The sequence below is a fragment of the Parasteatoda tepidariorum genome, chromosome 2, assembly GCF_982258835.1.
Source record: "Parasteatoda tepidariorum strain Cologne lab strain chromosome 2, Ptep-v5.0, whole genome shotgun sequence".
NCBI lineage: Eukaryota > Metazoa > Arthropoda > Arachnida > Araneae > Theridiidae > Parasteatoda > Parasteatoda tepidariorum.
The window spans coordinates 122748783-122820871 of record NC_141756.1 but is presented as its reverse complement, the minus strand read 5'-3'; the positions used below and the strand labels follow the sequence as shown (position 1 = coordinate 122820871).

The following is a 72089-nucleotide window of genomic DNA, read 5'->3' as shown; positions in this document are numbered from 1 at the left end:
AAAATTATTTTTCTTCGGGAAAGAGAGAATAATATCTGAAAAACGAATAAATTTCGACTCTGGGGCTACGCACAGGACTCAATCTGTAACTCCTTTTAATATTGACTTATAATTTTCAAACTCTGCCAGAAATTAGAGTTTTGTATACCAAACAATCGTACCAAAGGGAATATTTATACACTAATTAGGTGGCACATAAAGAGCCAAAATAGATTTTGTTAATTAACCAGAAGGAAGCTCTTTTAGCTATATATTCGTGGAAGCAACGTGCGAGTCGTGGTGTGGATGTTAACGCTGAGAGTAAAGAAGTTTGTAGACTGGGTGGTCAGGGGTTCGGTCCTGGTCATGGAGAATTTTTTAAATTTTTTTTCTATTTACTTCGTTTTATTTTTAAAAATTTATTTTTCGATATTTCAACGTGATTAAACTGTTATATATTTCAGAAAAATTATTTTTCTTCGGGAAAGAGAGAATAATATCTGAAAAACGAATAAATTTCGACTCTGGAGCTACGCACAGGACTCAATCTGTAACTCCTTTTAATATTGACTTATAATTTTCAAACTCTGCCAGAAATTAGAGTTTTGTATACCAAACAATCGTACCAAAGGGAATATTTATACACTAATTAGGTGGCACATAAAGAGCCAAAATAGATTTTGTTAATTAACCAGAAGGAAGCTCTTTTAGCTATATATTCGTGGAAGCAACGTGCGAGTCGTGGTGTGGTTGTTCACGCTAAGAGTAAAGAAGTTTGTAGACTGGGTTGTCGGGGGTTCGGTCCTGGTCACGGAGTATTTTTTAAATTTTTTTTCTATTTACTTCGTTTTATTTTTTAAAATTTATTTTTCGATATTTCAACGTGATTAAAGCGTTATATATATCAGAAAAATTATTTTTCTTCGGGAAAGAGGGAATAATAGCTGAAAAACGGATAAATTTCGACTCTGGAGCTACGCACACGACTCACTCCGTAACTCCCTTTAATATTAACTTATAATTTTCAAACTCTGCCAGAAATTAGAGTTTTGTATACCAAACAATCGTACCAAAGGGAATATTTATACACTAATTAGGTGGCACATAAAGAGCCAAAATAGATTTTGTTAATTAACCGGAAGGAAGCTCTTTTAGCTATATATTCGTGGAAGCAACGTGCGAGTCGTGGTGTGGTTGTTAACGCTAAGAGTAAAGAAGTTTGTAGACTGGGTGGTCAGGGGTTCGGTCCTGTTCACGGAGTATTTTTTAAATTTTTTTTCTATTTACTTCGTTTTATTTTTTAAAATTTATTTTTCGATATTTCAACGTGATTAAAGCGTTATATACATCAGAAAAATTATTTTTCTTCGGGAAAGAGGGAATAATAGATGAAAAACGGATAAATTTCGACTCTGGAGCTACGCACACGACTCTCTCCGTAACTCCCTTTAATATTAACTTATAATTTTCAAACTCTGCCTGAAATTAGAGTTTTGTATACCAAACAATCGTACCAAATGGAAAATTTATACACTAATTAAGTGGCACATAAAGAGCCAAAATAGATTTTGTTAATTAACCGGGAGGAAGCTCTTTTAGCTATATATTCGTGGAAGCAACGTGCGAGTCGTGGTGTGGATGTTAACGCTGAGAGTAAAGAAGTTTGTAGACTGGGTGGTCAGGGGTTCGGTCCTGGTCATGGAGAATTTTTTAAATTTTTTTTCTATTTACTTCGTTTTATTTTTAAAAATTTATTTTTCGATATTTCAACGTGATTAAACTGTTATATATTTCAGAAAAATTATTTTTCTTCGGGAAAGAGAGAATAATATCTGAAAAACGAATAAATTTCGACTCTGGAGCTACGCACAGGACTCAATCTGTAACTCCTTTTAATATTGACTTATAATTTTCAAACTCTGCCAGAAATTAGAGTTTTGTATACCAAACAATCGTACCAAAGGGAATATTTATACACTAATTAGGTGGCACATAAAGAGCCAAAATAGATTTTGTTAATTAACCAGAAGGAAGCTCTTTTAGCTATATATTCGTGGAAGCAACGTGCGAGTCGTGGTGTGGTTGTTAACGCTAAGAGTAAAGAAGTTTGTAGACTGGGTGGTCAGGGGTTCGGTCCTGGTCACGGAGTATTTTTTAAATTTTTTTTCTATTTACTTCGTTTTATTTTTTAAAATTTATTTTTCGATATTTCAACGTGATTAAAGCGTTATATATATCAGAAAAATTATTTTTCTTCGGGAAAGAGAGAATAATATCTGAAAAACGAATAAATTTCGACTCTGGAGCTACGCACAGGACTCAATCTGTAACTCCTTTTAATATTGACTTATAATTTTCAAACTCTGCCAGAAATTAGAGTTTTGTATACCAAACAATCGTACCAAAGGGAATATTTATACACTAATTAGGTGGCACATAAAGAGCCAAAATAGATTTTGTTAATTAACCAGAAGGAAGCTCTTTTAGCTATATATTCGTGGAAGCAACGTGCGAGTCGTGGTGTGGTTGTTCACGCTAAGAGTAAAGAAGTTTGTAGACTGGGTGGTCGGGGGTTCGGTCCTGGTCACGGAGTATTTTTTAAATTTTTTTTCTATTTACTTCGTTTTATTTTTTAAAATTTATTTTTCGATATTTCAACGTGATTAAAGCGTTATATACATCAGAAAAATTATTTTTCTTCTGGAAAGAGGGAATAATAGATGAAAAACGGATAAATTTCGACTCTGGAGCTACGCACACGACTCACTCCGTAACTCCTTTTAATATTAACTTATAATTTTCAAACTCTGCCTGAAATTAGAGTTTTGTATACCAAACAATCGTACCAAATGGAAAATTTATACACTAATTAAGTGGCACATAAAGAGCCAAAATAGATTTTGTTAATTAACCGGAAGGAAGCTCTTTTAGCTATATATTCGTGGAAGCAACGTGCGAGTCGTGGTGTGGATGTTAACGCTGAGAGTAAAGAAGTTTGTAGACTGGGTGGTCAGGGGTTCGGTCCTGGTCATGGAGAATTTTTTAAATTTTTTTTCTATTTACTTCGTTTTATTTTTAAAAATTTATTTTTCGATATTTCAACGTGATTAAACTGTTATATATTTCAGAAAAATTATTTTTCTTCGGGAAAGAGAGAATAATATCTGAAAAACGAATAAATTTCGACTCTGGAGCTACTCACAGGACTCAATCTGTAACTCCTTTTAATATTGACTTATAATTTTCAAACTCTGCCAGAAATTAGAGTTTTGTATACCAAACAATCGTACCAAAGGGAATATTTATACACTAATTAGGTGGCACATAAAGAGCCAAAATAGATTTTGTTAATTAACCAGAAGGAAGCTCTTTTAGCTATATATTCGTGGAAGCAACGTGCGAGTCGTGGTGTGGTTGTTCACGCTAAGAGTAAAGAAGTTTGTAGACTGGGTTGTCGGGGGTTCGGTCCTGGTCACGGAGTATTTTTTAAATTTTTTTTCTATTTACTTCGTTTTATTTTTTAAAATTTATTTTTCGATATTTCAACGTGATTAAAGCGTTATATATATCAGAAAAATTATTTTTCTTCGGGAAAGAGGGAATAATAGCTGAAAAACGGATAAATTTCGACTCTGGAGCTACGCACACGACTCACTCCGTAACTCCCTTTAATATTAACTTATAATTTTCAAACTCTGCCAGAAATTAGAGTTTTGTATACCAAACAATCGTACCAAAGGGAATATTTATACACTAATTAGGTGGCACATAAAGAGCCAAAATAGATTTTGTTAATTAACCGGAAGGAAGCTCTTTTAGCTATATATTCGTGGAAGCAACGTGCGAGTCGTGGTGTGGTTGTTAACGCTAAGAGTAAAGAAGTTTGTAGACTGGGTGGTCAGGGGTTCGGGCCTGTTCACGGAGTATTTTTTAAATTTTTTTTCTATTTACTTCGTTTTATTTTTTAAAATTTATTTTTCGATATTTCAACGTGAGTAAAGCGTTATATACATCAGAAAAATTATTTTTCTTCGGGAAAGAGGGAATAATAGATGAAAAACGGATAAATTTCGACTCTGGAGCTACGCACACGACTCTCTCCGTAACTCCCTTTAATATTAACTTATAATTTTCAAACTCTGCCTGAAATTAGAGTTTTGTATACCAAACAATCGTACCAAATGGAAAATTTATACACTAATTAAGTGGCACATAAAGAGCCAAAATAGATTTTGTTAATTAACCGGGAGGAAGCTCTTTTAGCTATATATTCGTGGAAGCAACGTGCGAGTCGTGGTGTGGATGTTAACGCTGAGAGTAAAGAAGTTTGTAGACTGGGTGGTCAGGGGTTCGGTCCTGGTCATGGAGAATTTTTTAAATTTTTTTTCTATTTACTTCGTTTTATTTTTAAAAATTTATTTTTCGATATTTCAACGTGATTAAACTGTTATATATTTCAGAAAAATTATTTTTCTTCGGGAAAGAGAGAATAATATCTGAAAAACGAATAAATTTCGACTCTGGAGATACGCACACGACTCACTCCGTAACTCCCTTTAATATTAACTTATAATTTTCAAACTCTGCCTGAAATTAGAGTTTTGTATACCAAACAATCGTACCAAAGGGAAAATTTATACACTAATTAGGTGGCACATAAAGAGCCAAAATAGATTTTGTTAATTAACCGGAAGGAAGCTCTTTTAGCTATATATTCGTGGATGCAACGTGCGAGTCGTGGTGAGGATGTTAACGCTAAGAGTAAAGAAGTTTGTAGACTGGGTGGTCAGGGGTTCGGTCCTGGTCACGGAGTATTTTTTAAATTTTTTTTCTATTTACTTCGTTTTATTTTTAAAAATTTATTTTTCGATATTTCAACGTGATTAAACTGTTATATATTTCAGAAAAAATATTTTTCTTCGGGAAAGAGAGAATAATATCTGAAAAACGAATAAATTTCGACTCTGGAGCTACGCACAGGACTCAATCTGTAACTCCCTTTAATATTTACTTATAATTTTCAAACTCTGCCAGAAATTAGAGTTTTGTATACCAAACAATCGTACCAAAGGGAATATTTATACACTAATTAGGTGGCACATAAAGAGCCAAAATAGATTTTGTTAATTAACCAGAAGGAAGCTCTTTTAGCTATATATTCGTGGAAGCAACGTGCGAGTCGTGGTGCGGTTGTTAACGCTAAGAGTAAAGCAGTTTGTAGACAGGGTGGTCGGGGGTTCGGTCCTGGTCACGGAGTATTTTTTAAATTTTTTTTTCTATTTACTTCGTTTTATTTTTTAAAATTTATTTTTCGATATTTCAACGTGATTAAAGCGTTATATATATCAGAAAAATTATTTTTCTTCGGGAAAGAGGGAATAATAGCTGAAAAACGGATAAATTTCTACTCTGGAGCTACGCACACGACTCACTTCGTAACTCCCTTTAATATTAACTTATAATTTTCAAACTCTGCCAGAAATTAGAGTTTTGTATACCAAACAATCGTACCAAAGGGAATATTTATACACTAATTAGGTGGCACATAAAGAGCCAAAATAGATTTTGTTAATTAACCGGAAGGAAGCTCTTTTAGCTATATATTCGTGGAAGCAACGTGCGAGTCGTGGTGTGGTTGTTAACGCTAAGAGTAAAGAAGTTTGTAGACTGGGTGGTCAGGGGTTCGGTCCTGGTCGCGGAGTATTTTTTAAATTTTTTTTCTATTTACTTCGTTTTATTTTTTAAAATTTATTTTTCGATATTTCAACGTGATTAAAGCGTTATATATAACAGAAAAATTATTTTTCTTCGGGAAAGAGGGAATAATAGCTGAAAAACGGATAAATTTCGACTCTTGAGCTATGCACACGACTTACTCCGTTACACCCTTTAATATTAACTTATAATTTTCAAACTCTGCCAGAAATTAGAGTTTTGTATACCAAACAATCGTACCAAAGGGAATATTTATACACTAATTAGGAGGCACATAAAGAGCCAAAATAGATTTTGTTAATTAACCGGAAGGAAGCTCTTTTAGCTATATATTCGTGGAAGCAACGTGCGAGTCGTGGTGTGGGTGTTAACGCTAAGAGTAAAGAAGTTTGTAGACTGGGTGGTCAGGGGTTCGGTCCTGGTCATGGAGAATTTTTTAAATTTTTTTTCTATTTACTTCGTTTTATTTTTAAAAATTTATTTTTCGATATTTCAACGTGATTAAACTGTTATATATTTCAGAAATATTATTTTTCTTCGGGAAAGAGAGAATAATATCTGAAAAACGAATAAATTTCGACTCTGGAGCTACGCACAGGACTCAATCTGTAACTCCTTTTAATATTGACTTATAATTTTCAAACTCTGCCAGAAATTAGAGTTTTGTATACCAAACAATCGTACCAAAGGGAATATTTATACACTAATTAGGTGGCACATAAAGAGCCAAAATAGATTTTGTTAATTAACCAGAAGGAAGCTCTTTTAGCTATATATTCGTGGAAGCAACGTGCGAGTCGTGGTGTGGTTGTTAACGCTAAGAGTAAAGAAGTTTGTAGACTGGGTGGTCAGGGGTTCGGTCCTGGTCACGGAGTATTTTTTAAATTTTTTTTCTATTTACTTCGTTTTATTTTTTAAAATTTATTTTTCGATATTTCAACGTGATTAAAGCGTTATATATATCAGAAAAATTATTTTTCTTCGGGAAAGAGGGAATAATAGATGAAAAACGGATAAATTTCGACTCTGGAGCTACGCACACGACTCACTCCGTAACTCCCTTTAATATTAACTTATAATTTTCAAACTCTGCCTGAAATTAGAGTTTTGTATACCAAACAATCGTACCAAAGGGAAAATTTATACACTAATTAGGTGGCACATAAAGAGCCAAAATAGATTTTGTTAATTAACCGGAAGGAAGCTCTTTTAGCTATATATTCGTGGATGCAACGTGCGAGTCGTGGTGAGGATGTTAACGCTAAGAGTAAAGAAGTTTGTAGACTGGGTGGTCAGGGGTTCGGTCCTGGTCACGGAGTATTTTTTAAATTTTTTTTCTATTTACTTCGTTTTATTTTTAAAAATTTATTTTTCGATATTTCAACGTGATTAAACTGTTATATATTTCAGAAAAATTATTTTTCTTCGGGAAAGAGAGAATAATATCTGAAAAACGAATAAATTTCGACTCTGGAGCTACGCACAGGACTCAATCTGTAACTCTCTTTAATATTTACTTATAATTTTCAAACTCTGCCAGAAATTAGAGTTTTGTATACCAAACAATCGTACCAAAGGGAATATTTATACACTAATTAGGTGGCACATAAAGAGCCAAAATAGATTTTGTTAATTAACCAGAAGGAAGCTCTTTTAGCTATATATTCGTGGAAGCAACGTGCGAGTCGTGGTGCGGTTGTTAACGCTAAGAGTAAAGCAGTTTGTAGACAGGGTGGTCGGGGGTTCGGTCCTGGTCACGGAGTATTTTTTAAATTTTTTTTCTATTTACTTCGTTTTATTTTTTAAAATTTATTTTTCGATATTTCAACGTGATTAAAGCGTTATATATATCAGAAAAATTATTTTTCTTCGGGAAAGAGGTAATAATAGCTGAAAAACGGATAAATTTCAACTCTGGAGCTACGCACACGACTCACTTCGTAACTCCCTTTAATATTAACTTATAATTTTCAAACTCTGCCAGAAATTAGAGTTTTGTATACCAAACAATCGTACCAAAGGGAATATTTATATACTAATTAGGTGGCACATAAAGAGCCAAAATAGATTTTGTTAATTAACCGGAAGGAAGCTCTTTTAGCTATATATTCGTGGAAGCAACGTGCGAGTCGTGGTGTGGTTGTTAACGCTAAGAGTAAAGAAGTTTGTAGACTGGGTGGTCAGGGGTTCGGTCCTGGTCGCGGAGTATTTTTTAAATTTTTTTTCTATTTACTTCGTTTTATTTTTTAAAATTTATTTTTCGATATTTCAACGTGATTAAAGCGTTATATATAACAGAAAAATTATTTTTCTTCGGGAAAGAGGGAATAATAGCTGAAAAACGGATAAATTTCGACTCTGGAGCTACGCACACGACTCACTCCGTAACTCCCTTTAATATTAACTTATAATTTTCAAACTCTGCCAGAATTTAGCGTTTTGTATACCAAACAATCGTACCAAAGGGAATATTTATACATTAATTAGGAGGCACATAAAGAGCCAAAATAGATTTTGTTAATTATCCGGAAGGAAGCTCTTTTAGCTATATATTCGAGGAAGCAACGTGCGAGTCTTGGTGTGGTTGTTAACGCTAAGAGTAAAGAAGTTTACAGACTGGGTGGTCAGGGGTTCGGTCCTGGTCACGGAGTAGTTTTTAAATTTTTTTTCTATTTACTTCGTTTTATTTTTTAAAATTTATTTTTCGATATTTCAACGTGATTAAAGCGTTATATATATCAGAAAAATTATTTTTCTTCGGGAAAGAGGGAATAATAGCTGAAAAATGGATAAATTTCGACTCTGGAGCTACGCACACGACTCACTCCGTAACTCCCTTTAATATTAACTTATAATTTTCAAACTCTGCCAGAAATTAGAGTTTTGTATACCAAACAATCGTACCAAAGGGAATATTTATACACTAATTAGGTGGCACATAAAGAGCCAAAATAGATTTTATTAATTAACCGGAAGGAAGCTCTTTTAGCTATATATTCGTGGAAGCAACGTGCGAGTCGTGGTGTTGTTGTTAACGCTAAGAGTAAAGAAGTTTGTAGACTGGGTGGACAGGGGTTCGGTCCTGGTCACGGAGTATTTTTAAAATTTTTTTTCTATTTACTTCGTTTTATTTTTTAAAATTTATTTTTCGATATTTCAACGTGATTAAAGCGTTATATATATCAGAAAAATTATTTTTCTTCGGGAAAGAGAGAATAATATCTGAAAAACGAATAAATTTCGACTCTGGAGCTACGCACAGGACTCAATCCGTAACTCCCTTTAATATTAACTTATAATTTTCAAACTCTGCCAGAAATTAGAGTTTTGTATACCAAACAATCGTACCAAAGGGAATATTTATACATTAATTAGGAGGCACATAAAAAGCCAAAATAGATTTTGTTAATTAACCGGAAGGAAGCTCTTTTAGCTATATATTCGTGGAAGCAACGTGCGAGTCGTGGTGTGGCTGTTAACGCTAAGAGTAAAGAAGTTTGTAGACTGGGTGGTCAGGGGTTCGGTCCTGGTCACGGAGTATTTTTTAAATTTTTTTTCTATTTACTTCGTTTTATTTTTAAAAATTTATTTTTCGATATTTCAACGTGATTAAAGCGTTATATATATCAGAAAAATTATTTTTCTTCGGGAAAGAGGGAATAATAGCTGAAAAACGGATAAATTTCGACTCTGGAGCTACGCACACGACTCACTCCGTAACTCCCTTTAATATTAACTTATAATTTTCAAACTCTGCCAGAAATTAGAGTTTTGTATACCAAACAATCGTACCAAAGGGAATATTTATACATTAATTAGGAGGCACATAAAGAGCCAAAATAGATTTTGTTAATTAACCGGAAGGAAGCTCTTTTAGCTATATATTCGTGGAAGCAACGTGCGAGTCGTGGTGTGGCTGTTAACGCTAAGAGTAAAGAAGTTTGTAGACTGGGTGGTCAGGGGTTCGGTCCTGGTCACGGAGTATTTTTTAAATTTTTTTTCTATTTACTTCGTTTTATTTTTAAAAATTTATTTTTCGATATTTCAACGTGATTAAAGCGTTATATATATCAGAAAAATTATTTTTCTTCGGGAAAGAGGGAATAATAGCTGAAAAACGGATAAATTTCGACTCTGGAGCTACGCACACGACTCACTCCGTAACTCCCTTTAATATTAACTTATAATTTTCAAACTCTGCCAGAAATTAGAATTTTGTATACCAAACAATCGTACCAAAGGGAATATTTATACATTAATTAGGAGGCACATAAAGAGCCAAAATAGATTTTGTTAATTAACCGGAAGGAAGCTCTTTTAGCTATATATTCGTGGAAGCAACGTGCGAGTCGTGGTGTGGTTGTTAACGCTAAGAGTAAAGAAGTTTGCAGACTGGGTGGTCAGGGGTTCGGTCCTGGTCACGGAGTATTTTTTAAATTTTTTTTCTATTTACTTCGTTTTATTTTTTTAAATTTATTTTTCGATATTTCAACGTGATTAAAGCGTTATATATATCAGAAAAATAATTTTTCTTCGGGAAAGAGGGAATAATAGCTGAAAAACGGATAAATTTCGCCTCTGGAGCTACGCACACGACTCACTCCGTAACTCCCTTTAATATTAACGTATAATTTTCAAACTCTGCCAGAAATTAGAGTTTTGTATACCAAACAATCGTACCAAAGGGAATATTTATACATTAATTAGGAGGCACATAAAGAGCCAAAATAGATTTTGTTAATTAACCGAAAGGAAGCTCTTTTAGCTATATATTCGTGGAAGCAACGTGCGAGTCGTGGTGTGGCTGTTAACGCTAAGAGTAAAGAAGTTTGTAGAGTGGGTGGTCAGGGGTTCGGTCCTGGTCATGGAGTATTTTTTAAATTTTTTTTCTATTTACTTCGTTTTATTTTTAAAAATTTATTTTTCGATATTTCAACGTGATTAAAGCGTTATATATATCAGAAAAATTATTTTTCTTCGGGAAAGAGGGAATAATAGCTGAAAAACTGATAAATTTCGACTCTGGAGCTACGCACACGACTCACTCCGTAACTCCCTTTAATATTAACTTATAATTTTCAAACTCTGCCAGAAATTAGAGTTTTGTATACCAAACAATCGTACCAAAGGGAATATTTATACATTAATTAGGAGGCACATAAAGAGCCAAAATAGATTTTGTTAATTAACCGGAAATGAAGCTCTTTTAGCTATATATTCGTGGAAGCAACGTGCGAGTCGTGGTGTGGCTGTTAACGCTAAGAGTAAAGAAGTTTGTAGACTGGGTGGTCAGGGGTTCGGTCCTGGTCACGGAGTATTTTTTAAATTTTTTTTCTATTTACTTCGTTTTATTTTTAAAAATTTATTTTTCGATATTTCAACGTGATTAAAGCGTTATATATATCAGAAAAATTATTTTTCTTCGGGAAAGAGGGAATAATAGCTGAAAAACGGATAAATTTCGACTCTGGAGCTACGCACACGACTCACTCCGTAACTCCCTTTAATATTAACTTATAATTTTCAAACTCTGCCAGAAATTAGAATTTTGTATACCAAACAATCGTACCAAAGGGAATATTTATACATTAATTAGGAGGCACATAAAGAGCCAAAATAGATTTTGTTAATTTACCGGAAGGAAGCTCTTTTAGCTATATATTCGTGGAAGCAACGTGCGAGTCGTGGTGTGGTTGTTAACGCTAAGAGTAAAGAAGTTTGCAGACTGGGTGGTCAGGGGTTCGGTCCTGGTCACGGAGTATTTTTTAAATTTTTTTTCTATTTACTTCGTTTTATTTTTTTAAATTTATTTTTCGATATTTCAACGTGATTAAAGCGTTATATATATCAGAAAAATAATTTTTCTTCGGGAAAGAGGGAATAATAGCTGAAAAACGGATAAATTTCGCCTCTGGAGCTACGCACACGACTCACTCCGTAACTCCCTTTAATATTAACGTATAATTTTCAAACTCTGCCAGAAATTAGAGTTTTGTATACCAAACAATCGTACCAAAGGGAATATTTATACAATAATTAGGTGGCACATAAAGAGCCAAAATAGATTTTGTTAATTAACCGGAAGGAAGCTCTTTTAGCTATATATTCGTGGAAGCAACGTGCGAGTCGTGGTGTGGTTGTTAACGCTAAGAGTAAAGAAGTTTGTAGACTGGGTGGTCAGGGGTTCGGTCCTGGTCACGGAGTATTTTTTAAAATTTTTTTCTATTTTCTTCGTTTTATTTTTTAAAATTTATTTTTCGATATTTCAACGTGATTAAAGCGTTATATATATCAGAAAAATTATTTTTCTTCGGGAAAGAGAGAATAATATCTGAAAAACGAATAAATTTCGACTCTGGAGCTACGCACAGGACTCAATCCGTAACTCCCTTTAATATTAACTTATAATTTTCAAACTCTGCCAGAAATTAGAGTTTTGTATACCAAACAATCGTACCAAAGGGAATATTTATACACTAATTAGGTGGCACATAAAGAGCCAAAATAGATTTTGTTAATTAACCGGTAGGAAGCTCTTTTAGCTATATATTCGTGGAAGCAACGTGCGAGTCGTGGTGTGGTTGTTAACGCTAAGAGTGAAGAAGTTTGTAGACTGGGTGGTCAGGGGTTCGGTCCTGGTCACGGAGTATTTTTTAAATTTTTTTTCTATTTACTTCGTTTTATTTTTTAAAATTTATTTTTCGATATTTCAACGTGATTAAAGCGTTATATATATCAGAAAAATTATTTTTCTTCGGGAAAGAGGGAATAATAGCTGAAAAACGGAAAAGTTTCGACTCTGGAGCTACGCACACGACTCACTCCGTAACTCCCTTTAATATTAACTTATAATTTTCAAACTCTGCCAGAAATTAGAGTTTTATATACCAAACAATCGTACCAAAGGGAATATTTATACACTAATTAGGGGGCACATGAAGAGCCAAAATAGATTTTGTTAATTAACAGGAAGCAAGCTGTTTTAGCTATATATTCGTGGAAGCAACGTGCGAGTCGTGGTGTGGTTGTTAACGCTAAGGGTAAGGAAGTTTGTAGACTGGGAAGTCAGGGGTTCGGTCCTGGTCACGGAGTATTTTTAAATTTTTTTTTCTATTTACTTCGTTTTATTTTTTAAAATTTATTTTTCTATATTTCAACGAGATTAAAGTGTTATATATATCAGAAAAATTATTTTTCTTCGGGAAAGAGGGAATAATAGCTGAAAAACGGATAAGTTTCGACTCCGGAGCTACGCACACGACTCACTCCGTAACTCCCTTTAATATTAACTTATAATTTTCAAACTCTGCCAGAAATTAGAGTTTTGTATACCAAACAATCGTACCAAAGAGAATATTTATACATTAATTAGGAGGCACATAAAGAGCCAAAATAGATTTTGTTAATTAACCGGTAGGAAGCTCTTTTAGCTATATATTCGTGGAAGCAACGTGCGAGTCGTGGTGTGGTTGTTAACGCTAAGAGTAAAGAAGTTTGCAGACTGGGTGGTCAGGGGTTCGGTCCTGGTCACGGAGTATTTTTTAAATTTTTTTTCTATTTACTTCGTTTTATTTTTTAAAATTTATTTTTCGATATTTCAACGTGATTAAACTGTTATATATTTCAGAAAAATTATTTTTCTTCGGGAAAGAGAGAATAATATCTGAAAAACGAATAAATTTCGACTCTGGAGCTACGCACAGGTCTCAATCCGTAACTCCCTTTAATATTGACTTATAATTTTCAAACTCTGCCAGAAATTAGAGTTTTGTATACCAAACAATCGTACCAAAGGGAATATTTATACACTATTTAGGTGGCACATAAAGAGCCAAAATAGATTTTGTTAATTAACCAGAAGGAAGCTCTTTTAGCTATATATTCGTGGAAGCAACGTGCGAGTCGTGGTGTGGTTGTTAACGCTAAGAGTAAAGAAGTTTGTAGACTGGGTGATCGGGGGTTCGGTCCTGGTCACAGAGTATTTTTTAAATTTTTTTTTCTATTAACTTCGTTTTATTTTTTAAAATTTATTTTTCGATATTTCAACGTGATTAAGGCGTTATATATATCAGAAAAATTATTTTTATTCTTGAAAGAGGGAATAATAGCTGAAAAACGGATAAATTTCGACTCTGGAGCTACGCACACGACTCACTCCGTAACTCCCTTAAATATTAACTTATAATTTTCAAACTCTGCCAGAAATTAGAGTTTTGTATACCAAACAATCGTACCAAAGGGAATATTTATACACTATTTAGGTGGCTCATAAAGAGCCAAAATAGATTTTGTTAATTAACCGGAAGGAAGCTCTTTTAGCTATATATTCGTGGAAGCAACGTGCGAGTCGTGGTGTGGTTGTTAACGCTAAGAGTAAAGAAGTTTGTAGACTGGGTGGTCAGGGGTTCGGTCCTGGTCACGGAGTATTTTTTAAATTTTTTTTCTATTTACTTCGTTTTATTTTTTAAAATTTATTTTTCGATATTTCAACGTGATTAAAGCGTTATATATATCAGAAAAATTATTTTTCTTCGGGAAAGAGAGAATAATATCTGAAAAACGAATAAATTTCGACTCTGGAGCTACGCACAGGACTTAGTCCGTAACTCCCTTTAATATTAACTTATAATTTTCAAACTCTGCCAGAAATTAGAGTTTTGTATACCAAACAATCGTACCAAAGGGAATATTTATACACTAATTAGGTGGCACATAAAGAGCCAAAATAGATTTTGTTAATTAACCGGAAGGAAGCTCTTTTAGCTATATATTCGTGGAAGCAACGTGCGAGTCGTGGTGTGGTTGTAACGCTAAGAGTAAAGAAGTTTGTAGACTGGGTGGTCAGGGGTTCGGTCCTGGTCACGGAGTATTTTTTAAATTTTTTTTCTATTTACTTCGTTTTATTTTTTAAAATTTATTTTTCGATATTTCAACGTGATTAAAGCGTTATATATTTCAGAAAAATTATTTTTCTTCGGGAAAGAGAGAATAATATCTGAAAAACGAATAAATTTCGACTCTGGAGCTACGCACAGGACTCAATCCGTAACTCCCTTTAATATTGACTTATAATTTTCAAACTCTGCCAGAAATTAGAGTTTTGTATACCAAACAATCGTACCAAAGGGAATATTTATACACTATTTAGGTGGCACATAAAGAGCCAAAATAGATTTTGTTAATTAACCAGAAGGAAGCTCTTTTAGCTATATATTCGTGGAAGCAACGTGCGAGTCGTGGTGTGGTTGTTAACGCTAAGAGTAAAGAAGTTTGTAGACTGGGTGGTCAGGGGTTCGGTCCTGGTCACGGAGTATTTTTTAAATTTTTTTTCTATTTACTTCGTTTTATTTTTTAAAATTTATTTTTCGATATTTCAACGTGATTAAAGCGTTATATATATCAGAAAAATTATTTTTCTTCGGGAAAGAGGGAATAATAGCTGAAAAACGGATAAGTTTCGACTCCGGAGCTACGCACACGACTCACTCCGTAACTCCCTTTAATATTAACTTATAATTTTCAAACTCTGCCAGAAATTAGAGTTTTATATACCAAACAATCGTACCAAAGGGAATATTTATACACTAATTAGGGGGCACATGAAGAGCCCAAATAGATTTTGTTAATTAACCGAAAGCAAGCTCTTTTAGCTATATATTCGTGAAAGCAACGTGCGAATCGTGGTGTGGTTGTTAACGCTAAGGGTAAGGAAGTTTGTAGACTGGGAGGTCAGGGGTTTGGTCCTGGTCACGGAGTATTTTTAAATTTATTTTTCTATTTACTTCGTTTTATTTTTTAAAATTTATTTTTCTATATTTCAACGAGATTAAAGTGTTATATATATCAGAAAAATTATTTTTCTTCGGGAAAGAGGGAAGAATAGCTGAAAAACTGATAAATTTCGACTCCGGAGCTAAGCAAACGACTCAACCGTAACTCCCTTTAATATTAACTTATACTTTTCAAACTCTGCCAGAAATTAGAGTTTTATATACCAAACAATCGTACCAAAGGGAATATTTATGCACTAATTAGGTGGCACATGAAGAGCCAAAATAGATTTTGTTAATTATCCGGAAGGAAGCTCCTTTAGCTATATATTCGTGGAAGCAACGTGCGTGTCGTGGTGTGGTTGTTAACGCTAAGAGTAAAGAAGTTTGTGGAGTGGGTGGTCAGGGGTTCGGTCCTGGTCACGGAGCGTTTTTTAATTATTTTTTCTATTTACTTCGTTTTATTTTTAAAATTTATTTTTCGATATTTCAACGTGATTAAAGTGTTATATATATCAGAAAAATTATTTTTCTTCTGGAAAGAGGAAATAATAGCTGAAAAACGGATAAATTTCGACTCCGGAGCTACGCACTCGACTCACTCCGTAACTCCCCTTAATATTAACATATAATTTTCAGTCTCTGCCTGAAATTAAAGTTTTATATACCAAACAATCGTACCAAAGGGAATATTTATACACTAAGTAGGGGGCACGTAAAGCCAAAATAGATTTTGTTAATTAACCGGAAGGAAGCTCTTTTAGCTATATATTCGTGAAAGCAACGTGCGAGTCGTAGTGTGGTTGTTAACGCTAGTGGTAAAGAAGTTTGTAGACTGGGAGTTCAGGTGTTCGGTCCTGGTCACGAAGTATTTTTTAATTTCTTATTCTATTTACTTCGTCTTATTTTTTGAAATTTATTTTTCGATATTTCAACGTGATTAAAGCGTTATATATATCAGAAAAATTATTTTTTTTCGGGAAAGAGGGAATAATAGCTGAAAAACGGATAAATTTCGATTCTGGAGCTACGCACACGACTCACTCCGTGACTCCTTTTAATATTAACTTTTTTATAATTATGATTCGATGTTGTTTTTAATTTTCCAACTCTGCCAGAAATTAGACTTTTATATACCAAAGAATCGTACCAAAGGGAATATTTATACACTAAGTAGGGGGCACGTAAAGCCAAAATAGATTTTGCTAATTAACCGGAAGGAAGCTCTTTTGGCTATATATTCGTGGAAGCAACGTGCGTGTCGTGGTGTGGTTGTTAACGCTAAGCGTAAAGAAGTTTGTGGACTAGGTGGTCAGGGGTTCGGTCCTGGTCACGGAGCATTTTTTAATTCTTTTTTCTATTTACTTCGTTTTATCTTTAAAATTTATTTTTCGATATTTCAACGTGATTAAAGTGTTATATATATCAGAAAAATTATTTTTCTTCTTTAAAGAGGGAATAATAGCTGAAATACGGATAAATTTCGACTCCGGAGCTATGCACTCGACTCACTCTGTAACTCCCCTTAATATTAACTTATAATTTTCAAGCTCTGCCAGAAATTAGAGTTTTATATACCAAACAATCGTACCAAAGGGAATATTTATACACTAATTAGGGGGCACATAAATAGCTAAAATATATTTTGTTAATTAACCGGAAGGAAGCTGTTTTAGCTATATATTCGTGGAAGCAACGTGCGAGTTGTGGTGTGGTTGTTAACGCTCAGAATAAAGAAGTTTGTAGACTGGGTGGTCAGGGGTTCGGTCCTGGTCACGGAGTATTTTTAAATATTTTTTTCTATTTACTTCGTTTTATTTTTTAACATTTTCTCTATCAACTTCATTCTTATAATGGTTCGATTTTGACAACAAAAAAAATTTCTTTTTCTCTCTATCGCTGAAATACCGATTTGAGACTTCTAATGGTCATTTTTTGTAAAAGGATTCTGAAAGTTCATAATAAAAACTTTTTTGCGAAACAAACTGCAACTTTTTTGCGAAGCAAATTCATAACAAACTTAAGATAATAATGATAATAATAAATCTAGCTCGACCTCTTCGTATTTCACTCAAGGAAAAATGAAAAAATAGAATCCTTGAATATTAATAAATAAAATTTTTAATGTTATTTTTAATCACATAAGAAATATTTTCAACTCGAAAAATTAACATATTTTAATCTGTTTTTTTTATTCGTTTTCATGCGATAAGGTAAAATGAAATTTAATTTAATAAAACCAGCATGCAAACGCTTTTTTTCCCCCACTACCATAAAAAAATTCTTTCTCAAGTATTTCTCTTTATTTCAAAAGAAGAATAAATCACGAAAAAAACACTCTTATTATGGCACATTATAATCATATCTGTCCCGCAGTGGACTGATCATTAAGACACGGTTCCCAGCAGATTACCGAAGTCAAGCATCACTGGCTGCGGTCAGTGTGCGGGTGTGTGATCACTTGGATCAGTCTGCGTAGGGACCGAGGGTGTGCGGTAAGGGTCCTCGTTAAACTGTTCTACCGTTAAGTGCTCGACTTCGCGTGCAGGTCGTTGGGCTACCGAAGCAGGGGTGCCATCCCCTCTGCAGAGGATCAAAATTGTGATTTCTTGTCTTCGGATCATCCTCAGGGATGTTTCCCAGACCGTCGCTAATAGCCCATTGTGCAGTTCTAGTGCGACGTTAATTAACAACAACATAATCATATCTTGAAGGATGGGTTTTCAAAACAAAAAGATTAAAATTAAAGTCGTTAACTCGAATTTTTAAAAAGATCCCATGATCATCAATCATTGAATTGGCGACCTTTTCAACCCTCTCAAGTTCTGAGGTTCAATTTTTTCTACGCGCATCGTAGAATTTGATTGGTTAACAAATTCAAGGCTTAGGCGAAGCGCTGTTATTGGAAATCTTAAAATTGTTCTTAATAGACGTTCTGTCTGTACATCTGTCTTTATTTCCAGGCAGATATATTAATTTTATTTTTGTAACTACAGTAGAATATCACATCCGTTATTTTAAATAAAGTGTTTTTATTTACAATTAGTATTTCTCAGTTACTGCTGCCATAATGAAACAATTCATGAAATCTTTAAATTAAAAAGCACTCTTTTTATTGCTTAATTATTATAGTGTTGACCATTTTATTTCAGTAACAAATTGACTTTTTGTTATTGGATGAAGTTAGTTCTTTAGCTTAAATTTGCAAATCTACTATTTAAAATGTGTGTTGTTTCTTGTGTTTTATTTATTTTCCTATATGATCAGCAGTGGTCTAAATTGAGTTTTAAAACTGTTTACATTTTCAAATATAATAAAATGTATTAATGTTTTAATTTTCCGGTGATTTTACAACACTCAAATTAAAAGAATACTTTTTTATAGTTTAGCTGCATTGAATTAACCATTTATTTTAAGTAACAAGTAAGCTTTCTGTTAGTTGCTTTGGTTTCACATTGCAATTTGTAATTTTTGTTACTTCTTTTGTTTTTTAATCTTTCTATCTACTAATTTGCTGACCCTTGGCCTAAATTAAATTTTAATATAGCTTACATTGTGAAATATATTAAAATGCAATAGGTATTTCATGATTTAATTTTAAGGTTACTTATTTTTGAGCTCAGTTTAACCATTTATTATACTAGTAAATATTTTATGTATTTCTATATTGATTTTCTTAAAAGATATAAAATGTAATAATTTTCATTTTTAAATTTTTCTAAAATGTAGGTGTAATATCAGTATATTTACAATTTCGTTTGGTATTCATACTTAACATTATATGATTATAAAAATTCAATGCTATTAGTAGTTGTGAATTAAATTTGTGATTTGGAGTTGTGTACCTGTTATTATTAGTTGTATTAATTAAAATTCATTATATTTTAATAATTCTTTAGATCATAATTTTTTTAAAAAAAAGGTTTTATATTGTTTATATAAAATATTGAAGGATTACAGCTGTTTTAAGCCGTTAAATTTATTTTTCTTGCTTATTGTATTTTAGTTATCACATATTTGAAAAAGATTTATTATAGCTTGAAAATCTTTATTACAATCTATCAGGGTTGGCAGGTTTTTGACATGTGACAGTTTTTGACAGTTTAAACCATGGTCAAAAACCTGACTGTCAAAAATGTCAAAAAATGTCAAAAACCTATATGCATATGTGAAATTTAATTAATACATAAAATTTATATATTTTTTATAAAGGATAGTGTTCCTAAATATGTTCTAGAAAAAATAAATTTAAAATTTTGAAGAAACACAGTTATTTTGAATAGTAACCAAAATCTTGTACTTTTGAAAGCTCACATCTTTTGTAATATTATGTATTCATTTTCATGTGTTATTGAAAATCTGCAGTGATATTATTAAGAAATTTATTTATAACCAAATTTAGTGTATAGTATAGATTATACTAAAAATTAGACATTTTTAAAGATAAACGTTAGCAGTTTTGCACATTAGACATCTTTTAAGGAAAAATCTTTTTAATATTCTTTTAAATCTTCTTAATAATCTTTTTAGCATAAGACAATACAAATTTAAGTGCTTTCTGTTAAATACACAGAGTAGTTAGTGTCGATTTACAGTATATTCAGCCTATTCATTTACTATGCTGAAAATTTAGTTTATCCAAATACTTGTGAATTTCATTTTGCTGAATACTATATACATAGTTTTGTTGAATATCTAAATATTCAGCTGTTGAATAATTACTTCTTGCTTTCAAGATATTCATTATTTGTATTCTTAATACAAGTGGGGGAAAAAATTAAGAGGTAAAAATTGTTTTAAAATGATAAGTGTAATAATTATAAATAAATATAATAAACAATATGAATTATATTTATCATTATTCACAAATATAACTACTTTTAAATTCAAATTAACAATCTGGATAATAAAGATATTCGGTATAACATTAAAATTTTTTTTCATACACTTGTATCAAGTTTGTATTTATACAACATAACTTGTAAGTTCCTTATAAATATTAGTTATATGTTCCTTATATGTCAAAAATGCATAGTAATAAACTTTCAATTTTCTTAAGTATCAAAAAAAAAATTTTTTTTTTTCAAAATATGAATATTTAAAAAAATTTTGTGCAAAATTTTTCTGCTCATGCATTTGAATATAAATTTCTGAGATTTTAAATCTGTTATTTTACTTTAATTTTAATTAAAAAATATTTTAAAACCTGCTGATTACCTATAGTATAATTAAATTTCAATATAATGCATGGCAACTGTTGGTAGTTTTGAAGTTTATATATTTTTTTGGCAAACTTTAGTTTTTGACATTTTTGACGGTTTAAACCAGTATTATACCCTTGTCATGTCAAAAACCACTTTTTGACGTTAAAAACCCAACCCTGCAATCTATATTATCAATTAGATTGTAATTATAAGATGCTTAAAAAAAGTTGCTTTAATGTTTGATATTTCTCTAGGAAAAAGTGTTACTCGGGAGAAGAAAAACATATATATTCTTGGGCAATGGGAAGATTTCCCTATCATGATCTGTAGCTGAATAATCTCCAAATATTTTCAACTTCCGGGCAGTGGTTTACAAGGTACTGGACACATTACAGACGAGGACCAACTTGAAGGATATATATCTCATAACCTCCAATCAAGTTTGTATATCTCTTTTTTTTTTAAATTGAGATTTTAAAATCTATTAAATGCATTGGCAATTGCAGTTTGCACGACAGGTTCTTGTGATATGGAAAAATTCCTGGAGAGATTTCATTTACTATCCAGGGTTTTAGTTTTTGCATCAAAAGCTGGTTTTGACACGACATGTCAAAAACCTGTCGAAAAGTATAGTAAACTGTTTGTCAAAATGTGGCAAAAACTTATAAAAACCAGTGACAAGTTTCTTTTTTGTCATTGAAGATATTTTATTAAACACCCATCTACATAATTATTTCAATCATGCATAATATTTGCATTATAATTACTAATATAATTATTATTCATATACATCATATATTAAAAATGTATCTAAAATAATTTATTTGCTTTCTTAATGACTAATGTATTATTTATATTTTAAGGTTATTATGTTTGATATATTATACTGTTGAGTTTACATTACAGATAATTACTATTGTTCTAATTGTTGAGTTGGTAGTTGTTATTCGTCTGAATATTGATGGTACAATTTAGACAGATTTCTTAGCTTAATTAAAACTAAAGTTGTCACTAATAATTCTATAATCTTAACCTGTGAATTTTTTTTTGTAATTCACATTATATTTGTTTTTCATGCTTATGTGTGCAGCGTGAAAAAAATAAGCAGACCACCCAGGATGATTTTTGATCTAATGATCAGATCTTCACATTCTCTGACTCAGTCCTAATGGTTTGAAAGGGTGATCTCAAATATGGCAATTAATTAGTGCAGATGACATTTTAAGGTTCAAAATCAGATGGATTAAGGTATTATGAAGAATTAGGATTTCTGACCCACAATCGTGGAAAAGGTCCCAATACTTTGGTCAGGAGAGTAGTCCAAAATTTGTACCCCTTTATGTTAAGTTTTATATTCGTCAAATATTTCGTCATATCTGAAGAACTTTTTAGTCGAATTTAAAATTTTTTGCCCACAATTATTAAGTTGGTTTATCCAACGATAATTCGATGCAAAAAAATAACTTGCATATTTTATTTAGCAATTATAATCTAAAAAATTTTATACTGTAAAGTGCACAATTATATATATTTTACGGAATAATTTTGCTATATAATCATTATATCATTTACTCGTATAAATCGATTAATTTTTTTCAATCAATCGGTTAAAGTGCTTTATCAAGTTGATAACAAAAAAAGTTGGAGGTCTACATTTTTCATCAAAAATATTCGTTTATGCAGGTGTAATTATTTTTTATTTTTTTGCTGTTTACTTATATTTTGTGGCTTTTTTTTTTAAACATATTATTTACTTTGTAAGAGGAAGATATAATAATTTATATTTATTAAACATTTCTATGTTTAAAATTTTTGTTTTCCTTTTAAATTGTAGTTTTTGACTAAGTATGGTAAAATAATAAGCATTTCATTCAAATTATTTGTTGATGAAAGTATTTTATTTGAAGTCTGTTTATTTTTATAGATTACTTTTTAGTTTTCACATACAATTTATTTAATGTTTCTTCTGCTAAATGCTTCAGCTAAAATATTTTTAAATCCATACAAATATTAATGATCAATTTAATAATTTATGATCGCCATTTTAAAGTTTTTATAATATTTTTCTCAATGTTTTCTGTCCATTAAGTAAATAATTTTATTGTGTATTAAGTGCAAAATTTGCATGAAATACGAAATATTTTCAAGTCAAAATTTACCATCTTTTTTTTTTTTAAACTCTTAATTATTAAAGATTGTTACTAATTGAAGATTATTATGGTCTTTGGTGTAATATATTCATAACATTTCAGTTTTATAGCTGATTTCTTTTATAGCCCGGCAAGAGATTCATCTGACTTGTCCCTGGACAAAATTTTAAACTTTTTAAACTTTAGAAAAAAGTTCCTGAATAAAAAAAAAAAATCTTTAGTGTCTATTTTTCTTAATATTTCTGCATTATTTTGTTTTACTTTACTATGTTATCCTATTTAATCATGATAATCTTTGGTTTGTTAGACTGTTAATGTGCACAAATTATAACTTTAAATAAGTATGTAAATTATGAAAATGAGTTTTACATACTTTTTTTAAATTATTTTTTCACAAGTTGATATGTGTATTTTAACTTTTTTATTCTTTTCTCACTCTTATAACAAGCCTAGTTAGTGACTATAATAAGCTATCTGATTGGAGGAAATAGTCATCCCTGGGTCGGGGAAGCCTGTTTCAGATGCTTCAGACTTTTCTGTTATCTAGTAGAACTTAGTCAGGCATAAATTATAGTATTATAAGTTTTTAAAGTCACACATCAAACAATAAAAATTTAGTAGACCAATGGGAGTACTATTCTTTTAGTGTACCGAGATCTTAATATGGTAGCTAAACTTGAAGGGAAAAATAAAACTTTATGTTTGCATAATTTATGTTATGGTACACATGCTATGAGATAAGAGACTGCTGCATAGAATAAAAAAGAGAAATCGGGACACATATAATAATGAAACTTCACTAGAATTTATTTGCATTAATAAATATCATTAAAAAAATTGCATTTAAAGCTCTCTGTTTTTAGATAAATGCAGTTTTCATTGACTTCAATCAACATAAAACATTAAAACCATACACATCAATATCATTACACTGCAATGCATCTTATACATAAAAGGGAACTTAACCTTTTTTTTTTGTCGACAAATACATTGTCCAAAATAGTCTATTTTGGACAATGTAAAGTAATATCATGTAAAGTAATTTTTATCAGCAACATTAAGAATAATTATTATAAACATTAAGTATGCTTTTACCATTGTTATAATATAAGCTATGTAAAGTGTGATTTTTCCTCACTATCCTGTTCCTCGCTATCCAAAACATTTAAAAACTATTACCCCATAATGATTTAGGAGTACTGTTTATTAAAATTTAGTAAAAAAAAAAAAAAAAAAAGCTATAACATTTGTAAATAAATTCAACATACTGAGTAAAATGTTGAGATTAGATAATAAGAAAAACTGTGAAATTAACAAAATATACTAAAAATTAATTATCTAAAAATTCCTAAATAAAGTAAATTCTCAAAGCCCAAAAGATATTTCTTTTAGCTGAAAGACAAATCTCGCTGTCAGTCCACAGATAGCACGTAAATTTGAAATTTAAACATTTCAATTTTAAATGCTTCATCTCATGGAAAAGGGGGGTGGGTGGAGAAACTTTCCAAGTGTAGCCACTTTCCAGAAAAATTTAAAAGCTGGTAGCAATTGTCATCCAAAAATATTTGTAAATTTATGTTACTGCTGACTAATTGTATTCCTGAAATATCCCTAAAATGAAAGCCTTTGAAACTTACAATAACCTCATTAAGTAATTGGCGCCTCTTTTAAAAATTTTCCAGACTGTGGCCACTCTGCACCGCGCGGAAGAACTTATTTATTTCTATAATATTCGCTACTGAAACCTTCAGCTTAGAATAATAAAATTAGAATTTTTTTTTAACACATGGAATTCAATATAAAAATTTTTTTTTCATTATTATTTTGCTAATTCCTAACATTTCGACAAATTTGGCACCCATGCATACCATTTGGGTGACATTTGTAGATCATTTTACGAAGATTGTTGCCATATTGGCATAAACCTTATAAATTTTAATCAAGTTCATTGCAGTATTTAGTTCTTATGATGCCGATCTATTTAATCAATCCAAAAAGTTAGAAATTTCAAACTGTTGATAGTTTCCCACAACATATATTTATTTTATTATATATTTTATTAATAATATATTTTATTTTTAAGATTAAATGGGCCTCAATAGACTTCATCCTAATGGCTGTGATAACGTTGGGGCTTCATAGCTATTGTTTTGCATAGCTGCAAATGCACTGACAGTTCTGCAGTGAACTGACTGATCATCAAGATCCCAATAGAACACTGAAGTCAAGCATCACTGGCTGCGGTCAGTGTGCGGGTGAGTAACCTCTTTGATCAGCATGCAAAGGGACCGAGAGTGTGCTGTATCGGTCCTCGTTAAACTGTTTTAAGCAAAGTGATTGACTTCGCATGTCATCAGGCTACCGAAGCAGAGGTCATCCCCTCTCCAGAGGATGAAAAATGGGGATGGCATGTCTTCGGATCATCCTCTGCGATGTTTCCCAGATTGTCGTTAATAGCCCATAGTTCAGATCTAGTGGGACGTAAACCAACAACAACTGAGACTCGGATGTTCTGTATTTTAAAATTTTTTATTTAGAACTACCTATGTATAATCATTTGTGTGGATCGGCTCTTCTTTGTCGCTTTGTTTTCGCTCTCACTTTTATGTCATTAATTTATGTAAATGCCATCTTTAATGTAAATTTAACTTCCTACGTTTGCTTTAAAATTAAGTTATTTTAAATGACCTCGGCACTTAGTGATTAATTATTTCTTATTTAGCTACCTCTGAGTGTAAATTTTTTTTTCCCCTTAAGTTTATATTTTATTTAATTACCCATATATATTTTATTTACCTGTCCACAGTAAATTTTGTTGAAGATCATTTAAAAAAAATAATAAAATTCTGTTTTCAGTTTAATAGCAATTTGTTTTGTTCATTAGTATATTTCCCTTAATTTCTTTCATGAATCATAGTTTGTCCGTTTAAAACAAGGTCAAAACCAAAAAAAAATTTTTTTTAAAAAGATAAAGCCTGGTTTTTCTTATAATTTTTTTTTTAATAAACATGTTTTTAAATAAATTTTCTGCTATTTATGTGAATGTTTTCAGTTTGAATATTGAAAAATGAAATAGAAATTCTCACATTTGTTACAATTTTGAGTTTAATTGATAATTGGAATTCACCTACTTGAAATAGACATAAATCTGCAATTTTTAATTGTTTATGTAAAATTAATTTTGTCCCCCCCCAAAAAAAGCCTATGTAATTGTCCCCCCCCCCAAAAAAAAAGCCTATGTAAAAGAAATTAATGCAATCAATTTTTAGATAAAATCATAACTCTTAAAATGTTTAAAATAAAATTGATTGTTAGTTATTCCCTGTTATGTTAGTTTTTTTTTGTATTAGTTAAATTGTGTAATTACTGAAAGAATTAAAGTTTTTCTAACTTTATTTTTACAAATTATCTGGTATCCAGATAACCGGGAAAATTTTTGATCGGTTTTCCCGCCATTTTAAACTGGAACGATTATGAAAAGCAGAAATTGAACTCATCCTTGAAGTTGAGTAGAGGAAAATGTAAGGAAGGGGAGAATTTTTTCCCCCGTTTACGCAGAGAAACGTCATTTCCTCCGCAACCTTGAAGGCAGGGAAGGGAGGAATGTTTTATTTTCTCCTTTAGACGGTCAATCAAGTTCAAGGGTGTGGCATGCTGATTTTGTTTTCTGTTTGATTTACGAGGAGGTTGGGGAAAATGCATTGCATGCATATCAGTGAACAGAAAATGAAGGAGAAAAATATATTTATCTATTTGACATCAATTAATAAAAATAAAATCTTTTTCTTCTGAATAAATTCTTATTCTTTTGAAGTGCGGTATCATTTGCAAGTTTTTATTGATGTGGAATCACATCTGCTGTAATTAAATATCGTGTTTTTATCAACACAAAAAATAAAAATAAAAGGAGAATTGTTTATTAATTTAAACATAGGATTATTTTATGAAGCAGATTGCAGTTTTGTTTTTCTGATTCCACTACGTTTGATTTTTTTTTCTTTTCAAGATAAATTTTGCACTCAATAAATTAATTCTTTTTATTCATAAATTTTATCATTAGGTTTTTTTTTAAAATTCCGCTGATCTTGCCTAGTTCTGGGTTTTAATATTTATGCTAGTGCCTTTTTTAACTATCGTTTTGGTTCGATAATTTTCAAGTGTTTTTATTTAGATTAATAAGTTTTCCTTTTATTTTATCGTTTCCCCTGTATAATCAGGTATGAAATATATTGCGTTATTTAACCATTAGTTTTGTTTATATTAGTTAATTAAGGAATTGTAATTATTTTTAAAAAATAAATACGAGAATTTTGTATTTTTTAAACTTGTTTTTCTTGTCTAAACTTGCAATTTTTTTTATTCTTTTCAATGTTATTTTTCTACCATTTTTTTTCTTTTTACAGTTAGGAGTACCTTTCTTTTTTCTCTTACTTTATGAATTACACTTTTTCCTTGTAATTCGGGTTCGATAAAACATCGATTAACGACACTTTTTGGTCGATCCAGAAAACCCGGAAATTCAGACATCCGGGATAGCGATGGTCCCGAGCATCCCGGATAATTGGTTCTCTACTGTATTTATTATTATAATATTTAAAATTGCTATTTTTATACTTTATTTAAAAAAAAAGTTTGAGAAATTTTGTTAAAATATTTTTTTTTGTTTATGCTGAAAAAGAACAATAAGAGCTTTGTTACATTTAAAGCTAATAACCAAAACATAATTTTTTTTTTGTGTTTTAGAACCATTAAGGCTGAAATATATTTTTACAATTTTAAATGTTTGTAATTATGTAGCCCATTTATCAATTTTATTCTTTTCATCATTTTAATTATATTATTTAGTTGAAATATTACATTGTCTTGTTTCTGCCATGATGCTGCATTTTAAAATTGCATTGATTTCACATTTCCTCGATCACATTGATTCGAAGCAACCAGGTTGTATAATTTTTATTTGACCTATATCAGTTCATAAAAGCATGTCTAAGCAATAACAAAAAGTATCTAAAGACGACTGTTATAACTATAAACTTATGCTCACAGTAATTTGGTTTATATGTTTTATTAGTATTCATTATACGTACAAAAATTTTTGTTGCTTAATGATTTAAAAAATATGCTGTGACAAATTTCTTTTAAAAAAATAAATAACCAAGATGATAGACATAATTAAATAAAAATCTTAAAATTGATAAATATTTATATTTTTCTTTACAACAAAAGTTGTATAGTCATTCATAGATTCAGTTAGATTTTGAGATCTATGGGTCTCCAAGACTTAGAAAGTCTGCTGTTAAAGAAAATCGTTACATATGTTGGAGAAATCAAGGCTGATTAAGATTGGTCAAACACCTGCATCTAGGAAAAACTGTGTAATATGATGCTGAAAATTATTCTAATTTTCTCGTTAAGCTATTTAATCAAATAGCTTAATTAATTAAATATTTTAAGTTTTGTCTACCATCTCAGATAAAAATATTTTAGTGGATCTGTTAATAACCATTTCTCTTTAAAAACTAATTCCAATTTCTCAACATTACTTTTGTTGAAGAAAAAAAATAGTTACCTCAGAAGTCCTTGAAAATCATTAAATAGGGAGTAAATGTTACTGAAATTTTTCGCGACTGGTAGACAGGGTTTAAAAAGTTATTTTTTTCTTCATAAAAACCCAAAAATCAGGTGTTTTTTTAATTTTTTTATTTTAAAAGAAAGGTTAAATAGTATTTTATATCTAAATGTTATCTTAGTAATGTGTGAATATGTATATATATTGTGACGAATTTTAATATAAAGGAGAATGAGATATTCAAGAAAATGTATTTTTTTAATTAAGAAATATTTAATAGCAGATTGATGAAAAGAAATAAAATTGATAAATGTGTTACATAAATATATACACACATATTATAGTAAAGGTGGGTTTTAGTTTTGACCGTTAGAAAAACAAAGAACTATTTACTTTTGTGTCATTTATTTTAACATAATTGAGCTTTAAATATAACAATGTTCTTATTGACATATTGCAAAATTATGAAACATTTACTTAAAAAATATTTTAAGTGAATTTTAAAATAATGAATGTAAGCATAAAATTCAAATTTGTATACAATTCAAATTTGTTTATCTAAGTAGCAGAAAACAAATATGAAATTGAACTGAAAAAATAAAATTTAGAAAAGCACCTTATTCTTGTTTATACTTTTGTTAGAACAAGAATTACTTTTGAATTAGTTATGGTCTAATTTATTTTAAGCATTTTTACAAAACCTTGTGTTTTTATTTTAAATTTGCTTACAATACTTTATTTCACATTGGTATTTTTGTGAGAACTCAAATTCTATCTAAACATTTGAAAATTGCAGTTTTGTGTTTATTTAAAATAACCGAATTTAACTGAAAATTTCCAAAAAGGTGAGAAAACCATCTTGTCACTTCGCAATACTTAAACAAATAAAAAATCAATATAAATACAGGAAAATTTATTTATTAAAAAGATTCTTTTAAAAAAAATATTCTTTTTTCTTCTTCTTTTTTTTTCTTTTAAATTATTTGGTTTAAACGGCATTGTTTTAAACCAGCTAAGTCTGCTAAAGAGGTGATTGTGCTCCGGAAAAATACCGGATTTTTCGCTAACAACACTTCTGAAGTTTCTGGAAATCCTAGGTTCAGAAGCTTCAAGAAATCATCGATCATGTGTAAAAATTCTTGTCTATTTTATTTAAAAATATTAGAACTAGAATTTATATTTGGCGTCTTTCATTTGTAAATATTTTTCCTGGCAGAATAATAAATGTGATTAGAGATAAAAGTAAACTTATACATAATTATTCATTTAAATTATGCTGTAAATAATTTATTTAGAATTTAATGTTTTGAAAATATAAATGATTTAACTTTATAAAGACATTAATTTTTTGAAATACGTCATTAATGATTTTAATAAGAAATTTTCAGGATCTTTGAGTTGGGATCACAATCACCCCTGAAGATTTCAACAATACATCGGAATAAAAATCCAGATAAAAAAAATATATTTAGGAAGAGAAATGAGGCAAATGATTGTTAAAGTGATCAAGAGTTTAATGGATAAAATGTGATAATTTTCATTTCTAAACATATGAATGTTGAACATTGTTTGATTGACATTGTCTTTTGACATTTGCTTAAAAACTTATTAAATAGTTGATATCTAACGTCTAAAACTAAATTAAGGAAATGAAAATAAAATACAGGGTCGCCACTCCACAGGGAGAATAGGGGAAACCTGGAAAATAAAGGGAATTAAAAAATCAAATAAATTAACAGGGAAAATGCAAGGAATATTTATTTCTTATTTTCTTTTTTTACAAAATGTTGTCCTCTTTAAATGCAATCTATGGGATTTTTAAATATAGTTCAGTTATACTTTACTATTTTATTTGCTGTAATTTTATTTTTTTTATGTATGTTAAACTGTTCCTTATTTAAGTTTTTCTAGCAATTAAAACTAGTATTAGTTATCCTGATATAGTGTACAAATTTGCGCAGTAATTGTGTGTTTCCTCTTAGTATATTGTGTAAAATATATACAGGGAAAACGCAGGGAGCTTTTTTTTCTTTCCCAGATTTGAGTAGCAACCCTGTAATAAATCTATAAAATAACTTTTTTGCTCTATGAATTATTCTTAATTATTTCTCTTAAATTAAATTTAGTAATTTTAAACTATATTTGTGAAAAAAATGTCATTCTTTTTCTCGTGTCTTTAAGTAGATATCTCATTTTATCAATTTTTGGCATTTAGCTGAACAAGTCAAAAAGGGGCGAGTAGTAACAGCTCAACAAATAAAGACTTGGCCATATACTCAACTGATGTTATTTCTTGACAAGATTGGAAGTTAAAAAAAATGAGTATGTTCATTTTAATTGTGTCATAAATTAGTTGTAGTATTTTAGTATGCAATTTTTTAATATAGTCTTGAACAAAATCCCTGTATTAAATTACACTTGTTTCAGATTGGATAAATTAGAATAGTTATGAGTGTAAATTAAATAATTCGGTTTCAAAGCTCAAAAGATTTTGAAATTTTTTTTGAGGTTTTACAGTTGTGTACTGTTAATTATATTTAATAACTGTTAGGCAATTATCTTTGGTGTTCATTTAGTTTTGACTTCTAATTGATCTTGCTTTTTTGAATAGCAAATGGGGAAAAAATGTTCACAGGTTCAAAAACTTTTTCAATTTATGATCAATAGAGAAACAGGTTTAAGTTCATGGTATCTGCACACCAGGAAAGTCTTGAATCTTGGTATTGAACAAAATTTGTCATGAAATGTCTTGATTTTAACTATTTATTTTTAAAAAATCATGGATTCAGGGTGCCCAAAAGTCTCTTTTTTAAAATAGAATTTACCCCCTCACACACACACAATTTCATGATGTACCGAATATCTGAATTTGTAACAAAATCCCCACTCACAGTCATATTTTATTAAAATATAAAATGTTTTTATTGTGTTCTTTAAAAATTATGGTGTTCTTTAAAAAAATGAAAGATAAAACATTTCTAGAGCGAATTATCTTTTAAACTTCTGTGATTTCAGAATTTTTTTTATTATTTTTATTTTATTTTGTCAATTTAAAATTCTAGCTGAAGCAAGCCAGTCATTGGCCATTTTTTTTTATTCCGAAAAGAGAACAGAAATATCAGGAGTATTTCTTTAATCTCCGATACACAAGAAAAGCATCTTTAAAATATATTTCTGCTGTAAAAAAGAGGAAAAACAAATTGCTTTTGTATTTTTTTCAGCTATTTTATTGCTTCAACTTTTTCTTTACTCTGTTTTTTAAATTTAAAATAAATATGAAGATGCAGAGTATGAATTTTCGTTATACCTATCATTTCAATTAATGTTATAATGCTTTTTTAAATTTATTGTTGTGCTTTTGTCGGAGAAAATAGTAACTTCGTTAAGTCATGGAATATTCTTGGAATTAGTCATGAATTGAAAATTTAAAATGTAGTTGATACCCTGTAAGTTGCAGCTTGTTAAACAAAATGATTCATGAAACGAAGAATTTTTCTGTTTGGAAAGTGATGTCCAATATTTCTGTGATGGACAATCAAATATCTAAGTATGCCAGGCCCACCGTAGCCCTTTGAATAAATGTACGTGTTAAAATTCCTGTTTGTGTGTAAATAAGAGCAATAATTTACACTTATTATGATTTTTATCTTATTCATTAATTTATCCTTACTATATTCTCCATAAAACATTTCTTAGTTAAAACTTTATTGATCTTTCTTTTTTTTTTCTTTCATGATAATATCTCAAAATGGGCTAATACAAAATGCTATTTAATAAAGTGATGCAGACGTGCCAACCCTCCGGCTTTTGGCCGGAGACTCCGGGTTTTTGCAAGTTATTTCCTCCTCCGGGATTTTCTCGAAAATCTCCGGTTTTATCACGCTGAACGAAATTTTCTTCCATATCCGTCTCAATTGCGTCACCACTCTGGCCACGCCCAGCTCTGACGCAATTCAGAGCTGGGCGTGGCCTGAGTGGTGACGTTCATCGGCCAATCAAGAGCGCTATTTCACCTTTCCTTTCTGCGTCTGCTATTAGTAGAATAAGTGCTGAGTCAGGCTGCTCTTTGTGAAAACTGCTTTGCGATTGGCTGCTTTTGGAAGCAAGAGAGTTCGCTGTATACACTGAGAAATTATTTTCGGATCTCTTTCGTTGTACTGTGAAGTGAAGAGAAGTCAATATCAGCAACTTGGAATCGGAGTTTGTTTTTATGCACGAGCGTTGATTTTTATGACTTCTTAAGTCAGTTTTCTGCGTGGATATATATTATGGCGGCGAAAAAAGTTAATAAGAAGTATTTAACTTCTTTTAACCAATCGTATTCGGAAGAATTTCCAGGAATCATTCCTTCTAAAAAAGGATCAAATTATGCCTTCTGCACGTTTTGTTCAGTGGATTTTTCAATAATGCATAAAGGCAAAGGCGACATATCCGCTCATGTTTCGAGACAGAAACATGTCGATAATCAGAGGATACGCACAGAGAATAAAAAAATTGATTTTTCTGTGAAAAAAAATGATAATTCTGCAATCCGCGCAGAGGCGCTCTTCACATCATTTATTGTGGAACATAATATTCCCATCAATGTTGCCGACCATGTTGGTCCCCTAATGCGGAATATGTTCCCAGACAGCAAGATTGCCAAGGAGTATAGCTGTGCGAGAACAAAAACAACAGCGATTGTTGGAGAAATGGCAAGATCCAACAAATTGGAAATTACTAATCTGCTAAAAAGCAACGTGTTTTCCATTTCTACTGATGGAAGCAACAAGGGTGACAGCAAATTGTTTCCAATTGTTGCTACTTTCTATGATGAGAAGAAAACACTGATTGACTCATGTTTGATATCTGTGCCTGCTTTGGAGGGAGATGCCACTGGTGTAAATATATCTAAACTCATTTTAGATACTTTGACTTCTAATGAAATACCTTTAGCAAATTGCTTAGCTTTAGGTGTGGATAATGCTCCTGTGATGACAGGGGAAAAAAATGGAGTGGCAGGAATGCTTACTAAAGACATTCCAGACTTATTTGTGCAAGGATGCTTATGCCATCTTTTAAATTTGGCAGCTGAAAAAGGGGCAAAGTGCTTGCCAATAAATATCGAAGAATATATTGTGGATATATTTTTTTATTTGGAAAAAAGTGTTAAGCGCCAAGAAATTCCAAGAATTACATAGTACGGAGGTACGTAAAATATTGAAACATGTAGGTACTCGATGGTTATCTGTTGGACGTTGTCTGTCCAGAGTTTTACAGCAATGGGAGCCGCTAACTTCTTTTTTTAAAGAAGAAGTGAAGAGCACTCCAAGTGTTGCCCTTCCCAATTATGTCATTCCAAAGAAGAAGAGTAACCTCTCTCACAATGAAGCAAGAAAGATAATAAAAAAAAGAGAAGATGACAACGTTATGCCTCCTCCATCAAACAAACCAAAGGTAGAGGACTTTTCAGCAAAGAATGAAATTCTTTCCAGAGAAGAAAGAATCTTCATGTTTTTGTCTTCAGACCTAAATAAAGCCTTTGTACACTTCTTGCTATTTATAGTTCCTCTATTTGAAAACCTAAATTTGCAATTGCAGAGTAACATTCCCAAAATTCATGTCATGGGGCAGTTAATGAATAACCTTTTCAAGGATATTTTATCTAAATTTATGCTACCCAATATAGTAAAAAGTCAATCCAAAAGCTCTTTATTGGATGTCAACTTTTATCTTCGAGAGAACCAGAAAGATGATTGTGACCTAGTAATTGGACATTCCACTTTATCTATTGTTGAGACTTTGAAAGGAAAAGACAAAGATTCTTTTTATTGCGATGTTAGGAAATATTTTGTAAAGGTTTGTGACTACATGCGACAAAAATTTCCTTATAATGATGAGGTCGTTATTAATGCAGAAGTTGCAAATCTAGACAATGTGGAAACTACATCTTTTTCCAGCATTAGATTTTTTATTAATAGATTTCCTCAGTTGTTGCAAATCTTAGGGGGTGATAAAGATTCAGTGTTGGACAGTTTGCAGTCCCAATTTAGCTCTTTGCAACTAGAATCTATTGATTGTGTTCAGTCTGAAGAGCGGATGGATTCTAAATGGGCAAAATTATCTGTTGTATTTGAAAATAAATATGCTATGTTGTCTAAATTTATGCTATCAATTTTGGCAATTCCCCATAGCAATGCTGAGTGTGAGCGCATTTTCAGTTTAGTAACCAAAGCTCACACACAGTTTAGATCTTCAATGTCAGTAAAAAACTTGGAAAACTTAATCACTGTTAAATCTAGAATTTCTAAACCCTGTTATAAGCAGAAGTTTGATGATGAATTTTTAAAAAGAGCTAAAACAGCCACTGTCAATCATAATAATAATTAAAATTTTATTTATTAGTTTTTATTTTATAATTCCTTAAAAATTTTGATCTTTAATCTAAAATATTTTTAATTAAAAATGAAGTTTCTAATTTTTCATTTAAAGAAAGGTATTGATTTAGTTTCCTAAACTTTTATTTATTATATTTTTTAAAAATAACAGATGGTTTAGCCCATTTATTTATTTATTTATAATAAATGATCACTAGCTTGAATCAATTTATGGTTAACTAAGTGAATTTTCTTGTTGTTGTTACTATTTAACATTATAGATATTAATATTGACAGTTGTTTAATTTTGGTATATAATTTTAACAATATGAATGACTATTTGAATTATTAATTATGTACTAAATAAAGTCTCTCTTAAGACAAAAGTGTTGTTTTTAAAATTTTTGTGTCTTATTTTGCATGTTTAACTCTTGCGTGATCATTTTTCTTGTTTAATTTTGATATATAATTTTAACAATATGAATGACTATTTGAATTATTAATTATGTACTAAATAAAGTCTCTCTTAAGACAAAAGTGTTGTTTTTAAAATTTTTGTGTCTTATTTTGCATGTTTAACTCTTGCGTGATCATTTTTCTCTTCCTTACAAAAGCCTCCTCTTTTTTCATTTTCCCAGGTTGGCACGTCTGAGTGATGAAATTAAAACGAAATAGAAATTTGGCAAACTTATATGAAAGTGACTTAAAGAATTGTGATAATATCAATCTAAAGCTCAAAATATATTTTTATAAATCAGAAAATTAAAACTGATACACCATTAGTACAGAAAAAGTAAAAAGTTTTAAAATATCTTTTTGTAATTTTTTATAAAAATATAAACTTTAGATAATTTTTTATTTCTGTGCTTTTTTGTATTTCCAACAAAGTTTATTTCAATAGTTGTATTGAAGTTTGTATGATGTGGAAGAAATATATATTCTGATTTTTTTCTTTATAAATTAATGTTTTCTTCATTGGGATTTTTTTTACTTTTTTTTACAAGAAATAAAAAATTACATAACTCCGATGCATAGATGAGTTTCTGTTAACTGTAAAAACAGTTACATTTTAGAACTGTAATTGATTTGAAAGAGTGAAACGTTTTGAATAAGATTCAGTTTGTGTTTTTTCCAATCATATATATTTTTAAATGTAAATAATTAGTAAGATCTACCAAAAAAGTCAAACATGGATGAAATGAGTCCAGTTTTATTTTGATAAAAGTATCTATTGTTTATTACCACTGTCTCCCTTTATACTTTTTCCTTTGAGTTTGTATAGCATTTTAAATTTTTACTTTTTGTTATTCTTATTTCAGTTCTTATACAAACTTTCTCAAACAAAATATTGAGTCTACACTTAAAAACAAAGCATGCCAATAATTATTGCATTAATGCTCCTGAAGATTTTGCTCAATATGAGTGTAGGTTCTTTACATGATCTTCTCATGACATAGTGCAAAAAGTTACACTGGTTGTTATAAATTAAGGAAAAATGATCACAAATTATATCTCAAAAAGTTAACTACAAAATGTAGTACATGTAGAAAAGTTCAATAAAATTGACACGCTGGAGTGCACATATTAATGTATAAAATAACATGAAGTGATAATCCCTGTGTCAGAATCATAGACACGCCGTCTGAGTTCTTGCAAAAAGATCTTTCTTTTGAAAAGTAAAAAAAATATATATTTAATTTTCTTTTCAGAAATTTACGCATAATATTTGAATCATGCATATAGATAACTAATTTTTGACATACTCAATTTACGCCGATAGTATCGTAAATCAATATAAGGTTTTAATAGTATTTTCAGCAGTTATTGATATTGATTTTCACTTGGATATTAAATATCCCCATATATTTGAAACAATATGGAACATTCGTATCGTGCATTTGTTTGAGTATTTACTTCTTAAGGTGATAATTCTATCCCACTTTTTGCAGTTACAGTAATTTCCGGTAAATAGGCCGCACCCGCAAAAAACATCGCTAAAAATTTCTATTTTCATCTTATAGGCCGTACCGTCGTAAAGGCCGCACTTTCGTTTTTTCGATCAATCATCGATTTTTATCAAATAACACATGCGTGAAAATAAACAGAAAAAGTATTAATTTTTAAAACGTAAACTCTATACTTAGAAAACAGATATTGATATATCATTTTTTTTATGTATACTCATTATATTAACGTCATCATTTTTATGTATACTTATCATAAAAAGAAAGAATTGAAAATGATACTTACTTACAGAAGAAACAAGTATAACCAATTAAAATCATAAGTTGAGGATGTATATACGATAAAAAATGAACTAAATACAAAATAAATCAGCATTTATTTATTTATACTTTTCAAATATTTTTGAGCATATATTTATTCAAAACCATCGAAATCTGATTCTTCACTATCAGAACAAAACAAACGTTGTAGTTCATGATCCAGTTAATTTTCTACATCATCTTCTTCATCCGACATTAAGGAAGGAACATTTTTTACGCAAAAATCCAGTCTTGCATCCTTAAAACCGGATGTTATAGTGGTTTCCTTAACCCTCTCCCAGGCGTTAGACACCCACCAGGCAACTTCTTCATAAGAGGCACGGCACATCTTTCCACTTTTAGTGTAAGTATGCAATCCATTGCTCATCCATTTTCCCCACTGACTAGGTATTTCTACCTTAAATGAATGATTAACTCCTAAATCGTAATTTTGGAGTAATCGTAGTTGTAATTTTTTCGTTAAGCCAGCGGGAATTATGGTGAGCGATGCGTTTACTTTTCTACATTTGCTTTTCACAGATTCGAGAAGGTGGGAAGTCATTGAATCCACTAGAAGCAAACCTTTGCTTTGAAAAAAAGCACCAGGTCGTCTTCTCCACACCAGATCCAGCCAATCTACCATAATTTCTTCACACATCCAACCTTTTTCATTTGTTTTCACAATTATGTTGGGGGGAAAATTACCTTTTGGTATTGTTTTGCGCTTAAAAATAATCATTGGACTTAGTTTTTTCCCATCAGCTGTGCAAGCTAATACGCAAGTAAACGATGTTTTTTCATTCCCAGTAGAAACTATTGGAACACTCTTTGTCCCTGTTTTATCAACAGTTCTACTAGCAGGGCAATCAAATGTCAATGGTGTTTCATCCAAGTTTATAATTTGAGAGGGAGAAAATTTTTCCACATCAATGAGGTGCTTCACAAATTTCAAGAAGTCATTTTTTTTCTCCCAATTTTCTGGAAGTTTTTGTCCAGCAGTGGTCCTTGTTCTGACTGATATCTTTTTTCTCTTCATGAAACGATAGCTTGGGCCACCTTTAAAACCCTGAAAGTCCAGCTGGTTCGCAATTAATTTTGCTTGCAAACGAATTTTGATTGTAGACACAGGAAATCCCTTCTCTCTCTGCTCTTCAATCCATTTCGCTAAATCATTTTCCAATTGAGGAAATTTTACAACTCCAGATCTTCTTGCTCGATTTTGCTGGGGTAACTTCGCAATTATATCTTTATTCGCTAGCCATCTGCGAACACATTTTTCATCCTCTTCAAAATCTCGCGCAGCAGCTCTGTTCCCGATTTGTTCCGCTCTAGCAACAACTTTTAATTTAAAAGCTGAAGTGTAGCTTTTACGGTGTTTTGAAGACATTTAGTACTAAAGTGTGAGACAAGTGCTATACTGAAACTATAGTAAAATATGTAATTAACTTCTGAAAAGAACGAATGATAGGTAACTTCAACAAGAAATGCAAGTTCCTAAATGTCAGTTTTACGCACACAATTTTCTCATGCTTTGAAAACAAGGGGAAGAAAAGAAGACATAGCTGTAAGATAGAAAGCTACACCTTCCCAATCCTTCCTCACAAAGAAAAAGAAGGAAATGTATGAATGGAATTCTGTAGAACTAGTAGGGGAGACGAACTAAAGAATGTGATGAAAGCAGTGCAATATGTATATGAATAGCAGTGAATAACGGTCAAATGTATGAATGCATTTGAAATGTAGACCCTTCAGTGACCTTCAGAAAAAGAAAATGAATTGCTAAAGAGAAAGTTAAAGATCACGGCAATCGTAGGAGGGGCGAAACTTGCAGAAGGATTCTAGGATGTCCAAAATATTTATGACATTGACAGCCCAAGATAAATTTAGTGTGCGTGAAAATTAAAATGAATCACTTCCCTCTCCTCTTCTAATGGTGAAATGTTTCAAACTCGGAAAGATGAGATAAAATGTTTCTTTCTTTCTCCCCACAACCCCCCCCCCCGCCTGCTATCACTTGCACAATGACCTTCGAGAGGGAGGGTCGGGAATGTCAGCAGAGCATACGGAAAATTAAACAAATTGTTTTTGGTTTATTTCTTTGTTTTTCGTTTTGTTTCTGAAATTTTATTTATTACGAAACAGTTCTAGCCGCATAAAAAAGGCGAGATGATGAATTCTGAAAAGAACACGTTTCCTTATAATTAAAAAAATCATTGTCCTAAAGAAAGTCCAATTTTAAAAATAAAGTTTCGTACTGCTTATCATTCAAAAATTTAAATCTTTTCTAATCAAAACACTTAAAAATAGAGAAAAAAATCATTTTAAAACTATTTCATAAGAGAACTCGTTCAAAAAAGAAAGAAACTACGATTACACAGTACGGTTACTACGATTAATTCACAAAGGAAACATATTTCTAATAAGACAAAATCTTGCGTCTCTAAATCTTAAGCTTCAATTATTTTATTTTTCATTATTTTATAATAAGTATTATAGATATTTTATAATAAGTTTACAAATAATGAAAAATAACAAAATATTGAAAAAATTTATTTTCGATTTTTAGACGATATAGGAAATGCTGAAGAATGATGATTTTTTTTTTAATTGAAATTGATTAAAAGAAAATCCAATGTAAAATATAATAGAAAAAAATACTTACTTTCAAGAAAAAATATAATAAATTATGAATTTTAATGACACAATACATTGAAGGCTCATTACATAGTAATTTCGGATCCGATAACCTTATAAAGCAATAAATTGTTCTCCTGGTCAAATGACTGGCTGTGGTAGAAACAGGTATATGACAAGTATTATTCGAAACAAACAAAATACAAAAAGAAAAATATAATATTAATTGTATATAATTGTTAGAAAAAGTCATGAAGTCAAATGTTAAAAAATGATAAGATGATAAGCACATTTTCGATGCAAAAATTCTTAAATAGTCATTTGACCGGTAATGGTATGTTTAGTGTTAAATTTAAAGTTCTACGAATTATTCATGATTTATAAATAATAATGTTGGAGAGATGTGTAAAATAAAAAGTGTTAATGATAAAAAAGAATTTAGTGTATTTTGGAAACTTTTGCATGTAGAGAAAGAATCAAATTAGTAATTTTTTTTTACTGACAGGGATATTTTTTATCATAAAATCAAACAAAATTATGTAAACAATTCAAGGGTAGATGGTCATTCGTGATCATACTAGTTTTATTTATTTTATTTCAAATTTATAATTGCAATAACTTTTTTTATAATGATTTCTTATAAAGCATCAGTAATTGTAAATCTGTGTCTGTTTAACATTTGGCTTTGTGTATTTGGTAACAGAAAATTTGTTTTCAGATAAATCTGTTACAGTGAATTCTGTAATATGAAATTGTATCTTCAACAAGATTAAATGCACTTTAATTAAATAATATTTATGGTAACATGGCCCTAATATTTTGAATAGAAGTACAAACTGAATAAAATTTTCAGTACAAATGCAGCAAAGTAATTAAAATTTATAATTTTTAAACTAGATGAGAGAAAAGTTAATGACAATACTGTTTCAATCAAGAAAATGCTTAATTTTAATCTAAATACTTTGAAATTATCTGAAACCATTTGTTTTTACCTTGTTTTGGCGATTTTGTAAATGAACAAATTTCAATTATATTTCCAGTCTTAATAATTATTAGGTAATCATTTGTAATAAATCTTTTTTTAAATAATTAATATAAAAATTTTGTAACAAATATAAGTGCCTAGTTCCATTATCCTTAGAGCTTAAAAAATTTTACGTCAACTTATTATGCTGTATGAATTTAAATTAACAACTACTTTCTAAATTTACCGTAAAAAAAAAAAAGAATTTTTTTAACAAACTTTTATTTAAGTTCTATATCAAGTTCACTTACTTAATACTTGGATTCTTAAATTTGTTTAAGTGAACTACAAAAATCATAATGTGTTTTAACCACCAATATTATGGTATAAGTGTTTTTCTTTTAATTTAGACTGTTTCAATTGTGTCCAATTTAAGATGCTTAATGTTAACGCTTACCTGTATAGTAAATCTGAAGAGAAAAAAACATAAAATAAAGTATGCTTATCTTTTTCATGGGTGGAGCATAAAACAAAATATTATTGATGCCAGTGATTATTTTTTAATGGTGTTATTATTAGTTGCTACATGTTTTGTGTTAATTGGCACTGTTATAAAGGGTACCCAAATTACTCTTATAGAGATCTGATGTAGCTAATGTTTTAATATACTTCTTGAATTATGTGAAAAAGCATAAAAGATCAAAAATGCTTTCAAAAAGAATTTTTCCAGTAAATATTGAGTGTTAAATGTTCTTTTTTTAGAAATATTTTTTTATTTTCTTTTCTTTCTTTTTTTAATTCATACTTTATATACTGCTGCAGTAATAGGTTGCAAATTAATTATTTAATTAGCAATTTTTTTTATAATTAACCTTTTAAAATATTGACTTTTCTCTTACTTAAAAATAATTTATTAAATGACTTGAAAATAATACAATTGTTTAAACTAGATTATAGTTATGGATTTCTTAAAGTTTTGTTTTAAATTCATACTTGATATTGCTTTATTGAAAAAAAAGTTTCTTCCTCTTATCTGAGAGAAAACCTATTTCTTCCACTGCGGTTAAAACTTTTCATTCCTGGTTTCAAGTTCCCTTTTAATTTTCTTTTCTGTGAATGTTTTTCATGTTGTGCCTTATTAAATTATCTCAATCATAAACTGAGAATCTAACTGTTGCAATTTTAATGTTATTACTTACTGATATTCCTGAAGACTGTTGTTTCTCTCAAAATAATACAGTTTCTAAAAATAGTACTAGATTATAGGGTTCAGAAAAGAACCAGCCCACAAAGATTTTTTCTTCTTTCCCCATGAAACAACTTAATTTTGCCCAGAAATAAGTATTTTTCTATTATATTCTACATGTTACTTTTACATACTAAATATAAAAGTTATGTAAAGTAAAAACTGAAAAAATATTGCTTGCCTATTACCAGAGGGATTAATAAAAAAAATTATTATGAAAATAACTATTTCAGTTATATTTCTGCATTTTAAATGTATAATGCATTGCGTAATGAAGTTACAGAAATGGTTCTTTGTAAAATGTTAAGCATAATGTTCTGGAATTATTTTTAAATTTAAAAAAAAAAAAAAAAACGCATAGTTTGCTTTAAAAGTAATGAATGGAATTTTTAACAGTATTGTATACATATTTTTCAATGTATTCGTTCTCTGTATGTCTTAGAATTTACAAAAAAATTATTAACTTGTTTGTTGTTTATACTTTTTTCTTTAGAGAGGTCGGAAAAGAGAGAATAAATTTTAAACATTTGTTTTATCTGTTATTTAACATTTGTTGTTCATTTCAAGTACAATGCTTCTTAAATTTAGCTAATAATTATGCAGTCCATAGCGTATGAAAGCGCCAATCATTTTGCATGTTTGGTGAAATACTTGCCAGTTTGCCTATCCCTCTACTGGCTGAGTTCGGTGAGATTCTTGTACTCTCATGTGCTTCATTTTGAAGATATTCTCAATTTCAGGCTTCATTTTCCACCCTCTGATATCAAACTGAAAAATCTCCTGATCCTTTTATAATGGCTAATATAATCAAGAAAAAAGTTCTTGGTCAGAAACTAGTTATTTTATTATGATCATGTAAAGTCTTTGAAAATTAATTTGCATTTTGTTAATATATATATTGCTTAAAAATATTGTTTCTATTGCTTAAGAATACTTAAAAGGTGCTTATTTCTTGTTAAAGCATTTGGCTGTGCACCCTGATTTATATAAAGTATGGGTTCACAACCTGCCTCCTGTCGGAGCTTTTAAATACAATGATTTTTGTTTTTTGAAGAAAAAAAATCCCCATAAGTTAGAATTGCTCATTTGAGTTATCACTTTTTGATGCCATTAATTCTATGTTGTTTCTTGATTGCTTTTTTTCGCAGTTATTGCTACAAAATTCCGCATGCTTTTAGTTATAAATTTTTCTATGTGTAAATGCAGAGCGGCGATGGCTCAGGGGATAAAGCGTTCGCCTTCCAATGAGGTGAAACGAGGTTCGATCCCGCCGATGATTGGTCGATACGAATTCCGGTCCTGGCTTGCACCGACCACTGTGCTGAGATGAAATATTCTCAGTGGTAGACGGATCATGGGTTAGAGTCTCCTTGCAGTCAGCCTAACCATGGGACGTTCTCGTAGTTTTCCTCTCCATGTAATGCAAATGTGGGTTTGCTCCATCAAAAAGTCCTCCACGAAGGCAAATTTCTCCCGAACCCTTGTCTTCTAAAATGGGTTCAAAATTACAAGGCTACGGCTATAAGAGAATTGTAACAAAATTTTGTTTAATATGATGTTTAATATTTTGTTCAATCATTTACATGTGGTGTTATGAAAAATAATTTTAAATGAGATTTATGAAACAGAGATCATACATCAAAACATAAACTTAGCTACCACAAGGTGTGTAGCGTTTTTTAAAAAGTGCTTGCATGATTTTCACAATTTTCTCTGCAGCATTTATCAGAAACTAGTTATTTCATCATCATTATGTAAAGTTTCTGAAAATGTTTCCAAATTTATTGACTTCATGTTTATAAATTAAGAACTTTAAATGATAGAAAAAAATTTTTTTTATTACTGCTCAGATCCTAATTTTGTTTTTGGAAAGTGATCAAAAATATTTGATTGCTTAAAAAGTACTTAAAAGGTGCTTATTTTTCGTTGAAAAATCTGGCTACGCACCCTGTAACAAAAAATTTTGATCCTCGAATATTTTATGATTTCTTACTGTAAACAGTTGTATCTCCTTAGCGCCAAATTTAATAATTGCTTGAAAACGATAAATATTGGTTGCACAGTATTTTTATAATTAGCATTTATCTTGGCTAACTAAATTATTTTGATTTGTTTTCATATATTCGGTAGGATAAATATTATAGGGTAGTTTTCAAACAGTGGACAGGGTTTTAAAAGAAGACTAAAATGCGACTATTTGCAACTATTTTCGGTTTGAGACAACTATGACAACTTTTTGCCTGAAAAGGCTAAAAAAGCAACTATTTTTCTGGAACAGGAGACTATTTAGAAACTTTTCTGTACGGCTAGCGATGTTTTTTAACAAAACTTAGTTTGACAACCTGCGGCCCTCAGGCTTCTAAACACAATGAATTTTTGTTCCTCCCCCCCCCCCAAAAAAAGCAAAATATTTTAAAAATTTGAATTGCAAATTTGAGTCGTCACTGTTTAATGCACTCAATTTGCTCAAATTCCATTGTAAGTCTGTTTTGTTTCTCGATCGCCTTTTCAACGGTTATTGCTACAAAATTCTGCATGATTTTTAAAAAAATATATTTTTAATACGATATTATGATCAGCGAATTTGAGTAACCACTTTTCATAACGTATATGTACATATATATATATATAAATCCCATTCAGCATGAAAGGGCAAATAAACGTCAAAAATCCGTTCGTCCGTTATAAGGTTTTGGGCTAACGTTAATTTCATGTGATTTTCAACATTTCTTCAGTCGTTAAAACGTATACGTTAAAATGACGTTATTTTAACGGTATCAATTTTCCCTTTAAATATTTCGTTAGAAATACGTACTTAAAATACGTTATTTTAACGTGTACATTTTATCCATTTTTTGACCGTTTTAAAATCGTTTTATTAAGGAAAAAGTGACGCTTTGTTGCAGAGTTATATTTACGTTATCCTTTTGGGATTATAAACGTAAATTTAAGGGTAAAAATGTTTCTAAAAAAGGGTGTGAGTGCCCAAGAAGGATATTATTTAAAAAGGAGTTTTTAAAAAATAATTTTAATAATTACTAAGAAATTTGTCTACTTTTAAATTCCATGTTCTTACTGCAATGAAAGAAACATTTATTTTAAAATAATGATTTAAATTTTTTTTATTTTTACAAAAACTTCATAAATAGCAAAAATAAAATTTAAGTATTTTGAAAAATGTATCAATCTTGTTTCTTTAATGTAGTATATATCTTCATTACTGAAAGAAAAAAAAAGCATACGTATCAAAAGACAGATAAAAAGGAATTCTCACAATTAGTTTCCGTAATAAAATTTAGTGTAGGAAGTTTTAAAATAATTGTTCTTATTAAAAAACGTTTCTACACAGAAAAAAATTGATTACATTTTGTTTTGAATCTTGAATTTTATAATCTAGAAATTGTTTCATAATAAAATCGAATATGAAAATCATATATAATAAAAAATACGTACTAAAAATATGTTTTTTAACGTGCACTTTTTACCCATTTTTCGACTGTTTTTTAAAGTTGTTATTTTAACGAAAAATTGACGTTTTGTTGCATAGTTATATTTACGTAAATTTTTTGGGATTATAAACGTAAATTTAATATTAAAAATGTTTCAAACAAAAAGGGTGAACCTGTGAGAGCCCAAGAAAGATATTCTTTTACTTCTCTCTTGAATTCGAATAAACTGTACATTGCAGATTTTCATTACAATTCATATTTAATTTTTAAATACTTATAATTATTTTTGTTTCATTAAACTGGTTATAAATATTTGCTTGTTGATAATATTGAGTCAGCTCATCATCAGTAATTGACAAGGGAAATATGAGTTTTAATTCTTATATAACTAAACTATGATGAAAATTAAGAAATTTTCCAAAATACTGAATAAAGTAAAAATTTGCTACAACTTGACATGCAACGAACATAACGTAGAAACACATTACTTAAATTTAAATTATCTCAGTCTAGAACAAGAGTCGTGGTGTAGTGATTACAGCATTCGCCTCAAGGGTACGGCGTCCTAGGTTTGATCCTACTCTAGAGTGGGATGCTAATATGCGAATACTTATAATTATTATTATTCAAAGATCATAAATTAAAAAATGTATTTTTTTGTTATTATGTAAAAATTGATTCACTATTTTTTTATATTGCAATTATCGCTCACCGTACTAGTTTATAAAAAATAATTTTAATAATATTATTATTATTTTCTACTTCAATCAACATGAAATAGAAACGATTATTTTTGGTTAACTTTGTTAACATTCATTTATTAATTTCTTACTTTGCAATTATCGCTTACCCTATATAAGTTTTTTCGAAATAATTACTAAGAAATGTGTCTACTTTTAAATTCCATGTTCTTACTGCATGAAAGAGACATTTACTTTATTTTAAAATACTGATTTAATTTATTTTCCTTCCAAGAACTTCATAAATTATAAAAATAGAGTAAAAGTATTTTGAAAAATTTATCAATCTTGATTCTTTAATGTATATAATATTCATTAATGAAAAAAAATATATATGTATCAAAAGACGGGTAAAAAGATAATCCTCATAATTAGTTTTCGTAATAATATTTAGTGTGGGAAGTTTTAAAATATTTGTTGTTATTAAAAAACGTTTTTACACACAACAACGTTTTTACAAATTTATTAAATTTGGCTTTGAATCTTTAATTTTGTAATCTTGAAATTGTTTAATTATAAAATCTTAATTGCAATAAGTAAATTATTTATAAAAATCATATATAGTAAAAAATAATATAAATTTATAAAATATAAACAATAATATAAAATAGCATAAAATATCAATAATAATTGTAAGTTTTGTTGTAATGTCAGAAAAATAATTTTTTTTATAAAAGCAAGTAATGATAATTCTTTATTTCTTTGCAAAATATTATTTATGAGTGAGTTTTTGTGTATGTGAAATTGAAGCACTTTTAAAAATAGAGCGTTGGTTCGGTTTATTTTTCTGAACTGTCAGTTTTTGGCTTTCTTGCATTGAATAGCCTGTTTTTTTTTGTTTTTTTTTTCATATTGGACAATAATGTTACATAACAGGGAATTTTAGTAAAATTTACCTAGGGACACAATGCTTGGAAGATTTTAAATAGTTACTGAAGTTAAATAAATTGTTTTTAATTATTTAGATCATATAAATAAAAAAGAAAAGGATTTAAGTAAGGAAAAGAGAAAGTTCCTCAAAAATTGAAATTAAGATCTAAATTTTGCAATGCTAATACATAAACCCTAAAAAAACAAACTCACCTTTAAGAACAAAAAAAGAAAAGAGAAATTAAATATTTGTTTTTTCATATTTTGACATTAGTGCGACAAATTTTTTTCTATGTTTTTTGAGCAAGATTTTTTCATTTAAACTTAGTTCCCGGTTAATAGGGGTTTTAAGGGCCATTCTAGTCCTTGACGGGGGCAATGCTCGATCCTCGACACCACCGAGTACATGCGATATATGTGCTGTTAAAATCTGTGGAATCGAGAGGCCTGTGGTCGGTCGCATTGCTGTACCAAATTTACAGGGATCTGGAGAAAATTCCCTACCCCTTCAGAGATTTACAGGGTGGCCACCCACCTGGAAAACCTGGAATTATCAGGGAATTTTTTTATACTTTAAAAAACCTAGAAAAATCAGGGAAATATGGATAAAAACTTGGAAATTTTAAAGAAAAGCTGGAAATTTTTCAAAATGAGTCAAAATGTTTTTGTATTTTTAACTTTATTAAATTCTCTAAAAATTAGTTGGTTATAATTTAATAATAATAGATTTTATATTGCACTCTTTTTCTGAAAGCTTTTGAACTCCCATTCAAAGAAATCTGTAAATTATTTTTTCTCAGCAAACCAACCAATCACGACATTTCCCCCCATCACTAGCAGCAATGTTAGTCGACAAATTGTTACAATTCTTGCATTAATGCTAATTTTTTCTATTTCATTTTAACCTTTTATAGTATATTTTTAATTTGAAAAAAGTTTTTTTTTTAGAACTAACTGTATATTAATATCAAATTTTACGGTTTTGTTGGTAAACATTAGTTTTTTTATTCAAAAATTCGAATTGTATAGTTATCACAATATCGAAAGTTCGTAAATGTTGCTTCGTTCCAGAGATGATATTTCAAAACTATTCCTCTTTTTTTCTAAAAAAGCTGACAATGACTAAGGAATATATAGGAAACATATTAAATGATGTATAAACATAAAATATTTTTTTTTATTCATTTGTGTTTAGTACAAAGAAGGAAAACGAAACTTAGTGTCTTAGTTCTGCACTGTAAAAGAGTCTAGTTGTTAAAACAAAAACAATTAACTATACTAAACTAAAAAACTATGTGTTTAGATTGGAATTCTTTAAATATTTTAATTTCATTTAAGAAAAAAAAGTATAAAATTTAAAGAATTTTATCTTCTATAAATTAAGCTACAAAAAGTTAGACAATTTTACATTTGTGACGTTTATTTTTGGATACTGAATCTCTTAAAATTATAATGCTAATTCAAAAAAAAAAAAAAAAAAACATTATTTAAAAATTTCACTTGATATTGGTTTAAAGAAAATATGATCAATAAATTTTTTAAAATGCACTGTTAAGATAAAATACAGTTTACAGTACAGCTTTATATTGAAATGTAAATCCAGTGATTCAAGAAATTGTTGGTACACTTATGACTTTAAATGGAATAAGACTATTCGTTAATTTAAATGAATATTTCAGAATGGATATTTAATAGTAAAAAAATATATTCTATTCTTATCAAAACTGCATGGAATATTTTAAAAACAAAGCAAAAGTTTATTTGTAAGAAATCAATCATCAAAAAGTAACAATCACTTTATCGCACAAAAGTCATCGTACACTTTCAAAAAATCTCTGCCTATTAGTAAATATTCTAATTAGTAATATATTAGTTTCCTTTCACATCTAGAATAGCTTTTATAAGTTCGTAAATAAATGTAACTAGTTTTTTTTTTTTTTTTTTGTCTGAACAAATTCGAGCAGAACATTTTTTATAAAATTTTACAGAAACTTTTTCAACGCTCAATTGTAAATTTATGAATTTTTCCACAAATTTTATAATTTTAATCTCTGATATGAAGTCCTTCTTTTAAGCATTTTATCGCATATTACACATTTACAGCATTTTATCGCAAATTGCAATAGGACACAATATATTAATTTAACAATATTCATTACTGATTTACCTCTTATGATGACAAATAATCAACTATTGTTTTATTATGACCATGAGGCGTTTTTAAAAGATAAAAGAAAATCTTACGGTGAAGCAAAAATTAAAATATAACTTTAATTTTTAAAAATATATAATTTTGCTGTCTCAAATTTGATACTAAATTGCAAATAAATATATAAAAAATGAAATGAAAAATAATGAAGTGAAAAAATTAAAGCAACAGAAGATAATTTTAATTCAGAAATCTGAAAACATTTAATTTTTCTTACTATTTCATTATTGATGTCTTAAAAATAAACTTTTGCTTTGTTTTTAAAATATTCCATGCAGTTTTGCTTAAGATTAGATTATACATCTTATTGTCATGTATATACATCTTATATTAATTTTAATTAATGAATTTTTATTGTCTATTTCAATAACAGTTATAAGTGAACAAAGACTTTCGGGACCACTATAATTATAAAAATGTATTAATATATTATCACCTGAAACGGTTTTCCTTTTTGCTTAATGAAAATATGTTAAACAATACCTATCCAAGGTCTTATTGGTCATTCTTTTTTGCCATTTTCTAGTTACACTTTGAGCAAAAACTACTTAAAGTAACACATTAAAAAAATTGTATTCAATAAAAACAATATATTCTACAAGTTAAACATATTTTTTCTCCATGTCTTAATTTTCTAAAAGTTAATGTTGTACCAAAACATTAAAAAATAAATAAAAAAATCTTGCAAAATTGTCAAGATAAATTATTTTTTTCAAGATGCTGTGTTAAAAAAATAAGATTTTAAATAAAATATTTTGTAATATAGACACTTTTTTCGTACACATCCTGCACTTTATAAGAGAAAAGAAATACAGACCTGGAAGTTTAAGACAGTTACTTGGAAAACCTGGAAAATAAGGGAAATTTGAAATCTAATTTGAGTGACCACCCTGCTCATAAAAGTTGCCAAACCTGAAAAATGCAATATTTTAAATTTAGCAATATTTTATATCTGTTGCTGAAAAAAATATATAAAAATTTAAATTATAATATGTTTGATGATAGATAATTTTTAAAATGAGGAGTAGTTTGTAACATTTTATGATTTTCAACTTTTTCGTTTCACGATATATTTTATGTTTTCTAATGTTATGTTTGTAACATGTTATGTCCATATATTAAACCATTTTATTTTGCATTTGAAATTTGTTAATGAAAACTTTTAGCTCTATTTTGTTTTGTAAATAAGACGGCAAAATTATCGGTGTAGGTGTCTATGATTAACTAAAAATATCCTAAGTTTAGATTTAGAAAACGTATTAATTTGAAAGAGAATCACTGTAATTTGTGTAAACTAAACCACTTTCTTTAGATCTGAAATCTTTTTTTTTTTTTTATTAAAAATATTTCTTTAGTTTTTTTTTATATAAAATAATTGCAAATTTTTTTAAACTGTTTTAAATGTGCTGAGAAAATAATTAATAAAAATTAGTTTTTTAATTTCTCAGAATTTTTTTTTTTATGTGGACCTCTGATGCCCAAATCTTCTATGCTTAATGCTTGCATATATTATGTCAAATATATTTTTGTACAAATTTTATTAAATTATTTATAATTAATGGAGATAATTAAAATGCAAATTCTTTTACCAAAACTTATATTTTGGTTATTATAATGAAAAATATTTAAAGATTGTCATTTTATTTCAAAATTTAGAACTGGTGGCCATCAGTGGGGTTCTCCAAAAATTTCTTCTGGAACTGGTGGTGTGAACTGGAGTCCAAATACACCTGTGTCAAACTATGTTGGTGTGCCACAGAATGTACCACCTGTGGTAAGAACAATATTTTTATAAAAATTGATTTTAATATCTTTCAAGGTTGCTAAAAATTTTTATTTAAGAAAAAAAAAAAGAAACAAACTTGTAATTTTGCCCTCTATGTTACCTTACTTGTTAGGCATGAATTTATACTTACAAAAGCGTATATCAAGTTTAATTAAGTTTGCATAAGTGCAATTTCAAGAATGATAATTATAGCATGTTTCTTGTAAAAATGTAATATTACATTAACTTGCATATTGTATGACTTTAAAAAAAGTGTTTATAAAATTTTGTTCGATTTGTTAAGATGTTTGTGCACTTCAAATTTCAAAAACATTTTTCACTTTTGTCTTCAGAGAAAGCTATTTCTTTTATTTTCTAACAGTTGACCACTCTTCAGAACTCCTGAGGGCTGAAATTAGTCTTGAGAAAACGCAAGAGACCAGAATGCCATAGGACAATTAATATCTTTCCAATTTGATTTTTGAATTTATCAAGAAAAAAAATTATTTCTTCTTTAAAAAATTAAACAAACATACCTGCCAAGTCTTCTGTATTTTACGATCTCCTGTTAACCCATATGTTCTCAAATTTCTCCGTATTTGTTCAAGAAATTTAAGAAAAAAAATTTGGTGATAAAATATCCACTGATGGCAAAAATAATTATCTTATTACTCAACAGATGATACTATTGCTAGTACTGTAGTATGCTGAATGTTAATAGTTTAAGAAGAGGCTGGGATAGCCTGGTTGGTAGGGCACTGGGCCCATGTCCTAGAGTTTGTGGGTTCGATCCCAAACCGACCGAAGACTCCCCGTGTAGTGAATGGTGACTGATGCATGTTAAATCTGTCGAGTCGCAAAGTCCTACATGTTCCCATAACAAATCAATATCTCTGGGGGTACTGATCCAGGAGCTCCCTCGTCTTCTGGATTGGGATCAAAATTACAAGAATACAGAGTTGAACATTGGCAATCGTAAGCCCAGAATTGGGTCAGCTGTTCAAGTAAAATAGTTTAAGTAATTATGAATAATGGTTTTAAATAATCTTCTTTGGATTAAGATTTGTATGCATATTTTTTACTTCGCTAAATGTAAGTGTTATATTATTTCTGAATTTGAATTTTTACTTTTTGACTAACATAATTATGCATCATGTGTCAAAACTTTACTCATAGCCTAAAAAATGCTGCTAGTAAAATCTCCGTTATTTTATTTTTCCAATGTGGACAGATATGAACAAATATTTTTGGTTAAAAATTATTTAAAATAATATGTACTTTATTATTACTTTATAATGAAAATATTATTTGTCGTAAATTGCAAAATAATCAAATAATGATGTGACACCGCAATGAAAGAATTGGACGGATAATACTTCCAACGTCTTCCGTGTTGGATCTGCTTCAGTTTGTTCGCGCGCCCCCCCCCCATTTTTTTAAATTTTGAAAGAATTAAAATGGAATGCTCAAATTGGAGATTTTTTAAAAAAGAAAATTTGTAGAGTTAGGAATAAAAGTTTATGATATATAGAGATATGAATGGCTCCAAGAAAAAATTATTGTTTTTCAGCAAATGGTGTTTATTTTAGGCTTTATTTTTTAAAGGTTTTTATTTTTCATGTTGTGTAGCGTTTTTAAAATGTCCTTAAAGGTACTTATTTTCGATTTTCATTTTTTTTAAAACCCTTACAGGTGCTTTTTTCTTCGAGTATTCTTAAAAAGTGCTTTTGAAAAAGAGATTTTTTTCTTTACCATGTCGATTTTCGGCACGTATTTTGCTAAAGCGTGGTTTTCACCTTGTTCTATTCAACGTTTTCGCATTTCATTCAACCACAATCCATTTCGGCCTATCGTCTGTCCAATTGCGTATGAAAGCAGCTATCACTTTTCATTTTTCATGAAATACTTGCGAGACCGCATGTGCGTCTCCTGACCTGAGTTCTTGGAGATTCTAGCACTCTCATGTGCAACTCTGCTGCATTTTGCTAGATATTCTCAATTCCAGGTTTCATTTTTCACCCTCATTTTCGGACAGAAAAATCTCTCGATCTTTTTATGGTGGCTAATATAATCAAGAAAAGAGTTCTTAGTCAAAAACTAGTTATTTTATCACGATCATGTAAACTCTTTGAAAACAATTTAGCATTTTGTTAATGTATGCTTAAAAATATTTTTTTAGAGCTTCAAAAGTACTTAAAAGGTGCTTATTTTTTGTTGAAAGATTTGGCTATGTACCCTTTTTTTGTTTTGTTTGCTGTAAAAATATCTATAAATATTTTTTTAAGAAAAAATAAACAAGTCATTTTTATAATATGTGGACCATTCTCATGGAAAAATGCGTAAAAAGTTTAAGATTATATTATCAAATTCGAAACGCATTTTTTGGAGTAACAAACTGGCTCATGTGAACATGAATAAATGTATCTTAATTATTCCCTTGTATTTTAATGTAAGCCAATTTCTTATTCACACCCATTTTGAATATATGTGTAAACTAAGTTCTCTAGCAAAGTTTGTCTCAAAGTAGTAAAGTAGTCACTACAATACAAAAATAGTTTGTAGTCAGTTCATTTTTTAAAAAAATACATGTGGTTAACTACATTTGTAGCAAGTTGTAGTTGTAAATTCTGTGTAGTTGCAGTGAACTACAAATATAATGTGGTTTTTCAAACTACTGGCTGAAACTCTTGCTAATCATACATTGGTGAATCTGATTAATTTAAGCTTAGAGTTCATTTCAAAAATTGAAATATATTATGTCAGAATATTTTGTCTCAATTCTCAGGGGTCTGTTTAGAAGAAATTTGGGTCTGTTAATGGACCCTTCACAAAATACCTTTTCATAAAAACGGACCCTTCACAAAATAATTTATCTTTTAATCGGACCCTTCACAAGTGACACTCGAAAGATGTTTGCGTATTATTGTAAATGGGCAGGGAAAATTGACTGATGCTGAGTGTTTTGTTAATCATGTTTTTCTGCTTTAATTCTAAGGCTAAGTTTGATCTCATTTCATTTATATTAGATCCCTTAACTTCTTCGAAGTAAAAAAAAATTTATACATTCAAAATGTAGTATTCAAAGAAAATATATCTACTTCTACAAACATCGTCTGTACATTCTTATTGATATTAAAGGATATTTTTTTCTAAATAAATAATTGAGCAATATATTATTCATAAAATGTATTGATAAAATATTATGTAAATAAAAATTAACTTATATCAATTTTTAAAAAAAACTATTATAAATTTAAGAATTGTTTAAGTTTACTTAATGTGTAACACATTAAGAGTGATACATGACTAAGTTATGTTATTTAAAATGTGTTCATTGAAATTATTAAAAATGTGAGTGATTTTGTTTCCATTATTTGTCCGAAATGAATATTCTGTGTTCTAATTTAGTAGCAGCAATAGCTGTTTATTTTTGAAAATTAAATATTTTCAATTATAATTTTACAGTGTTGAGCATAATCTTGTGTCCATTTACAATTTAAAAGCTCTTTGAAAAGGTTTTTTGCAATAACGGGACCCTAATTGCACAAGTTCACAAAACAGGACCGTTATTTGCATGTAGCATTTTACTTGATTTATAAAATTGGAGCTGATTTCATTTGTATATTATACCACATTATCCTTTTTTTTATTGTTATCCCTGTTATTTTATTATTATTTTTTTTATTGTAATCCCTGCTATTATAGTCCTTTTTTATTGATTTGTATCAGGGTTTGTTGATTTAAATCAGCGCGATTTAAATCACGATTTAAATGAAATGATTTTTTTTTAAAAATCATTGATTTAAATCAACTAATTTTTTTTATATATATTGATTTTAAAAGTTAAAAAACAGTGTTTCAAATATTGATACTTTTATTATTTTCTTTTCTTTGTTTTAAAATTTATTTCAAATAAATTGCTACATTAATTAATTTTAGTTAACAAAATTACTCTCTTTCTTGATGTGTGTTCAATTCCAACACATTTGAAATTACATTTTTAAAAATCTATTGATTCTTGAGATTGAAAGTACAGATTAAAATAAACATTTAATGCTGTTTTAATATAGACTTGCATAGCTGTAGAAAATAATTAATAAACATGACTTTTTTTAAAAAAAAAAAAAAAATGCAAATAATGCTAATTAAAATTCTACCTTTTGATTGAAAAAGTATGGAATTAAAATCCACATTATATTTTATTGATGTAGGATTAAAAATGAATATTTTTATATAAAAATATATAGATTAAATATTTATTTATTTTTTGATGAATGACTACATTTATAAACACAATCTGTTACATTTATTTTGCCATTTTAAAAATCAAGAGGAAAAAAAAGAAATCACAATTTTAAATTAAAATTGTGGTTTGCTAATTGAAACTTTGCTTTAATAATTAAAGTACAGGGGTCTGTCCGAGCCAAATTTACTACCGTTTAGAGCTACCTTCACAAATTCAACTTTAGGAAAAACTGTAGAATAATTTCACAAAATACTTTTTCTTAAAATTTTAGTTTTGTGTTTCGTAGGAAGCGATAAATACATATTTTTACAATATTTTTGTGTTGCTTTTTTAATATAATTTTTTATTTTCACAAATTATGTCTAAATTTTCACAAAATAGGTGCCTTTCAGAAAAACTTAAACAGACCCCTGAAGTACTCTTTAAATTCTCTATTTCATCTAGTCTTTAAATTTCAATCATGCATTTGTTCCAAAATGGTTGCCCATGCATTCAAAGCTATGTATTATAACGAAAAATTATTTTAGTAAGTTAAAGCTCGTAAAATATTGTTATAATATAGTTTTAATGTTAATTTAATTTTGACTAAACATTTATGAAGTATTTTTAATCATAAATTAATTTTCTTACAGTGTATTTGAGTAAAAAATCTGATTTAAATAAAAAAAAAATCCGATTTTTTAAAAATTTTTTTTAAAAAAAATCAAAAAAATCTCAAACCTTGCTATGTATACACTAAATTGAATGAGAATAAAACCAAGCTGTCTGATTTAATAGTGAAGCAATTCAAATTTTTTTAAATGTTTCATGTGTAGAAAGTACAATTTTTTGACTTTTTTATGCAACTGACATTGCTATCTAAACAAATGAGACATTTCTTCAAATTCAATTTTTTATGCTTAACTTAATAAAATAGACCTTTGAAATCATTTTTAAAAGGAAATGAGGGTTTAATGTATGAAATATGCATTTTCTGACTTACCTTTTAATCTTAAAATATTTGTAACATCAAAACTAATAGATCTATCAAATCAATTCTATTTTTTTACTTTAGTCTAAAAAATACACAATAAATAATGTCTCCGGATTTATTGTCATAAAATTAATTTACATTGCATTAAGAATTGTCGCTTTTTATTTTTTTCCTTGATTTTTATTCTTTTTTTCATTAAACTAACTGATGTTCAGAAGGATATGCACCTCCATTAACGATTTTCCATAATAAAAATCATAAATTTTTTTTTTCATTTTATTTAGAATTTAGTTGACATTTTTATTTATATTTTTTTTATTTACTTATTTTTCTTTAGTAGAACTTTTGTTTTTATTGCCTAACATGTTAATTTAAGATAAGTGTCATTGTTCAAGTAATATAATTAACTGTTTCATAAGTAATTTCAAAAGAATTTTTATTAGATAATCACTTTAATCATAATTTATAATTTTATACTTGAAATAATAATTTATCAAAATTCTTCACTTAAAGAAAGTATTTAGTTGAATCTTCTCTCAAAAAATTTGTTCTAATTACTACTTACACATATCAAAATTCTTGCCCCCCCCCCTCTAATTATCAATACTGATATTTATTATAATTAATTTTTTTTGTTTATTTTACCGTCAGTGTTTGACTAGGGTTTTTATTTATAGTTAACTAATTGTTGCAAAATGTGTTGTAATTATTTTAGGTTTTTATCAGGTACTTAATTTTAATATAATTTGTAAATAATTGTTATGAATCTTTAAGAAAATGGAGAAAGCAGAAAAATGCAAATAAATTTTTTTGTTTAATTCATACAGAATATATAAAACTAAAGAATCACTCTTAATTTTATTAATGTACTTAATTATATAATAATCATTAATATATAATAAAAGTATAAGTTGTTATTAAAAAGTATTTTAATAAATAAGAATTTTCATTTATTCCAAAATTATTAAGTTGTACTTGATATTTCAAATTATCATCATCATAGTTGGCCAGACAGCCCAATGTGGGCCAATGCCTTTCTCTGAAGATTTCTCCATAATGACTTGATTAAATCAAATTAACAATGATAAAATTAAATCAAAACATTATTTGAAAAAAAAGTTTAAAAATGTTGTTAAATTCATACAGAAGATATAAAACTAAAGAACCACTATTAATTTTATTAATGTATTTCATTGTAAAATAATAATTAATGTAATAAAAATATAAGTTATTATTAAAAAGTATTTTAATAAATAAGAATTTTTATTCCAAAATTATTAAGTAGTACTTGATATTCCAAATTATCATCATCATAGTTGGCCAGACAGCCCAATGTGGGCCAATGCCTTTCTCTGAAGATTTCTCCATAATGACTTGATTAAATCAAATTAACAATGATAAAATTAAATCAAAATATTATTTGAATCAAAAGTTTAAAAATTGTTGTTTAATTCATGCAGAAGATATAAAACTAAAGAACCACTATTAATTTTATTAATGTATTTTATTATAGAATAATAATTAATGTAATAAAAGTATAAGTTATTATTAAAAAGTATTTTAATAAATAAGAATTTGTATTCCAAAATTATTAAGTAGTACTTGATATTTCAAATTATCATCATTATAGTTGGCCAGACAGCCCAATGTGGGCCAATGCCTTCCTCTGAAGATTTCTCCATAATGACTTGATTAAATCAAATTAACAATGATAAAATTAAATCAAAATATTATTTGAAACAAAGGTTTAAAAATGTTGTTTAATTCATACAGAAGATATAAAACTAAAGAACCACGATTAATTTTATTAATGTATTTTATTGTAGAATATTAATAAATGTAATAAAAGTATAAGTTATTATTAAAAAGTATTTTAATAAATAAGAATTTTTATTCCAAAATTATTAAGTAGTGCTTGATATTTCAAATTATCATAATCATAGTTGGCTAGACAGCCCAATGTGGGCCAATGCCTTCCTCTGAAGATTTCTCCATAATGACTTGATTAAATCAAAATATTATTTGAAACAAAGGTTTAAAAATGTTGTTTAATTCATACAGAAGATATAAAACTAAAGAACCACTATTAATTTTATTAATGTATTTTATTGTAGAATAATAATAAATGTAATAAAAGTATAAGTTATTATTAAAAAGTATTTTAATAAATGAGAATTTTTATTCCAAAATTATTAAGTAGTGCTTGATATTTCAAATTATCATAATCATAGTTGGCTAGACAGCCCAATGTGGGCCAATGCCTTCCTCTGAAGATTTTTCCATAATGACTTGATTAAATCAAATTAACAATGATAAAATTAAATCAAAATATTATTTGAAACCAAGGTTTAAAAATAGTCTTGCATTTATCGTGTAAGAAATAAGCTTTTTCCTAATTGGAGATTTAAAAGAAAATTAGTAAGTTTTCGCGAAAGATCTCTGTATTTATAAAAATTGATGGCATTTTGAAAGTTTAAAAAAACATGCATTTTTAATGTAATAAAATAATTATAAAACATGTTTAAGATTGCGTGTTTAGGATGATGTTAAAGATTATGAGGATTTGTTACTATTTGACTGGACAATAGTAGAGTGAAAGGCAGATGAATTTAATATCAGTGTGTTGTCATGGCTACTCATTTAAAGTTAAAGTAAAAATATATATGCTGTTTCACCTTTATAGGTTCACTTGGAAGATATTTATTTACAAGTAAAATATATTTAATCAGTGTAAAACTAAATTTATATGTCATATGCAAAAGTCCCTCATTTTTAAGTCATTCTTTCATAGCTTTATATACATTTAAGCTATTTTAAAAAAGTTATGTCTACTACTCTAGGTATATTACATTGCGTGCCTTTATGAGTGATGGCAGCCTAAGGTGAAATTAGCTCTTTTAAGTTGCCAGCATATCTTTTATCAATTTTGTTCTTTAACTGAAACATATTTTAATTATTATTTAAAACAATGTTCATTAATATTTTCTATCATTGTTAGTTTATGTTCTTAGATTAGAACTATTTAAATTTATTTACATAATTATCCCTTGGACAAGAATAATGGAAGGTATTTAACTATTTGGCCTTCCCAAAATTTATCCTACTCAAATATTTCTAAAGGTAGCCATATTTTTAATAGTAATAGCATACTTTTGGTAACGCTAATAGTTATTTGTTTTCTAAGGCCATAAATTAAGGTTCTGTAAAAATACTTCAAATTTTGAGGATATAAGGTAGTTTGCTCATTACTTTTCAACTTCATCTTTTGTATTTTTGCAAGTATATTAAATTTCAATGCTATTATGGTTTAGATACTAATATTTTTTTTTATTTTTAAGGTTTAACAAAAATGGGAAAATGTAAATTTGACAGTCGATGGTTGGAGAAAACTGATGAAGATGGACATAAGATTAAAGATTGGGGAAAAGAAGAAAAAAACAGTTTATTATGCTTAGTATGTGACAGTTTAATCTCGATTGAGAAAGGATTCAATGCCATCAAAAAACATTATGAGACTGTTAAACACAAGAACAATTTTAAACTGAAGAAGGACTCCTCGCAGTTACATCTTTCATTTTGCGGGACTTCTGACGAAGACAATTCAAATAAGATGCCATCTTTACAATTATATTCTTCTAAAGAAGCTGCTTTACGCGCTGAACTGATCTGGTGCATGAAAGTAGTTGCATGCAACATGTCGGTAGAAACGACTAAAGACATTGCTCATTTATTCAAAGGAATGTTTCCTGGAGCTATTCCGGAGCAATTTTCTTTGAATCCAACCAAAGCAAGCTACTTAATAACAGATGCGCTTGCTCCGTATTTTAAAGAAATGCTTTTAACAGAAGTACAGGGAGCTTTATTTTCAATTCAGTATGATGAGACAACCAACAATGCGGGACAGAAAAAACTGCAAATTTTAATAAGATTTTGGTCAGAATCCACAGGAGAAGTGTGCACAAAACATCTGGAGAGTGTTTGCATGGGTCATGCCACAGCAGAAGACATAAAGAAGAACATTTTGGAATGTTTAGATAATGCAAACCTTCCTCTTTGTAAGATATTAATGTTAGGAAGTGATGGGCCAAATGTCAATAAAAAGGTATTTAGACTGATGAATGAAGAAATGAAATTGGTTCGAAATGAAGGGCTGTTTGATGTAGGCTTCTGTAATATTCATATCATGCATAATGCATTTCAAAAGGGGTTGGGGGAACTAGGATGCGATGCATCAGATTTAATTATTGGCCTTTTTAACTATTTCCAAGACTGGCCATCCCGCTGGGAAGACTTTTCAAACATCCAAATTAAGAAGAAAGTGCCACACTTGCATTTTCTTAAGCACGTGACTTCAAGGTGGCTCACTCTCGAACCTGCTGCAAACAGAGTTCTGCAGCAATGGGATGCGATTGTGGAGTATTTTTTAACTTATATTCCATCAAAACAATCAAGACTAATGGCCACAATCAGCTACAAAAAAATTGTATCTTTCTTGCAAAAGAAAAGTATGAGAGCTGAGTTGAATTTTATCTGCACAAGCTCTTCATTATTCACTAAATTCACAGGTTTATTTCAGAAAGAAGAGCCATTAATACATGTGTTATTTGATGAAATCAAGGAGTTAATATTAACTATAATGGGACGCGTTTGCAAAACAGAAGCTGTAACAGAATTCAAGCAAGAACCGAGCCCGGATGCTTTCAAAGCAGAAAATTTGTTGAAAGGAAAGGATATTTTTTTCAACGAATCACTTTTAAACTGCCTGTCATCACTTTCACAAAATGAAAGAGACAATTTTACTTTACGTGCTAGAAAGCACTATGTTGCTGCTGGAGATTACATTTTAAAGAAGAGAATTGTCACTGGAAATGGAGTTTTAGAAGCTTTAGGTTGTATGCAACCTGAAAAGATCAAGAATCCTCAAAGTTTGAACGATATTGTGAAAATTGCTAGTTTATTACCCATAGAAGTAAATACCGATCATCTCATTGATGAGTGGAAGTTATTGCAATTAGAAGACATTAAACAATGTGATGGTCGGATAGACCATTATTGGAACACTTTGCTGAAAGATCAATTAAAGTACACTAATCTTAGCAAAGTAATTAAACCAGCATTAACTCTTATCCACGGTAGTGCAGATGTGGAGCGAGGATTTTCTAGATCAGCTAGAATAATGACTGAGGATAGAGCCTCCATGTCAATTCGGATGTTAAATGCAAGATTGACTGTTAGCGATGCTCTTAAAGTATATAAAAATAAACCAGAAGTAGTTCCTGTGACAAAAACGCTCCTCAATTTAGCTACTGTAGCTTATAAAAGCTACAATAACTATATTGAACAGGAAAGAAAAAAAAAAGAGGAAGAAGCAAGAAAAATTAAAGAGGCTGATGACTTGAAAAAAGCAGCAGAAGAAAGTCTTTTGAAATTAAATAGGAACAAACAAGACATTAAAAGTTTATCAACCGAGCTGAAAGCTGCGAAAAAAGAGGAAAATCTTCAGATCAAAGTTACTGATAAACTTCTTGAAGAAGCCAATAAACGATTGAAGAAAGCTCTCGATAAAGGGGATTTTACAGAGGCTAAAATTGCACAAAGCATGATTGAAGGTGCAATGAAATCTAAAGAAGAGGGAAGTAATAAACGTAAGATTGTTGATACCCTAGAAAAAGAACTTGAGAAAAAAAAAGATTCTTTAATCACAACTTTTTTTAACAAGAAGCCAAAAACAAAAGAATAGTTTAGCATATGTGTAATAGCGTATGTGTAGCTTCAGATGTATTATTAATGTTTTTTTCTGTTTTAATTGATTTCTCTATTCTGTACAATTAAAATAAGTATTGAGAATGTTTAAATATAAAGTTAGTTTACTTCAGTGATTATTTGTTATTTTTTATATTGTTTTTTATCATGTTTGTAAATTTCCAGTCTTGCTTTGGAGATTAAATAAAAGAGGTTGGAAAAAAAATCTAGCTGTTTTTATAGTAAATTAAGGTAAAGGAAACTTGTGAAATTTATATCTTTTTAGTAGGATTCTGTTTTAAAATTTCTATGACTGATGTTTTTTAATTTTTTGGTAAAGATATCGAGTCAAACTGTATTCAGGGGTGCCACAATAGCAACTGTTACAATTGTAAATGGTGCTAAGTTTTTTTTTTTAAAGTCTTAATTGGTCCTCCTAGGTCCTCTTTTTCCTACAAATGGTCCTCTTTTCCCTTTTTTCTTGTCTAAAATATGTTGGGAGCCCTGATTAAGGGATCATAACTTCTATTCATCATTTTCTCATTGCATATCAGGAATATCATTTTTATGAAAAACCAATTTCTTTTTAAAATTATTTTTGAAATATACGAAGATTTTCAATTTTATACTTGCAATTTATTATTGTAAAATTTAAAGCATTCATTATTGGTATATGATAATTTAATTAAAAGTTACATCATTTATTTTAAGACAAATTTATTGTAATATATACACTATATAAAATCATTAATAACTAGGAAAAAAAACTGTATTTTATAAAGAGCATACTTTTTCATGTACCCTATTATTTTGTTATTGGCTTTAAATGTGTTTTGTATTTTAAATAATACAAGAATCAATTGAAAAAGTCAAGTGAAATGTTAAGAACCTTATTCATTTACATTTTTTATTTTTTAATTTCATTCATAAAAATTTTGCAACTCTTTCCTTCTTCACCAAAAAAACCTTTCAAGATTCCACAAAATATCTGAAATAAAAGAAAGAAATCACTATCATGATAAAATTTTACACATTAACATTAGAATAAGGGGGATTAAATACCATTAATTTGAAATCAGTTAAGCCGTCAGGTATCCCTTATAAACTGATTTAAAGTTTGCCAGATATTTTGATTATAGTTCTAAGATCTAATGATCTTCTATACTCTAATGAAAGATGGCAGATATTTGGTTTTGTAGCTTTAACGTTTGGGCTGAAATTTGTTTTAAAAAAATTAATTGTATTTATAAACGAAGACTATTAAAAATGAAAGTATATTGAAAAATTAGTAAGGTAAACTTACATACTTACTACCATTGTAGAAAAGTAAAGTATCAATAGATAAATGTTAAGTATAAATAAAAAGTAAAGTATCGAGAGTTAACTTTGAATAATAATAAACAAAATATTATGCAAATCATCATTTAACAAAAAAAGAGGGGATGAATGTAGAAACAGATAAGCGAATTGGGAATTTGTATTTTTAAAAATTACTTCTTATGTATAATACTACTACGTTTTTTAAAACTTTTCAATAATTACCGAAAAATGGTGTAACTTTGTGAGAGAGAAGATAAATATTCATGTTTTCTAACTTGTTTTAAAATTAACTTTTCAAAAATTAAAAGAATTCTTAGGGAAGAATAAAATAATTATTTCAATAATAATGATAATAAAAATAAAATAAATTTTTCAAATAATCAAACACATGCTTTAACAATCAGCTGAAATAACGATTAAAGTTTAAAAATAAAAAAATACAATGATTATTATATTTTATGTTACAATAATGCAACAAAGTTTGGCGAGTTGCTTGGCGGATATTTCAAAATGAAGTTTTTCACCAGTATAAATCTTTACATACATTAAAATAGAAATTATTTCTATCCAAAGTAATTAAAACTTTTATTGGAATAAATTATAATAAGTTTTAATTTTATTAGTTTAAACCAAATATAAATATTTTAAAAGAAAATGTAGAAAATAGTTTACTGCACTCACCACTTTTGAAATGATGTGCAGGTTCCTGTTATGGTACATCAACTTCATTGAGATTCTCATCTCATCATGTAAAAGTATTTTTAATGCTTTAATTTAAAGGCAAATGTTATTATTGAACTAAAAAACTGTTCTGTTTCATCAACAAAAAATTTCATCTGATTATTTTCCTCATCAGCGTCGCCGCCATTTTTATTTACCTTTGTATATGTCATCCCACAAAATTGAAATGTCATAAAAAGCAAATGATCTGAATTGTTCAAGTGTTAATGGAGAGAGAAAAATTGCCTGAGCAGTTGCTAATATTTCGGGCAACCGTGATTTCTATATCGCATGAGGATTTTCGAGCAATTTTTGGAGAAAGTGGAGGATAGCGATTGACTTGCCAGTTTCATTGCCGATAATTGTCATCGTGTGATCTAACCATAATATGAATTTTGCTGCTTCTCTAAGCTGAAAACTTTTTAAGGAAATAAATTGGTTACATATTCTTATTTATATAAAATAATCATGTTTGAAAATTCGTTTGGCATTTCTCATACATTTGCATTCTTTTCCAAACTTTATTTTTTGACGTTTATTTCAAATTAGCAGTTTTTAGTGTAATGTTCTACTTTTTAAATTACTTCTAACGTTATATTAAGAACCCAATTATGTTTCTTTTTAAATCAAAATTTGTATTATTACTTTTGTGTTAAATTTGTCTTAATGTTTATTGAATTCATTGTGTCTTGTCTATGTCTTGTGTCTTGTCTATTTCTTGTGTATTTGTCTTTATTCAACTGATTGTTTTACCTTTTTCTGATATTTGCAAATAAATTCAATAACTGATAATAATAATTTTTGTAGCATGTATAAAAATGTATTCCTCTTTAGATTGTGTAACCATCAAATTGCTTCATTTTGAACTTTTCATTTTTGATTTTAGGAAATGTTGTGGGGTTTGTCAGAATCATTCGATCTCTCTCTTTCTCTGTGTGAAAGCATACATTGTTGCAGTAATGCTGTTAGATTTTTTTATTCCTAATTTTGATGAGATGAGTTAGTTAAATTTTTTGACTTATGTAAAGAAGAAAATTTTTCTGAATATAACAATATCAGCTGTATCAAAATTTGATTCAGTCTGTAACAAGCTCTCAAAAAACTTCTCAGAAGGTACTTAGCATTTCAAGGTTAGTGTTTAAGTTTCATTGAATAAGCTCAAACTTTAATAAGGCATTTTTATAAATTATGTTACTACATAATAATTTCTTTATATTTTACTAGTAATAATATAAATTTACTCAAAAATAATTTAACTATAATTTAAATAAAATTTAAATAAAGTTGTGTGTTTACAGAGCAGCACTTCATCAGGGGACACACTGTCTGTAAACACACAGGAGCCTTTCTGTTGTTAGTGGCAAAGCCAAAACTAACAGTGCCCCGAGGCCCCTAATGAAAATACAAGCACAAAGAATAATAATAATTACCACATTAAAAAAATATTTACCATTATAACATTCATATAAATTTGCAACATAATCACCTTTACTGAAACAAATATACAAAACACTTAGATGACATCAAAAAAACTGCCCCCAAAGCACATATAAATATTCAAAACAGTTACAGTTAGTAAAAATGAAAGAAATTCCTTATATATTCGAAATCAGCTCAAAAAATAATGTGCTGACACCTAGATAAAAATCAACAAATTAAAGAGCAATAGAATCCAAGTGCTGCTATCAGTCTAAAAAATCCCAACAGAATAAGAAAACATAATCCCAAGAAATTCTGTAAATGAAAACAAAATCCCAGTAAATAACAAGATGAAAACCAAATAATTCACCGTCTAGGCCTGCTTAGACGGGCTTCAATATCGGCCAAGTTAATAGGATTTTTTTAAAATTTCTTTAATCAAAACATCAAAATTATTAAAGTCAAAAGGAAATTTATTTTTCTTTAAGCTGTTTTTTAATACCTCAATAGCGGTCAAAAAATCTATACGGTTATTGCAAATGAATTTGAATCTCAATATTTGACCAAATGCAATGTTCTTGAAAATTTTATAATAAAGGTTGGAATAAAAATGCGTAAGGCTAATAACATTAAAATTGAAATCCTTCCTTTTATCATAAACCCCTATGAGATTATTGTTATCAGAAATATTTATATCAAGATCTAAAAAATAAGCATGAGAGTCTTGTGAATTGGTTTTAATTAAAATCAGTTCTTCAGGATAAATATTATTAATCAAATCAAAATCGCAACAATTGAAGATGATTAAATCATCAATGAACCTGAAACCTTTTAAAAAATTATTCTGTAGAAATTTATGTTCATAAAAATGAAGGAAAATATTAGCAAATGCACTTGAATAACTATTACCCATAGAAATACCCTTAATTTGCCTGTAAAAACTAATACCGTTAAAAAAGTAATTTTCAAAAATGTTGACATTGCATAAATTAATCCAGTCTTCCTTGTCAATACCTTCATTAATCAAATAATGTTCAAAAATTTCAATGCAAATATTTTTTAAATTATTGTGAGGAATACTGGTAAAAAGATTTTCAAAATCACAGTTAAGAATTGTATTAACACGAGTGTTGTTTAAATATTTAATAACTTCTTGGTTGTTATTAATGATAAAATGCTGAAAGAAAACACAAATAATTAAGATCAAAAGGATAAAACTTTGAAAAAACTTCTTTGAAAAAAACGCGCTAAGAAGCAGCAGAAATTTCAGAGAAAAGTATCAATACAAGAAACAAATAAAATAAAAATATGACCACCGAAGCCGACGTCTTCAGGGGGTACCGGCTTCGGTAGCCATTAAAAACAAAACCATTTCTATTTGAGGGAGAAGCAAAAGCTTAAAATATCTCCCTCAGTACCCCGATGGTTTTGTATAGAGGTCCAGGAAAAACAAGATACATTCAAAATAATAAACAAATTACGAAAAGAAAATCAATCAAAATCATCAGAAAATTAAAAACTCACAGTCACAGGTCAAGAATCAACTTCAAAAGCAAGTGGAGGAAAAGAAAACACTAAAAACTGAAAAACCAACGCCCCCTATAATAATGCACAGTAGAAGTTTAAAAATGAAATGGAAAAGGTCAGGAGAAGGAGATACGTAGATAAATTAATAGAATGCTTAACTGGGGCTGCTCAGTTAAGACTAGAATTGCGCCCTGTTAAAATAAAAAAATTATATAAAAACTTAAAAACCATCAATCATTTTTTTAATTAAAAAATTAACATTACAAAAATTAAAAGGAAAATCATTTTTACTCAAATTATTTAAAAAATTATCCACAGCTTCCCGAAAACTTTCAACATTATTGCAAATTTTCTTGATCCTAACTAATTGCGAAAAAACAAGATTTTTGAATATTTTACTACACAAATTAGTTTTGATTTTTAATAATGTTTCTAAAGTTGAACTGATTTGCTTTTTAATAATGTTTCTAAAGTTGAAAGGGTTTTTTTGTACGATTAATTTTCATGATAAGAATTTTGAAAATGCTAAGTTACCACAGATTATTCATGGTCTTCCTGATTTCTTTCCTTTAGAACAAATTAGGGTTTCTGCTGCTTTTAAATATTCTTCTACACTTAGGAAAAAGGTGTGTAATTATAATTTGTTAAGTCGAAATCTTAATTGTATTTCTAAATTTGATTGTTATTGTAATGAGGAGGGTTTTTCAAAATTTATTGATAATGATTATGGACATGTTATTACCGGAAATTTGGAAATTGTGGGTGATCAAGATTTAATCAGCATTTTAAGTAAGGGTTCAAAATTTAGAACCAGAGTTAAAATGAAAAAAATTTTATATTTCCGTTCGAAAAATCCTTCTATGGGCCAGTTATATTTCCTTGAGCACTTTGCGATAAAGCCGTCTAAATCTTTACTAATTGAGGAAATGATAAAAGGCAAATTATAATTTCTTCTTGGTCTAAATTTTGTACCAAGTCCCATTAGCAACCTTAGATTTTTATCAGTAACAAGGTTACCCGTAACTATGTGTCCGTGATCTTTATCAACAAAATCTTTATAATGCAATTGGTCACACAAACAGATATCCTCAAGTTCCATTAAATTTTGACAGTAAAAATTATAGTTACATATAATATTCTTCAACGTCTTGCTATATTTGAAACAAATCGAAACACTAATCTTGTCCTTAATAGGAAAAAAGTCACCAAGACCATTAACAACCATTGGCAATGAACCTCTTTCAAAAACCCTATCAAGAAAATTAACAACACAATATTCTTTATTAGATCCTGAAACATTTAATGTATCAAAGTTGTGGATATTAAGTTTAAATTTTATAAGATCTGAAACAATAAATTTTAAATCAGGATTTGAAAATTTGACAAGTTTCATTTGAAATTTAATAAACCATTTTAACACTGAGTTCTTAATACTGAAGATGAAGCTTTTAATCTTTTTTATGTTAATATCACTAACATCCAAAGAACACAAATTTCTGAAAAGGACCACATTAAATTTATTTTTATGAGATTTGTCCTTATGCTTACCCCTGTTACCTCTTAAATTTTTAACAAACCTGTCGTTAAAAATATTTAACTTTTTGTAAATACAAACAGAATTTAAATCGAGGCTGCCTTCTCCATTAAGTTTACTATTAAGTCCATAAGGGTTTAAAGTTTTTAATTTACAAATATAAATATTTTCATGATCTAATCTCAGATTCAAATCTTCAATATGTTTAAGAATAAGTATATTAATGTCTTTAAAAGAATGTTTTTGGAAGTGAATAATTTCGATATCAGAATTATTATTTTTTTGAAAGTTTTTAATAACTGAACGATGACTATTTATTCTTTTATTAAGTTCAGTGCTTGTCTGTCCAATATATTTTTTAAAGAGCAGGTTTTGCATTCAATGAGATAGATAATATTTCTTTGTTTGCAAAAAATTAATTTACTGGAATCAGAAATTTGATCTGAATGGTCTTCTTTATATTTTCTCATATATAGCTTTTGGACATTTGGTCCTGCTTTATGAGATCCAAAAAAATGGGCATATGAGAAATTTTTTTGTCTTTGTACCTCCTCTCTGGTAATAATTTCTTTTTATATTGTATTTCTTTGCTAACCATGTATTACCATGTATCTTGATTAGTTACCATGTATCTTGAGCCCATCAGTTTTATTAGCAAAAATTAATAAGTTTTAAAACTCTTCTCGCTTTTATAAGTAATTAGTATTGGTGGAAGTCATAAGCATTTTTTGTATCTTATACTTTTCAAGTTATTTTTTATCAGCTTTTTAAAACTTATTTTTGCTAATTAAAAATATTTCTACTAAATTTAATTTATTTTATTTCAGGTTAAAGAGGATGCTTCTGACTACAGTTTCTTATACTAGCACTGTGCAGTTTTCCCTACTTATGTTGCTGATTTGTATGACAATGGCACTGACACATGATCAAACCTGATACAGGCATGTAGATTTTGTTATTTCATTAATGCTCTGCGTGTGTATATATGTCTATATAATATAGCATAATAAATAAATACAAAAAGGACAAAAAAAAACAAAGAAAATTAAGAAAAACAAGTTTTATTTTTTAATACGTTTTTTTTGTTGTCCTTTTTAGATTTATTTATTATGCTATGTTTTAGTGATTATATTTAATGCAGATTAGCTCTTAATGTTATCTACTATTAACTTACTTTTATTTTCCTTTTGCTTCCATTTATTAATTCTTTTTTCTAATTTCGTGTGCTTGGGACGTTGTGTGTGTTTAGGGCGTTGTTCTATGAGCCTATTTTTATGTGTTTAAACAGTTATAACAATTTTGTGCCTGGTAAAAAATATGTTTAATGTTAAAAAATTTTTTTTTTCACTATTTAAATTATTCTTCATGTTGTACCCGGTACAAAGAGCCTAATTCAGAGGGGAAATTCGGATAGACATCTTGCTACTCTGGAAGATAAAAATTTTTTGAATTACATTCCATGCCTGCCAAGTCTCCTGTTTTTTAATGAAGAATCCTGTATTTTATAACTATCTCCTGTTTACCTGTACATTCTCAAATTTCTCCGTATTTGTTGAAGAAATTTTTAAAATAACTTTTTGCCTATAAAATAATTGATGGCAAAAATACTTCTCTTCTTCCTCAACAAATGGTGCTATTGCCAGGCAGTATGTTGAGTGTTTATATTTTAAGTAATTATAAATATTGCTTTAAAAAAATATTATTTTGAGATTATGAATTATATACAAATTTTTTACTTCAACTAACAGTAACTGCTTTTAATATTTCAAATTTTATATCTTTCTCTTTTTGAGTTACTTGATTATGTGTGATGTATCAAAACTTTATTTGTAGCCTAAAATATGTCATTAGTAAAATCTGTTCTTTTATTTCTCCAATGTTGGCAGGTATGACATTCAATGTCTGAAATTTTACTGGCTTATAAAGCGTGTGGTGTTAAAAGGTGCAAAACTTGCCCTAATATTGACCACAAACATACGATTCTTAATAACGATAGCTCCATTTTTTTTGTATAAGTAAAAATTTTATTTATATGTAAACCTGTGGTTTTTATAATATGAAATATGTTGGACAAACCAATAACTATATTAATATTTGAATTAATCAACACTGTTCTGATAACAATAAACAGTAATAAAATTATCAATAATCTGGAATTGAATCATTATAGGGAACATAATTTTCACAGTGTCAAAATTAATATTTTAGATATAGTAGAAGATTTAGATTTAAGACTACAAAAAGAAAATTTCTGCAGACTTTTATACAAAACAATTTTGCTGTATGGGCTAAACGATACCTTCCAACATACACAGATTAACTTTAACTCCTCAACTTATTCACTTTTTCATATAAAAGATAAGCGTACAAATCGATGTAAACGGGGATCAAGACGTAATAGAAACTCTCTTAATAGTGACAAATTAAATATAAATTTCATTTCTAAAATGGAAAAAGATTTTAATAAACATTATAATATTAAACCAATTAAAGATTTTATTTCCCCCCTTAAAAATAATGATGTATATAAGCTTCAAGGTCTTATTATTAACTTTTCTTTTATTAATTTACATTACTTTGTTTGGAACTTGTAAAAGCTAAAATGAGTAAAATTTCCCTGAATAAAAAGAAAAATTTAGATAATTAATATTTCGTTAACTTTCAAAATTCTATTTTCAATAAGATCAAATTTCATAATATTTTTGAAAATGTATTTCCATTAAAAGAATTTCACATAATTAAAAGCTTTAAATATAATAAATCTCTTGGTAGAACTATATTTAATTATAATGATGTTATCAAAAATTTTGGGAAAAGTTATATATCCGATTATGAATGTCACTGTGAAGAAGGAAAACATTAAAATATTATTGATAAACATATTATTACTGGTAATTTAAATATTATAGAGAACTTAGGAATTTAATGATAAAAGGCACAAAACTTAGACCCATTTACCATATATAGGGATGAGATTCTTCCGCGGATTCGCGGATTTCCGCTTTTTTTCAGATTTTTCCATTTTCTCCGCTAATTTCCGCTGAAATTTTTTTTTGCTTTAGTTAAAATATTTTATCAGGAATTTAATTTTCCGCGGAGCGAAATCATTGAAGTCCTTATTCCTCCCTCTGAAGTTTGTTTAAAAATCATTTTCTTGGGAGAAAACTGGTTGACCTTTATATAGGGATGAGATTTTTTTTGTCTCTCGAATTTCAGCCTTTTTATCTAAAACTCCGATTCTCTAAAAGTTTCGTTTGTGTTATATATAAATATCCCGCTTTTCTTTTAAAATTCAGTCGTTGAAGTAAAATAATTATATTTATTTACGGTTTTCAAAGATAAACAGAAAATTCAAACTACGTCCTAGCTGCTAACCCTTCCGCATTCTTACTTATATTAGCTATTTTCTCCGATTTCATGCACAGAAAATAAGATTTTCCGTATTTTTTATTTGTTGGCGGGATAGCTCGTATTTTCGTAATTCAGACGTCGCTGCTTCTTGTATTCTAGCGTGAAAACAAACAAAAAAAAAGAGAGAAAAAAATAGAGGTGGATTTGCGGTGAAAATATTTATTTGCTCATTCAATTAATCATGTAAATTTTTATTTATTATATCTAAACAAAAACAATACAAACAAGCCTTTTAGAAATCCCAAGTCCAGACTCAGCAAATATCTCGATTTTTATTCACGCGATTTTAATATCAATCATCGATTTTCGTATT

The 72089-nt window shown here is 28.8% G+C and overlaps 1 protein-coding gene and 1 long non-coding RNA gene across 3 annotated transcripts; one reads left to right on the top strand and one right to left on the bottom strand.

Annotated features, from left to right (window-relative positions):
- Window positions 1-18377: 18377 nt before the first annotated feature.
- Window positions 18378-61982, top strand: LOC110283431 (uncharacterized). Of its 2 annotated transcripts, XM_087158256.1 has the most exons (6): window positions 18384-18646; window positions 20923-21108; window positions 24902-25073; window positions 30603-30709; window positions 50776-50893; window positions 59442-61982. In XM_087158256.1, the coding sequence occupies exon 6, from the start codon at window positions 59453-59455 to the stop codon at window positions 61841-61843; it is 2391 nt and encodes a 796-aa protein (XP_087014382.1). In that variant the 5' UTR covers window positions 18384-18646; window positions 20923-21108; window positions 24902-25073; window positions 30603-30709; window positions 50776-50893; window positions 59442-59452; the 3' UTR covers window positions 61844-61982. The 2 variants fall into 2 exon arrangements, with proteins under 2 accessions (XP_087014383.1, XP_087014382.1); XM_087158257.1 differs by lacking the exon at window positions 30603-30709 and having other exon boundaries at window positions 18378-18646.
- Window positions 61983-62735: 753 nt separating this feature from the next.
- LOC147816141 (uncharacterized) lies at window positions 62736-65445 on the bottom strand. Its single transcript, XR_015431787.1, has 2 exons — window positions 65336-65445; window positions 62736-62833 (listed from the first exon to the last, which is right to left on the bottom strand). It is a non-coding gene; the product is annotated as an uncharacterized LOC147816141 (long non-coding RNA).
- Window positions 65446-72089: the final 6644 nt, after the last annotated feature.

Bases quoted from the DNA above. Each gene is read 5' to 3' on its own strand.
- LOC110283431 (XM_087158257.1), top strand. From the start codon at position 59,453: ATGGGAAAATGTAAATTTGACAGTCGATGGTTGGAGAAAACTGATGAA.